Below are 58,530 nucleotides of genomic sequence, written 5' to 3' on the forward strand. Positions count from 1 at the left end.
CAAAATCCAGTGAAAATTAATATGTTATAGGTTCAGGACTTTGATTACGTTATGAGTCATTATTACGTTATGGGCTTCTAGAGACGTAAAGCTGCGGTTTCGTGTGGATGACAGGCGTAAACATATAACAATATATAGAAAGTCTCCTCTGGGTAACACATTAACAGATCATTAGACCTCCATGATTATCACGACCATCACCAATAGAGTCGATTCTGCCATGTTTACTACACCCTTCATCATCTGTTATCATCAGCATCATCATCTATTATCATTTTCATCACCATCAACATCATTATTAACCTCATCATCATCATCACCATCATCATTGTTGTCATCATAATAATCACAGCCACTTTCATCATGATATCTTTATGACTGTCATCAGCATCATAATCCACAAGTTTTCACCAATTATCATCATCTTCATCTTCATTATCATCCTATCATTTGTTTCTAGGGCTGGGATGAATCTGCTTTTCTCTCATTTTGATTTTTTTACATTTTTGTGATGCAGATTTAATTTAAATTGCAATTCTTTGATATGTCATTTTTTGTCATTTTTAGTTTGTCATGTTAAAAAAAAGTTGAATAATGATGATGATGTTGTCCACAGACTAAATCAGGAGCCATCTTTTCCCCCAAAAAAAGTACATCACATGTGAGTCATATTTTAGGATTTATTCAGGGAATCTGACATCAGGTTATCAGGTAGTCCAAGAAAAACATTTCTCCCCCTGCTGGAATAAAGCAGTAACTTCTTTCCAACCCAGCTTATACAAAAAGAGTACCTCTAGATGTTAGTATCACCAAAGCATTATCATCATCATCTTTATCATCATCATTATTTTTATCGCTACTGTCATCCATGTCTCCATCACTACTTTTCTCACCATCACAATAAGTGTTAATATCATGAACATTGTCATCACCACTGTTATTGAAACTTATTATAATCATCAGTGTGATCATGATAATACCAACATGACCTCTGTAACTCATCTTGATAACAGTAATGAGTTCCTCTCAACAGTCTTGTGTTGTTTATCAGGTGTGGGGGCGTTTGATGCAGAGAAGATTTATGAACACCAGATTGAGTCAAACAACAGTTTACTGGAGGACACTGACAGGTAAGAGACAACACAACATTCCTCCTCCAGCCTTTTTTGCCCTGTTTCCTTATTTGTCAGTGTTGTATCCAGGGCTTGACATTAACATTTTTGCTCACCAGCCACTGTGGCTAGTGGTTTTCCAAAGTTACTAGCCACACAGCATTTTCACTAGCCACAATTTTGTTGTTGGATAATTATGTTTAATATGATGAAAGCAGACAAAAACATGCTAAAGTTTACTTGAACTAAATGCGTCATGAAGACGAAAACAGCAGATAGGCTATAAGTCACACTGGACCATAAGTTTCATTTATTTAGAATGATTTGGTTTGTTTACAGTATTTCCAGAGTGAACTTTTTACATATAACTTTGATAAATGTTTATTAGGAGGTTTAAATATTGTTCCTACAGCTCCTTGTATCTGAGACCAGTTTCTCTTCTCTACGTGCGATCCTCTCCTCTCCTCCTCCCCTGCTCTAGATGAGTGTTGCTGGTGAGATCGGTGCAGTGTGCGTTTAAATGAGCTCCATCTGACAAATGTCCTCACTTTTAAAAAGTTACAGGAGTTTTGGCGCTACTTTGTGACTTAAACCCTGGAATCTGTTTACAGTAGAGAGCCAAAAAGACGTGAGTGAACTTTTAAATCACGTTATCAGGAGCTAAACACCAGGAGCTGTCAGGCTGTCCAAGACGGAGGCTCAAGACAAGCGCATCCAATGAGTAAACACTGTGTGCAGGCAGTGCTTATGGGAGTTGTAGTGCCGTAGTCTCATATTGCAATGGGTTTAGTATTTCAGATGCCGTTTCAGAAAACTACAATTAAGTGACTCATTCCGCCAAAGTGGCTGGTACGAGTGACCGTGTGACCCACCACAGCTGGAATCCACCTGCATTTGGCGGGTTGGCAGGTGTCAATGTAAAGCCCTAGTTGTATCAGTACACTGTGAGAATAATGAGATGATCATCAGTTAAACGTGTTGTCTTTTCTATGATAAATGTTGAATGATGTTCTTGTTGGCACTTTACTGATGTTCCTGTCCACTTAAATTATTTTTTTTAATTCACCCATTCACACCGTATTAGTACACTGATTACAGAGGATGCTCTTCAAGAGTACCATGAGTGTTGAATACTCCCAGTCACACACCTCAGAGTGTGTCACAGGAGCTAACTGGGGTTCAGGAATGACTAATGTGTTCCTCTTCTTCCTGTTTCTCTCTGCTCTGTGTTTTTCAGAGCTAACTCCACCTTGGACAATGTCCTGCAGTTGATCAGTGAGGGGACCGTACAGTCAGTCCACACTCCAGGAGGACACGTCAGAACACTGTGAGGATCAAACACACAGCAGACAGGAAACACTCACAGACCTTTTCTAAATGTGCAGCTCCCCTTCCCAGTGTGTAGAAGACACGTGTGTATCTAATGATGGGCGAAGCATCAGAGACCCACACTACGAGGACAGTGTTTCCTGTTACATCAACACTGTGTGTAAACAAACATCATCACTGCTCTTTGACAGCCATTTTTTTTTCTTTGACAGCCTCTGATCTTTTTATCCATCCTTGTCACCGTTTTGGTTCATCCTGTTAGACATGGATTGCCCACTTGTTGCAGAAAATTTTCCTCAGTAATACCATTAGGCTGTGTTCACACTGTAGTGTGACCTGAATCTGATTTTTTGGTTCATATGTATCTGTTTTGTCTCTGACCATTTGATCAGCACAACTCACATTAAACCTGACATTTTTTTATTAGAGCCACTTGGATTTTCTTTTAAAGGCAACTGCGGTCTGAACAGCCAGGTCTCATTTAATACAACTTTGATTCATACTGGAGCGACACAGGTCACAGCTCTGCACTGCAGGAAAAAAGGGAGGAGGGAGTGTGCTGTCTTCCACACAAACATGGAAGACAACAATGATGGAGTCAGCCAGTGGAGGATAGTAGAGTTTTAAACCTAATTAGTAGCCTGAATGACGTGACTGAGCAGCAACACTCACAGTTAAACAGGGGGAGGCACATGAGTGATGCTGGAGAGGGTGGACAGCAAGGAGGGAAAAGAAACTGAAACTTTAGTACACATTTGTGTTTCTTGTGGAGCAGAATTGGGAAACAGGGGGGGATAGTACAGGCAGCAAAGCAATCCCAAATAAGCAGCTACGCTTTAGAAAACAAGCCCTAAAAACCCAAAGCTATGATCGTTTCCATAAGCACTGCTCTGTGCGTGATCTCATCACTGTGGGTCACCTCAGTGTGAGCTGTTACCATCGCAGTCTGCAGACGGGCCACATTTGAAAGTATAATGTGAATAGCCAGACAATAAATGAGAATTGAGAATCAAAGACTGCAGTGTGCTCTGTGCTCTGACATCCCTTCTGTAACTCTGTGTGCAGGTGTTCTCTGTTCGAGGGACAGACAGGTGATTATGGTGGAAACCCAGCAGGACAGAGACACACTTGAGGGCACCTCTACCCACCTGGTGATGCTTCTTGTACCTGAGAGTTTAAAAACACACACACACAATGGCCACTCATAGTGAGTGAGTGCCAAATTTAGAATCAGACATCATGTATTGTTAATAGGAAAGTTTATACTTTATAAAATGGGTTGTTTGAGGTTGTTGCCGTTAGTGATGACTGATAAAATCTACAGAGGACCCCACTCATCTCGGCCTCTTTGTTGAGAAACTGGGCTTAAAGTGACACTCTGGGATGGAACAAGTTGGGTCCTTTCACAAGCTTTAGGGCAGAAATTACCCCTACAGCAGTGTTTTTGTGCAGCAGAAGCCCAGGGCGCTCGCACCAAACACCCCCTCCCTGCTCGTCTGCCGGTTTCCTCTGCACTCAGACGGGGCCATATTTTACTTGACCAAAAACACAAATAAAGTGTGAATGCCCACCGAAAAAATTTGATATCGGTCTGCATTCACGCTTTATTTAGAGAATTTTCAGCGCGTTACTTTCACACAAAACACCGCTAAATAAGGCTCTAGTTCTCATTGTGTCTCTTCGTCCTGGCAGACTACCTGCGTTTGTTTATATCTGGCACGCCGCACGCGCGGACTTATACACGAAGCGCCGAGTGCCTTGTAGCCAGTTATGGCTCTGCAGCGGAGGTAGCGCCGTTTTGCGACACGATGAGAACTAGAGCCTTATTTAGCTGTGTTTTTGTGTGAAAGTAACGCACAGAAAATTCTCTAAATAAAGCGTGAATGCAGACCGATATCAGAATTTTCAGTGGGAGTCCCTTTATTTGTGTTTTTGGTCAAGTAAAATATGTCCCCTTCTGAGTGCAGAGGAAACCGGCAGAGGAGCAGGGAGGGGGTGTTTGGTGCGAGCGCTCTGGGCTTCTGCTGCACAAAAACACTGCTGTAGGGGTAATTTCTGCCCTAAACCTTGTGATAGGACCCAACTTGTTCCATCCCGGAGTATCACTTTAAATGGAAGCAGGCAGAGACCACTCTATTTGGCGATCTGGACCCACTCGTTTTGTTTCAAAACAGTTCCCCCAAACAATCCAGGTGGGAATTCACACTTTAACAAAGTTAAACTCCATGAGAGTTGGTTGATTTAAGAACACCAGGCTTAACATGAGAACTCTCGGGTGATAATGTAAGATGTTTTCTCTGTGGATGAGTGTCTGAGCTGTTTCGCTGTCTGTTTTTGTGAACGCAGGGCTGAAAGGAGTAGGACGGACTCTACATGATCCAACACATCAGCCAAATGTTCTTGAAGTTTGTTTCAGTGAACTTAACCCACTGATGTTCTTTGAGTTATAATAGACAGTTTAAGACAGTTTTTTAATAATTTAAGTTATGAGACTGAAGCCGAATTAAAACATTGAGTCTCAATGTTTTGTGATCTGTTGAGGTTTTAATTCATTTAAAAAAAATTTTTTTTTGTGAAACTCGGATCCATTTGTGTTTTATGTGTTGGAAGTCTACTTAAAAAGGGAACAAACAGAGCTCTGAGAAAAAGTCTTTATCTCACAATGTACTGGGTGAAAATGTTCAAATAAAACAAATGGTTGAATAAACTGTTTCCGTCTCTTTGTAAGATCACAGGAGTTAAATACAATATAAAGCTTTTCTGGACACATCGCATGAATATTTAGAAAACGTTCTCAGCTGTTACAGAGGTAATAAGCATGAGTCTTTGTTATTAGCAGACAGAAAACATCCATCCCGATCCCTCATCACCATCAACATTTTATCTCTAACACAGTGATGAGTGATAATAGTGATGAAAGTGAGGGCAGATGAAGAAGAAAGTAGAAGACAGGAGGAGGAGAGGAAGAAGGAAAGTATGAAGAAGAAGAGAGGAGGAGTGTTCTGCAGGTTGTTCAAACAGACGCTGACAGTTTGTATCTGGACGTATGAAGCAGGTCTGTTGGACCACCTGCAGTCTGTCTGACTCCCCCTCAGACTCCAGGGGGTGAAGAAGAGTCTGATCCACCTGCAGCTCCACTTCAGAGGTTCAGGGCCGTCATTGTGTTCACCGTCTGCAGGCAGAGGGCGCTGCTGCTGCTGCACACAGAGAACACACAGTCACACAGGTGTATAGCAGCCTCTCTCCTTATTTCAGCTCCAGATTAGTTTAATGGTTCACTCTCCAGGTCTGTTTGTATTCTGCTCCATCAAACTTTAAACTATATAAAAGAGTAATGTTAACATTGTTCTGTGTTCTCAGGATGTTTAACATGTTTTTCAGTGAAGGTTTAAATCAGTCTGAAGTGACCTGAAAGAGCTCAGATCACTCTGAGAGGTTAACAGAGACCAGACTCACGCTGTGTTTGCTGTGTTTCTGACGATGAGGAAGGGATCTGGAAAAAAGTTTAAAAAAATTAATTCATCATGAAATACCAAATTTAACCTGTAGTCATCGTTTAACATGACTCAACATATCCACTGTCAGAAAACACAATACCCCATCAGCCCTGACTGTCTAATCAATTAATGTGCTCTCCTCCAACATAACCTGCTCCTACCTTCTCTCACCTCCTGTTACATAATGTTCTATCACCTTCTATTTGCTCTCACCTGTGGCGTATGTTCTCCCCTAACATTATGTGCTTTTTCCTGTTGGTAATGTGCTTTCCCTGTCAAATAACATGCTCTCACCTGTCATTGATGTGCTCTACCTGTTAAATTACATGTTTTCCCCTGTGACTGATGTGCTCACCCTGTTAAATATTGTGTTTCCGCTTGTGACTGATGTGCTCTCCCTGTTAAACGTTTTCCCCCGTGATTGATGTGCCGTCTGTTAAATGATGTGCTCTCCCCTTTGATTGATGTACTCTCCCTGTTAAGCTACATGTTTTCCCCCGTGATTGATGTGCCCTCTGTTAAATGATGTGCTCTCCCCTTTGATTGATGTGCTCTCCCTATTAAACTACATGTTTTCCCCCGTGATTGATGATCCCTCTGTCAAGTGATGTGCTCTCCCCTTTGATTGATGTGCTCTCCCTGTTAAGCTTCATGTTTTCCCCTTTGATTGATGTGCCCTTTGTTAAATGATGTGCTCTCCCCTTTAATTGGTGTGCTCTTCCTGTTAGGCTACATGTTTTTCCCCGTGAATGATGATCCCTCTGTCAAATGATGTGCTCTCCCCTTTGACTGATGTGCTCTCCTTATTAAACTACATGTTTTTCCCCATTATTGATATGCCTCCTTTGAAATGATGTTGTCCTATTTGATTGATGTGCCCTCTGTTAAATGATGTGCTCTCCCCTTTGATTGATGTGCTCTTGCGATGAAATAATGTGTTTTCATCTATGACTGATGTGCTCTCCCTGTTTCATAACTGTGCTCTTACCTGTGATGTGCTCTCTTTTAAAAAAGACTCCAGGAGTTTTGCCGCCTCCTTCTCCTCCTCTGTCAGCGGCTCTGCCTGCAACACGTGAAAAATCTCACATTGTGTCTCTGCTTCCTTGTTATAAAGTAAACATGTCCCACAATGCATCAGATGAATCATGTGTTGTTGAGTTTTTTTTCCTGTGGTATCTCAGTGTTTGTCTACCTGCAGGCCCTGGTTCTGCTGCAGGTTCTGGATGACGTGGCTCACCGAGCTCAGACTGGATCTGAGGTTCTTCATGGACTCACTGTGAGCAGCAGAGATCTCCTTCAGCTGGGAGCAGAGCTCAGAGTGTTTGGACCTGATGGACTTCAGGTTCTCCAGCATCACAGCAGGGTTCTCCTGTTGGAGCAGACACACAGACAGAGAGGAGCTAACACATCATCCACTTCAAAGTTTAAATGGTCAAAATCCAGATCTGAACCTGGATGATTTATAGGGCTGGACAATTAATCGGATTTTAATCGTGATTTCAACTTTGCCATCTGACAATCATAAAAACAGTATAATCGAAGAAAAACAATTAATATGCCACACAGTGTAGATGTATGCAAGTTCCTGTGCTTCATAGCTCTTCTGTGTTCCATGTGCAGCCACAGCGAGTGTGTGTGACTTGTGTATCAATATTACTGTATGTGCCACTTGCTGGTTCTTTAAAGTTGTGTTTAAATCAGTACTGAAGTTTTTGAATAAATGAATAATCGTGCATATTAATTGTGATTTCAATATCACTTAATATAATCGGGATTCTTATTGTTAACATAATCGCCCAGCCCTAATGATTTACATGCTGATCTCACATTATTCTAGCTAGTCCCCTTTTTTCAGTGGTGTGTGTGTGTGTGTGTGTTTGTGTGTGTGTGTGTGTGTGTGTGTGTGTGTGTGTGTGTGTGTGTGTGTGTGTGTGTGTGTGTGTGTGTGTGTGTGTGTGTGTGTTTGTGTGTGTGTGTGTGAGACAGAGAGAGAGAGAGTCTTGTGTCTGATTCGTACCTCTGCCGTGGAGACGCCCTCTGCTGGTCTGTTGATGAAGTCCAACTTTAGACGCTTCTCGATGTACTCCAGGTCTGCCTCTGACTTCACAAACTGAACACGCACACAAACACACACATTATATGCTGAGGGTGGGAAAACCTGCCAATCCCTCCAAGTCAGACATGGATCAGTTACCTGTTCCCATCTGACTGAGAGGACTTGGTGAAGTCAGAGTGAGTAGAAGTGATCATTCAGTGAAGAGCACAATAATCTGATATCTCTAGAAACCACGACAAACATTAAGTGTCCCTAAACACCCCTACTACTATTTTTTTTTTAAATCCACTCATGCACCTGCCCCTTAGAGGGCAGGGTCAGTACACCTGATGAGTACGTGGGAGGGCCTTTTAAACAGGTAAGAAGAGCAGTGTACGATTCACGTATTGTGAGATGTCACCTTTACTGTTAAAAAACAAACTTGAATTACTTGAATTAAAGGCTTCTAAAGGCTTCTGTAGTTAGCTAGTTACGCCTTGCTGTCAAGGTTGCTAAGGTTGCTATACGATCCACAGAGTCTATTATTACTTTTAAGAGATATCTGAAAACTCATCTGTTCAGGGAACACTTAAGCACTTAAGATGACCCTTCTCCTCTTTATCCTCAGATGTAGAATGAGTCAGAAGGTCTAAGACCCAGTTCTTAATGAATTTTCAGCACTTATTACTGAAGGTTCAAGTATATTGTTGCAGCAATTGAGTGTGGTTAGTTGGCTAGATTAATCTACATTATTAAAAATGAAATGTCCTGCACTTAATGGCAGCACCTGCAGCCGAATAACTTAGAGCACTTTGTCGCACCAACTAGGTTTTACTTCCGTCTAAATTCTTGCATATGTTGTATGTTTTTTTGGACAAAAGCATCTGCTAAGTAAAAAACAAAACTCTTGAAATCCTTAACCAGGCTGTCTCATTTTGGTCTGAGCAGACAGTAAAGACTGTTATTACATGTTCTGTATCAGGTCAGCTTCACTCTGTTAGCAGGCCGCAAACACACAGCACAACCTCTCCTAATCAGTGCTGGTTTGTTTCCTGAGTGTGTCACATGGTCATGTGACTGTGATGTAGCACTTGTATGAGTACAGAGGCAAGAGTGTAGTCGCAGATGGTCTGACAGCTGCAGTGTGTGAGTGTGTGTGTGCTGCTGTCAGATGCTTTGACAATACTATTGCACTGCTCGCTGTCTCATACAGTAGTGCAAAGATGTCAGAGCAGCTGCCAACAGCTGAGAGTGCGCTGAGACACATCAGTCAGAGTTTTACTACGGCAGCAGACGAAATGACAACATGACCAAAACACAAATAAACAATTCAGCTGAGAGAGCGCCGTGACTCATCCAACTGTCACTGTACACCAACAACAACAACACATCAGCAACAAAAACATCACCGATCTTTGTGTGACTCTCTGTAGGACACATGAAATATTAATCTGAGCCTGTCAGTGAAACCTAACATCAGTCACATTCCAGTCCAAAAACGTTTCTTCTGGTAGTCTGACATCTTATGATATATCTAACAAAGTGCGTACCACTACACCAGAGTGTAGTGGTGAGAACCAATGATTTGTTTTTTACCCAGACATTTTTTGACTGAACTTATCAAAGCACCTCACAGTCCACAAACTTTCTGTAGTGAGGACACTACACAACCAGGAAAACATAACGACAGCCAAGATGGACAGACAGGACGCGCTTACAGATTGTCTAAAAAAAAGGAAGGACAGAAGCACAAGAAAACAATACTAGGGCTGCAGCTATAGAATATTTTAGTATTTGAGTATTCTACTGAAAATCCCATTGATTAATCGAGTAATCTGGTAAAATACATTTTTGTTTAGTTAAAGAGCAGTTATTTTTTGGGTCTGAAAACTCTCTTAATATGGCCTCAGCTCTATTTAAAATACCACTCTTTGATCTTTTTGAAAATTATACGATTCCTCGAGGCAGCAAAAATTACTCGAGTATTTTTTGTAATCGAGTACCTCGAATCATTGGAAGAACTGTTTCAGCTCTAAACAATACCCAACCTAGGACCACATAAACACCCCTGTTACACATACATCAAGACAGTGACAGGATCACACAAAAGACTACATTGACCCTGAAAGGAAGAACATCATTTATGACATTCAGCACCTTGCCTACAATTAAACATACAACAGTAGGGATGGGTACCTTTCACATTTCAAACGATACCGTGCCAATGTCCGGTACCTGGCAATCGGTATCGGTACCCAACGGTACCAATTTTGGGTACTTTTTTTTTGCATTTATGTGGTCAAAAATACAAATTTGTTTAATTGTTCCAATTTAACATATTGATTCTGCAATATATAACCTTGCTGTGTGCTGTGTTCATGTCCAGCATGGAAAACCACCCACTCTTCCACTCCCTCACAGTCACAAGGATGTAATTAGATACCTAAACATGGTACCTTTTGATTTTACGCGAAGTGGTACCTGGTACTTTTGACTGAATTCAGTTGGTACCTATAAAAGTACCTAATTTGGTACCCATCCCTATACATCGGTGACACAGGGAAAATGTTTGGAAGACAAAAAAAAAAAACATCTGAAGCACAAATATGTCCAAGTAAGCCAAAAAAAGGGAAAACTTAAAATCAGCCATCCCAGACCACTCCAAGAGGGAAAATAGTCACATCACAGCTTCTGAGGTCACTCCCTAAGAGAATAACAGATACCAGTGCTGGATCAGGGAGGACCAGGAGATCAGGAGCTTCAGCGGACAGTAAACCAGGATGAGGGGACCTACATACTGTCATACACCTGGGACGCTGTCGTCCTGTAGCTTCAAGTAGGACGACCGGACAGCTATAAATCAGCTGACACACAAGTCACAACAACACCACGTGACTCCTCTGGGGAACGTTGAAGTCAAAACATGTCAAGGTAAAAAATACATCATACTGGTCGAGTTACAAGAACTTTTTTTTTTTAACTCTATCACTCACAACCTGTTTAACTGCTGCAAAAACAAACAGTAAAAAAAACCTTTTAAAAATAAATTAAAATACGAATAAAAAAGGTAACTTACATTTCTATCCAAACACATCTGCTGTGATAAATTGCGGGACAGTATTACCTCAATGCCAGCATTATTATGTAGTGTGAATTAATACTAATGAGTTAAAGTGATTTATTTTCATAAAACTGTATGTGACATGAACCGTGCGGTGATGCAGTGTCTGTGATGGTGTATGGTGTTATAACACTGTATATCAGATAACTGAGCTGTGTTTAATGTATGATGTAAATAAACTAAGTGTTTACTCCAGTTTATTGTTAGTGTGAAAACAGTCATCTGTAGCGTTAGCCTGGCCTTTAGTATACTGTCTGTTTATGAGCACAGAGCCGCTCCCTCTGGGTAGTCAGCTCGTTTTTAGAACAGATCAATAATCTGTGAGTGGATGGAAGTCTCTGTGATTGATGAAATATGTTCCAATCAGTTTCAGAGCGATGAAAACATAAATAAAAGAGTTAAAGTGTGAGCTCACCATTGCTTCCAGCCGTTCCACTGTGCTCTCCATGTTGAACTGTTGTCAGCCCGAAGCGCGCTCTCTGATTGGTCCGCTGTGAGGAGGGAAGAGCGTTGATTGGTCTTCTGGGAGGAGCGGAGAGAGGTGATTGGCTAGCTGTGTAAGAAGAAACGCTCCGTGTGGGCGCCATATTGGAGCCAATCACTTTTTATATGATGAAGAAAACTTTATCAAGGCAGAGCTATGAACAGCCGTTCAGATCAAGGACTGTCAAGGTTCAGAAAGAGTTTGACGAAGAGTGTTCAAAAAAATTAAACTAATGCCGCTCGGCTCCATAGTGTCCATTGAACGCATTCCTTATACTCCATGGATATATTATGTAACTGCTCTGTACTTCATGATGGAGTGGAGGCAGCACCAGGGACGAAGCCAGGGTTTTGATTTTGGGTGGGCCAAACCAATTTTAGGTGGGCCTTAAATTACAAAAGTTAGCAAATGACCATTAATATTTAGATATAGCTATTGTACTGTTAATATGTATATTTTAAAGCAGATTTGGTTGCTTTGATCCTTTAATATTTGATGAAATTTTAGTAGATCAGACGGCAATGGCTCTTAATGGTATTGGCCAAAGAGTAGTGCTCTAACGCAACTAAGGGCTGCGCCGCCTCAATTTTTCTGTAATGTAGACTGTAAGAGCAGCAACATGAACCACAGTTCAATGAAAGACAAAAATCTTCAGTTCTCTCCAAAATCCTTCTCTCGTCCCACTGCAGTAACATGGGGCTGAATGAGTCATAACTGTTTTTTTACTAACAGGCTAAAAGATTGCCAAACTTGGCTTGTTATACAGGGTATAATAAACTGAGCACGGGATGACAAGATTTTATACCATTCCTCTTAACAAACAATTACTCTTTTTTTTTTTTTTTTTTTTTTTTTTTTTTTTTAATTTCGAAGAAAATTTAAGGTGGGCCTGGGACCGTTGGTACCACCCCTGGGCAGCATCCAGCCTTCAACAAAATGTGTTAAAATATGTATAACTTAGAAATCTGTTTAATCTGGTAATCTCAATCAGCTCCTCCTATATCACCTTGGTAGTGAAACGTGACCCCTTTGACTGCAAAGGAAGGCTGTTTCTCAGCACCCTGTGCTTCCAGCTCAATGATCAGTGGAGGTCAGATTCTAGCAGGTCAGAAAAAAAAATATTATTTTTATTATTTAAGGTAACTTAATATAGAGGGAATTGCCCTCTATTAAATTGAATAATTTTTTTAAAAGTCTAAATTACAAGATAAAAAGTCAAAGTTTTGGGAAAAAGTTGAATTTATGAGATACTAAACTAAGATTAAATGATTCTCTCATCGTTCAGTTAACTGTCTTATATTTTTACCATTTTAATCTGATGATTTTGATTTTTATCGCATTATTATTTTAATTTAGTACCTTTGACGTTTAACATTTAATCTCATTATTTCAACTTTTTATCCAACTTTTGACTTCATATCTTTTAATCAATTATTGTATCTCATTGTTGTTGTTGTTTTGTTTGTTTGTTTTTTAGACTTGACAGTCCCTAATTTTGTTTCAGTATTTCATAATTTTTCCTTTTTAATTCATAATTTTGATTTTTATTAGATTATTCCAAATGAGTTTTATCCAATTTGTAGAAGCCATGAATGAATTTTTAATTTATTTTCATATTTCAGGGTTTGGATATTGTATTGATTGTGGTGCTAATTTGTTGTTTAGGATGTCGCTTAAGTTTGGGAATATGTTGATTGGTTAATGTTGATTATGCTTTTGTTTGGAGTGGATGAGAGGAGGGGGGATCCTGGGTCACCACACTTTTTTTGTCGATCTCTGTTTTCTTTTCTTTTAATTTGAACATTTTATCTCATTACTTCAATTTTTTAAATTTTGTTTCTCACAATTTCATAAGTTCGACTTGGTCCCCTGTAAGTTTGACTTTACTTTTTGTTGAGGGCATGCCTCCCATTTCTTTTCTTTTTTTTATTACTGTCATCAAAACAGTCCTTTTGTTCACCCAGTGGAAACAGGCTTCCATACTAAGCAGAGCTGGAGTTTATAATATTATGTTTTTTTTAACTGTTACAGTTTTTGATTTACAGAAGCTACAACTGGGGTGGTGTTAAAACTGATCAGAAGTTAAGAACATAAAATAACGGTTATGACAGATTTTTTTCAAATGGTCTGAACTTTGTGGCCTGACCATCATGTTTGATTTATTAGTTTTAACTGGAATCAGAGAGTTTAGTTTCTTTTGACGCAATGTCTCTGAGACACCGCTGTAATGAACATCTGAAATTAGAAGATGGAAACAAGCAAAATGAAAATGACAAATGAACCTAAACAACTTTTTTCACAGGTTCTCAGTCCACAGTAGGGATCTTTGATTTGTTTATGACTGCTGGTTTTTACTGTCAGAGGGAAATGATTGTTTACATCATGAACTTTGTTTTGACAGTGAATCTTTTGTTCACTGTGGATTATTTGGTCATGTCAGACTGAATAAAATAAAACTTGTGAAGCGTCAGAACTTTACACAAACTGGATTTATTTGGCTGTATTCATTATGCTTTCACAGACTCTGAAGCAGTTTGACTTACTGTAGAAAATACAGGAGATGTATTTACAAACACACCGATGACTGACTTCACATATTAACAGCAACATCTTTTTTTACAAACATGTTATCAATAAACTAATAATACAAACACGGGAGCTTTCCTACACAGCTCTATGTCAGAGAGGGAAATGTTTATTCAAAGTGTTGAAAGAGTTAAACTGGGCCAAAGTTCAATGATGTTACGAATTCACTACTAAAACACACTGCGCTGTACACACGTGTGTTTCTGTTTGAGTGTGTGTTTCTCTATCATGCAGTTCTTCGTCAGCTCACGGCAGCTCTTCATCATCAGCAGCAGAGGGAGGAAGAGGAAGCTCCAGACGCTCGCACTCTGTCAGCTTTAAGGTCAGATGCTGAGCGATCTCATTGGGATCGGTAAACAACGCAGGAGGAACGCTCTGTGGGAGGGAGGGGCAGCTGTATTACCATGACAACGAGACAAACAGGAAATCACAGGAGGCTTAAGAGTTAAACTGTTAGAGCCAATGACAAGGAATATCATCATGTTAGCCTGAATACTCTGCCCAGGCTTTTTAAAACCAGGAGGTAAACAAAGGGTTAATGAACCTCATGTCTCAGAGCCATGAGCACACCTGTACAGGTAGTCTGACATTAACAGTGTGTGTAATGTGAGCTCACCTTCAGCTCTGTGACCTTACTCTCTCTCGTGCTGAACTCTCTCAGCATGTAGTTCTTTCCAGCCTGAAAACACATACACACACTCTTCATCCATTATCACAGCCAGTCTGTGTTGTTATAAACATCACACTGTGTGTTGAAATGAACATTAGACTGGAATGGTGCTGCTCTAAGAGCCTGTGTGTCTGCAGACTGACCTCATGGTAAAGCCGAGTGTCGTTGATTCTGATCAGAACTCCGTCCACTCGTAAGAAGAAACGCTGCAGCAGGAAGAAGCTGGTGGGCATCACCCTCTGGATACACACACACACACACACACATATGTACATATCAGTAAGAGTACGGACACATGAAGGATCAAACTTTGTAGGTGTTCATTAACACAACAACAATTCCTTTACAGCACACTCTGCAGAGCTCATTGCTTGGTGACAGCCCTTTATCAGGCTACAGGTCAAAGTTAAATTTGCCCAAAGGATCAACAACAGTCTCTGGAAAAAAAATAAATAAAATAATAGTATATATATATATATATATATATATATATATATATATATATATATATATATATATATATATATATAGACTTGGGCTGACAATCACTTACGATCTTCACGCTGATCATGGACACTCCGTGGTCATGTAACTCGTCTTCAAACAGAAGAACCTCGTCGAAGAACATGATCTGTTCCCGAGCCTTCAACTTCTCCAGGTCGATCCGCTCCGACGTCTTTACCACCTGAAGAGGAAGAAGAGATGCGCAGGAACATTAACCCTGTGTGTACTGGAGTGTGTGAAGCTCCTGAGCAGTGAAGAGACCCACCTCTATCTGAGGACCGTCTCCCAGCAGAGTGCCTCTGTAGTCCGTGGTGTAGGTCCAGTCATAGGGGCGCACCACCTCTTTGGAGTGCTCTGAGTCCGCTCTGCAGACGCGAAACCACACATACATGAGTCATACAGTGTGTGAGTGTGTGTGTGTGTGTGTGTGTGTAGTTCTCAGTCTGATTGGTTGTTCAGATAGTTAGCTATAGACTGAATGCTAACTCTGAATTCCTGCTGCAAACAGGAACTAAAGTAAAGCTCCTCCTGCGATCACTCAGTGAGGGGGCGTGTCCTACCTGCTCTCCTGCCACTCCTGAGCACACGCCACTTTTACGGCGTCCTCCATGTTGTTGACTCTCTTTAGGGCGTCGATGGCGTTGAACTCGATGCCGTAACCGTCTACGTGCTGAATTCTAAGGACATTATCTCCAAACAGCATCTCAGGCAGCGAGGGCATATTCATCTCTTCTGCTAACCTGCAGCACAAACAGACATCAACATTAACCAATCACAGTCCATCATGTTCACTGCTTCAGCCATGATGTTTGACTCATCACTGGTGACTGCTGAGGCTCTTTAACATTCACTGATAACATCCCAATCTTCTTTCATTCCTTGCAGGCACAGGACCAGGATTTTGCAGCAGCAATGCCCAAGTTTGGGGTGGTGTTCTACTTGAAGTTGCTTTTCAAACAGAAATCAAAAGTAGACCTGAGAAGTTTGTTGAACAGTCAAATTAAAAAAGTTCTTGAGTTCTGCCACTGACATCCATAGACATCAATTTGATTATCATTTATTGTTTAAAAAGGATTCACTAAGCTGCCACCAAGGTGAGAAGCTAAACTTACACTGGTCCACACAGAAAAACTGTGGAAATTGGGCAGCCAAGAATCAAACCTGCAGGCTGGAAAAACCAGACACTGTGGCGTTCCACGTGCCCGGCCCTCTGGTGGCAGGTCGATGACAGCCGTTGACTGTGAATGATGTCTATAGACATCAAGTATGTTTTTTTCAACGAGCTAATGGAGACAATTGTAAAAGGTCGAAGTGCGTTCAAAACCACAAATTTACTGATAATGCAAGCACAAGACCAGCAACTCCTTTATTCCAAGAAGTGAAATTCCTGTTTTCATTTATTTATTTATTTATATATTTATTATTGATTGATTTATTTGACAGGGACCATGTACAACTACATTAATCTTTCAATAGAAAAGATGCTTTGTACCAGATTTAGCAAATGCTAATTTCCATCTGCAGTCCCTGGGCAGGTTCACAACATCACAATGCAATTACATAACTGTTTATGTTAAAAACTATTACAAAACACAATACATTAGCTCATTTAAAATTAATATACATTGGTGTCAAATCCTGTATACAAAATCAACCGGACTGATGCTGACACAGTTGGTTATCAAGAATATATTTCTTTAGATTTCTAGAAAAAATGTTTAAATCTGCAGAACATTTCAGACTGTCTGGGAGCTGATTCCATTGTTTAATGGTTTTGAATGAAAAAGCTGTGTGAGCAAAGGCAGAGGATCTTTTTAGGACTGCACAGTTTCTGTGAACTGTCGAGCGAGATTTTCCGGTTGGTTGCTCAGAGTAAAGTTGAACAATTTTTTTTATAATAGAGTTGGAGCAATGTTATTGACAATTTTAAAGATATTTCTTAAGTTTGTAAATAAAATTAAATTGTCAAAACTTAATATTTTATACCTACTGAGAATATATGTTAACCCCAAAATAGCGGTGCCGGTGACCAGCAACCCCCTGCGGTGAGAACACACCACTAGGCCAATCCAAAAACCAGTGACACAAACAAACAAACAAAAAACGCTTAAGATAAGTAATTTGGTTGACTGGTAGAATATCAGACATGTTGCTTTGTTTTCTAAATGAACCTAACGCCACTGGTTGTGTTGTTGTTCTGGTTAAGTCGCCTCATGATCTTAAACAACTGTTGAAAACAGATCACACATTTTGTTTTTCATGGTTTTGTATTGAATGTAATCTTTGTTTTTGTTAATTTTGGAACAATAATTAATGGAACGCAATGGGTGTATTGGGACCCTTAGGCACCCCTGGTCTACCATGTTGAAAGTGGTCCCCATGTAAAATCGATGTCTATTGCCAGAATGTCAGACCCTCTCACCGCTCAATGTCTTTGGACTTCATGATGTGGTTCCTGGCTGCCGTCACTTTCCAGGGCCCAAAGGTGAAGTCCTGCTTACTGCTCTTAAAGCCGTGAGACATCATGGCGGACAGAGAGTCCAACATCAGCTGCAGCACAGGGCAAAGAGAAGATAGATCATTAGAGCACACACACACACACACACACACACACACACACACAGAATGAAACCATGCAGCTGTTTGATGATGCTCTGATTATTATGTTCAGGTATTATTTACAGGTACCTGGATTATGTTTAGAGCTGCACGATTTGGGGAAAAGGTGCGATTTGCGATTAGGTGGAAAATATTGCGATTGCGATTGTGCTTGCGATTTAATAAAAAAGGTTGTGTCATGATGAGTCTACAGATTTGCTTGGTTATCATGGAGAAAAATCTGAATTGCATGTGTTGACATTGCGATTGCGATAATCGTGCAGCCCTAATTATGTTATAACTCTACTTCATCCAGATCTAACTGAAGTTACTGAAGATTATAATCTATAAACACAGTAGTTAATGTGGATTATAATCTATATCTAGTACATCTGGATTTATATCTTACTCACACCATTCTAAATTAAATTTAAATCGTAGCGCATGAGCAAACCTCGACAAACAAAAGTAATAATAATGATCAAAGTCTTATCATAATTAATCTGATTTTTAATCATAATTGTAAATCTGGGTTGCAAATTTAATGCATCTAATCTGTGTTACTAACAAACCCCAATAAATAAGTATTACAAGCCACCCATATTTAATCCAGAATACAGTCATTTTCAATTAATATACTGTAGATTCTTGCTGTAGTACATCTCGAAGTAATCTTATTGGACTTAATCTGGGTTCTAATCTTGTTGGAGCTAATCTGAAAATGCAGTCAAATTACTGTAAATCTAGATTATGATTTTACAAGTGTTAATATTGATTTTAATCCAGCTGTGGTTATCCTTTATCTTTGTGTAACCGTAATAAATCTGGGTTGTAGTCCAATTTGAGTTCATCTGTTGATAGACCACTATTGGTTAATCCAGGAAATAATTTAAAAAAAATGTATTTATCTAACTGTTGTTGATTCGGGCAATGATCAAAGTTAAGTTAATCTGGGTCAAATGTAACAGTAATCTCTGGATAATATACAGAGAATGTGGATCACAATTTGACTGAAGTTAACCTGGATTTTAATCAGACTTAACTGTGAATAATGTAGATTTAAATCTGTTTAACCAGAGTGTAGCATGGATACAAATGTCATGTTAAGATCTAACCTCGATTTAAGTCCATGACCATACACCAACCACAGTTTGTCTGAAATAAAATCCATCTGTAAATAATCTGGATTATCTAACTGTAGTTAATCCAGATTATAATTCACTAATGTCAGTCCTCTCTCTCCACCTCTACAGAATGGAACAGAGACGATCAGAGATGACAGGGGATGCAGCAAAGACACACCTCCTCCTGTGCTGTTTGCAGCAGTTCAAATATACAACAATAATGATGCTTCTAAATTTCAATTTGCATACAACTATAATTATAATAACAATCGTGTTCATGCGTTTACTGTGTTGATTAATTCCCCTCAGATGAAACAATGACAGATTAGAAATTAAAAACAAACAAAGTGAAGAGAAACTGAGAGCTGGAGATGATCTAAACTCTGCATGTAGGATATTACACTTGACCATAACAGGTGACAGATAGTAACGATGTTATCACACTCGGTGATGGTTCTCACACTGCCAGATCCTCACACATACACACACTACACACATACATTTATAGTGACGTGTTCACATTAAAAGTGTGTATTTGTTTCGCACAGTGGTAAGGACAGAGTGTGTTTTTTAATAATGAACTGAATAAGGCTCCTTGTTTCTGTCACATTATTCTCACGCTGTTGTCTGACTCTGTGTGTGTGTGTGTGTGTGTCTACGGGTGTGTGTCTCAGTATTAGGCATTAAACACACTCTTTAATCAGTCTCTGCTCATGTTCAGTAAAGTTTAATCACCTGTTTACCTTTGTGAAGATGATGTTTTGGTTGTTTAACTGCTGTCCGTCATGAAAGCTGCTCAGTCCGTCCTTTAAATCTGTTCGGGTGTGTGCACTCCACTCCAACAGCGGTTCCGCTTCCGCTTCTTCTTCGTCTATGTGTGTTTTGCCAGCTCGGTTTGTGGCCAGTTCGCCCCCTGCAGGTGCTCAGGGGCTGCGAAAACTAAAAAACCCTTTTTACTCACTTTTTTTTGTCCATCTGCTTTGATACATATTGTTTTTAGGTGCCCCTTATTTGTTGTTTCACAATACTAAGGGTTTGTTTTGTTCGTTTTTTTCCTTGTATGAATCCCCCTTTTTGTTCTTCGCACTGTAACTGATTGCATTTGGTTAGCTGAAGTTTTTATTTCTGTAAAATTTTCAATAGAGTTAAGTTAAAAAATGGGGAGGAAAAATTGTCAAAAATTTAGTTAGTTAGTTAGTTTATTTTTCCGGTCATTGCACAGTCAAATACACTTATTTATATATACATATATCTAAACATATCTAAATATATATATACATAAATATATACATGTAGATCCACCCACACATACACATATTCACACAAACAGGACTTGACATTAACTTTTTTGCTCACCAGCCACTGTGGCTAGTGGTATCCCAGAGTTACTAGCCACTCAGTATTTTCACAGGCCACAATTTGTTGTTGGATAATTATGTTCAATATGATTAAAGCCGATGATGACATGCTAAAGTTTACTTTAAAAAGATTTACAACCTCTTTAAATGTAAATGACCCCTATGCACACTCAAAACAAGACTACATCAATGTTAAAATCCACAGGTCCTTAATCAGGTATTCAGCTCTGATAAAGTTGTGTGTAACATTGTGCTCCTTTCATATGAAAATATGCAGTCTATTAAGACATAGTAATTAAAATAGTAGTTTGTTGTTACTTATAATAAAATGATAAAGGGGGTTAATTGAACTGATAAAAACTCAGCAAGAGACACTGTCTGCTTAAATATTTATCAATGATTGTAATCAGAAAATCTTTTTTTTTTCATGTGAATGGCAACGAAGAGAGGTAAATTAAATTTCCTCAGAGCTTTCATCATCAGTCATCTTTTTGCTTGTCTCTCTGCTCCATGTTTGAGATAAAATTCAACCCGCCAAAGTGGCTAGTGGGAGCGGCGGTGTTACCAGCCACTGCCGAAATCCACCAGCATTTGGCCGGTTGGCCGGTGTTAATGTCAAGCCCTGCACACACATATACAAACATACACATACACATAACCGTGTGCAGATCTTGTTGTTGTAAGTTGAAACTTATAATTGCCTAACCCACATAGTATTCCCACAGAAACAATTAAAGATGGCACATACAATAAACTGTCCTTAAATCATCAGTTTTAGACACTATCGAAACACAGCATTATAAAACAAATTATAACAGCAATGATAAGGTGATTAAAACAATAATAATGAAGTGACAACATATCAATATTATTTTATTTTATCTATTTATTTATTTATTTTTACTTGGTCTCCATTAGCAGGCTAATTAACTCAAATTGAGTGCTATAATTTTCAATAATTCTTGATTTGAAGCTTTTTTTTAAATGTATTAATAATTTTGGAGACTTTAAGTTGTTCATCTAAGTTGTTCCATAGATCAACCCCTCACACATAGATTCATCTACTTTTCAAATTTGTCCTAGCTTTGGGTTTATAGAAGTTACCAGAATCTCTGAAACTATATCTATTTTCTCTCGGTTTGAACAGATCTTGGAGACTGTGTGGGAGCTTTAAGTTGTGAGCTTTATACATCACAACAACTGTGTTAAAATCAACAAGATCATGAAATTTTTAAGTATTCTGCTTGATTAACAGTGGATTTGTAGGGGCATAGTAATTAGCAAAATTAATCATTCTAATGGCTGTCTTTTGCAGCAGGAAAATCGGTTAAATGTTTGATTTATAATTTTTCCCCCATATTTCCACACAATAATTAAGGTATGGAAGTATGAGCGAATTATACAAGATATGAAGTGCATTTTGATTTACAGAGGTTTTAGTTGTATATAATATAGCAATAATTTTTGATATTTTAGTTTTTAACTTATTTATATGCAATTTCCAATTAAGTTTATCATCAATATTACCTCCCAAAAACTTAGTGGTATAGACCCTCTCAATTTCTACTTCACCGATTTTTTTTTATTTATTTTTTTTTTTGGGACATTGTGTATTTACTTTCCTATTTCCAAAGATAATATATTTAGTTTTATTCAAATTTATTGAGAGTTTATTAACATCAAACCACTTTTTTAATATTTTGACTTCAGTTCCCACAGAGTCCAAAAGCTGCTCAAGATCTTGTCCAGAACAATACAAACTGGTGTCATCAGCAAAAAGGATACAGTGCTTTTTTTGAAAAAACTTCACATGTATCATTAAATTGATGTGTACATCACATGTTCTGTCACGTGAACAAACCAAACTGAAATCTATCTGTAAAGTCTTACTAAACTTCATCTGGACTGTGCATAAGCCACTTGTATGAAGCTGAAGCTCCAAACACTCTGCAGAAATTCAACATTCTTTGAAGATAGTATTTAAATGAGTGAATTTATCATGACGTGCACATCTGAGAAATTCAAAAAACAAATCAGAGGACACAATACAAGACTAAAGTTATGAAATGGTGCAGAAGAAATCATACAGATTTCAGGATCAGAAATATTTAGATCAAAATAGTCTTAATATGGAAAAAAGATCCTGATCAAATCCAGATCCTAAAAACAACCTGACATATTTTGCCTGTATCACCCCCATAATGGAGAACATGTTCCTTGGTCAGAAGCAGAGTTTGCTGATGTTGATGCAGCATGTAACACTACAAAAAACGGACCACTGATCATCTGGTATGAAGAGACACCTGAGAGACAGGTGAGCTTTGATTTCATCAGTCTGTGATGATGAAACAGGGAGGTCTGAGCACCCAGGGAGACTGATTTTTACAGAAAGCACAACAAGTCAGCCTAAGGTGTAACAAAGCAGAGTTGGTGATAAAGATGAATTAGTGTGACATCAGCAGAGTTAACATCGGTGGGGGGCAGGGACACACACCATCAGAGCTGGAAGTGTTTCAGCTTTATTAAGGAGAAAACACACTCACACACTGGGTTTAAATAAACTCAACACAGGAGGCACTGACATTCTGCTGATCCACAGTCACTTCTGTGTTATAGCGCCACCAACAGGCTTTCAGACCACAGCGCTAGAACAAGACTGAGTTTGTCCTCCTGTGAGGGGAGCTGGAGCTGGTCCACAGAGACCTGGTCCTCCTGCTGGAGCTGCTGCAGGGCCTGGAGGTGAGACAGAGGGAACTGGAGACCCTGCAGACACAGAATACAGGCCCACATCAGGAGAAGACAGAGAGAACACACACACACACACACACACATGGAAACACACTGAGTGACAGGCACAGCAACGCTTGGAGCTGGATCAAACTGATTCAGATTTGGAATCTCACTCTCTCACTCTGTCACACAGGTCGCTCAGCAGAGTGATGCTGGTGTCTCAGTGTGTGACTCCACATCCATGTGAATATCACGCTGACTTGAAAATCACACCCTCAGCTCACTGGTGTCATGAAAAAGGCTATAGGGTTAGAGTGTGTGTTTGTGCTTGAGTGTGTGTGTGTGTGTTGGGAATGCCTCACTGTTGAGATGTCCTGCTCCTCCTCTTCATCATCGTCTTCACCCATCATGTGCCTCTCTCTCTGATTCTTCAACGAGTGTAAGACGAACACAACCTGCTCTGTGACCTCTTCCTGAAACACACACACACATACACACACAAAGAAAGGTTAAATCCAGTGATTGCAGTATTTACATCGAGTATGAATTGTCTTTCTATATTAACAGAGTGGTCGCAGACTTAAAGAAAAATGAAGTAATGTATGGTAACAAAGTTTCTTGTTCCTGTTTTGAATTGTACTATGATAATAAATGAATTTCTACATATTGTGTTGCACTGACAGGCTCAAAGTACAGCACTGACCCCAATACAGGGAGTGTAGACTTATAAGGCAAGTTGTATTTTTGAGGATTAATTTTATTATAGAACAACCACCATGTTCTTAATGAACAAGACTCATTAATATCAAAGCTGAATATTTTTGGAAGTTGGAGTGGGTTTTTTTTAGTTTTAGCTGTTTTAGAAGGATATCTGTGTGTGCAGGTGACTATTACTGGGCATTATTATTAGGCAACTTAACAAAAACCAAATATATACCCATTTCAATTATTTATTTTCACAATGGGAAACCAATATAACAGCCACCCCCCCCCCTCGGCCCAGTATCAATGGTTAAACTCCGATTAAAAGACGGCCCCCCAACTTTTCACTTTATTTTTTACAAAAAACCCTTGTCTTATATTCTGGTCAATACGGTAACTGTCGTAAAGTCATTTGCTTCCTTCATGCCTGAAATCAACCACCTTAGCTTTATGAACACCACCAGCAAACATTCCCCTCAGTGTTTGAAAACAGGAACCAGGCAAAGTGAAGTATGATTTGATCTGTTTGGTCTCAAATGAGCCAAAGAGATCAAAACAACATTTTGTTTCTGACAGCTTCCTGTCTTATTTTAGTCATCATAGCAGAAACAGTGTGTGTTAGAAGAATCATCTGTATCATGTGTTCAGCTTTTATCACATGAAGGTTCAAACACAGCTCCAAAGAGACGACTGATGAAGGACTCACTGTTCTCTGCTGAGGAGGCTCCACTGTGATCACCAAGTGGTCCTTAAACCTCAAGCACACCACGTCAGCCAGAGCAGGGATCCTCCCCACTGTGACACACACACACAAAGAGTCAGTATGCAGTACACTCAGTGACAGTACTGGTGTGTAAGTGGTCTGAACGGTTCTCACAGGGCTCGATGAGCTGCTGGCTGTATGGAGGCAGTCTGTTCATGATGAAGTCTCTCTTCAGGTGAGTGCACCTCACTTCCTGTTTACCTGTCTCCAGCACATCAGCCAGAGCCCTGAGGTGGGACGCCAAACGCCTGCAGGTGTCCTCCCCTGCGCTGTTGCCCTGCACACACACACACACACACACACACACGCACACGCACACACACACACACACACACACACACACACACACACACACACACACACACACACAGATTCCCCTGAGATCAGTCCAGTCCAGAATCTTTGGGATCAACCAAGAACTTAAAGGATCCACAGCTCCTGGTTCCTCGTCTGTATGTTATTCATCTATGTTCTGTTTACCTCACAGCACCTGTTATTTAATGAACAGAGCAGACCACACTTTGTCTGACACAGACTGACATTGATACATGTTCTTACCAGCAGGAGTCTGGGGGACATGCCCTCTCTCAGGCGGACATCAGTCCTGCTGCGATCACAAAGCATGCTGGGAATCACGTCTGACAGCAGATCTCCCCATGACCTAAGAGAGGACAGGTGAGAGAATCTATCAGTCAGCTAGAAACAGACCAATCAGAGAGAGAGAGAGTGTCCAAGCAGCAACATCCAGTTTAGAAAAGTGGAGTCTATGCGTAAGCACTACAAGCTGCTGTTTATTGAAGATCTGCTGAGTCCGGCTACAGAAAGACCAGAAACCATGTAAACATCAAGCCATAAAAACAGATTTTTACTCCATTAAAAACATATTTACAGCCTGGTTCAAAAACAGCTTGGGTCTAAGTGCTGATTTCAGTATGGGCACACACTGTATGGTGAGTGATTTTTTTCTAACTCTGTGGTTTACAAGAAATTAGGTTCCTGTGACTGTCCAATCAGAGACACAGCTCAGCTCACATGATTGACTGACGCTCACAGCCCGTGCCATATTTCATATGGCTGCATCTGTCGTTTAGCTTCATTTCACTGTGTCAAGAAAAGGCAAGTGATGTCACAGAGACTATGTCCATATTCTATACAGTCTATGGTATTGTCCCCCTTGTCTAGGGGTTAGAGGGTCTAAGAGTTAGAGGGTCTCAGGGTTGGATTGTCTCAGGGTCAGGGTTAGGAAGGTCTCACGTACATCCTCTGGTAGGTGCTGAGGGTCAGGTGGGTGGAGTGGTGGACTCCTGGTGGTGTGTTGGCCTGATGGATGGTTCCTCTGGGGAAGTACAGAAGATCTCCTTCCTGATGACACACACACACACACACACACACACACACACACACACACACACACACACACACACACACACACACACACACACACACACACACACACACACCTTATAGTTTAAATCTTGCCTATATACAAAGAGCATCATAAAAAAATGTAGTATTGCTTTTGGTATAGTTCAGTCTTTTTCAACCTTGGGGTCGGGACCCCACGTGGGGTCACCTGGAATTCAAATGGGGTCGCCTGGAATTTCCAGCAATTAATAATAATAATAAAAAAAAATACTAATATACTTTTTAATGATTGAATAGGCCCAATACCACACATTTTCCTTTATAATAATAATAATAATAATGTTAATAATAATAATGTTAAAAATAATAATAAAAACACAAGTTTAACCCTCTCGACTGGATGTTACGTCGGAGATGAGATGTGCTCTCTCCACCACAGCACCTGACTTTGAAAACACAAATAAACAGACTCCCACCGAAAAAATCTGATATCAGTCTGCATTCACGCTTTATTTAGAGAATTTTCAGTGCGTTACTTTCACACAAAAACACGGCTAAACAAGGCTCTAGTTCTCATCGTGTTGTAAAACGGCGCTACTTCCGCTGCAGAGCCACAGCTGGCTACGAGGTGCTCGCCGCTTTGTGTATCAGTCCGCGTGCAAGGCGTGCAAGATGTGAAAAAACGCAGGTAGTCTGCCAGGACAAAGAGACACGATGAGAACTAGAGCCTTATTTTGCGGTGGTTTTGTGTGAAAGTAACACGCTGAAAATTCTCTAAATAAAGCGTGAATGCAGACCGATATCAGATTTTTTCGGTGGGAGTCCGTTTATTTGTGTTTTTGGTCAAGTAAAATATGGCCCCATCTAAGTGCAGAGAAAAACCGGCAGATGAGCAGGGAGGGGGTGTTTGGTGCGAGCGCTCTGGGCTTCTGCTGCACAAAAACACTGCTGTAGGGGTAATTTCTGCCCTAAACCTTGTGATAGGACCCAACTTGTTCCATCACGGAGTATCACTTTAAATATGATGAGTTGAGAGAGACAGTCACAATACATAAAAGATACAAAAAAGTCTGAAGCTGAAACTGAAGCACTGTGGTTTATCTTTAAAATGTTTATTGTTGCTGGTTTAAGATGCTGCAGCTCTTTCATAATTAATTGTTTGAGTTATTTGTTCAATATTAATTTGCAGCCTTGTAAATATAAGCTCCAATGAATGTACATACCTTACTAGAGACATTAATATATATATATATATATATATATATATATATATATATATATATATACATATATATATATATATATATATATATATATATATATATATATATATATATGTATGTATGTATGTATGTATGTATAGAAAACTATTACATGGGCAAAAACAATTTTTAGCAAAAACAAATCGTTTGTTTTAGGTGTCTGGGGTTGCCAGAAACTTGTGATGTAAAAATGGGGTCACAGCCCAAAAAGGGTTGGGAACCACTGGTATAGTTGGTCAACACAGGATCCCTGAGGCTGCTTTTTTGGAGGATCAAGTGAGGTGAGACTCTGATGTTATCTTGGGGAGGAGCTCTGATGGAGGTTAAGCTCAAGTATACTAATAGGTTGTGTCTGAAATCGCTCACTCATTCCCTCCTCCCTGCTCACTTTATAGTGAATTACATGTAGTGAGAATGGTGTATCCACTACAGACTGCACTACACAGTGAATATGGATTAATTTTGGACACAGCGTCTGGCGTCTCTTTACCTTCAGGATGATGTCGTGTGTGGGGCTGCCAATCCTGTCCTCTGGCTCCACGCTGTACTCGGATGCGAGGGGAACAGTTGGGCTGTAGAGACGCCAGTGTTTTTGTCCCTCCAGCTGCAGAATAAACACCTGGACAAAAGCACAGCATGCTGAACTCAACACCAACCTGAAGCTGTGAACTGAGGCAGCTTTATTATGACTCTAAACGTTCTGAAGTGAAAGAAACTTAAACTCTGATAAAGTCTGAGCATGGAACTGTTTTTTTCACATTTACTGTTAATATGTGATGAACAGGTGAGCCGCTGACTCTGTGCAGAGAAACGAAGAACAGCCAATTTAATACCATCATGATGTTAAGGAGGTGAAGGAAGCATGCACTAATTGTAGACACCAGGGGGCAGCAGAGTGCTGTGGTCCTGATCTCTCTGTGCTCCTGTCTCATGAGAAGTGTTTCAAAGGGAGTGTGTGAGCGGCTCAGCTGGTTCTAGTCTCAGTGTTTAGGGTGTGTGGGTCAGGTCAGGGTACCTCAACGTCGTCGTAGTGAGCTGGGAGACCCTGAGAGTCCTCTGGGGTGATGTAGACGTTAGAGCCCACCAAGGTCCCGAAAAAACACTCGAGCTTCTCCTGGATCCTCCACAGCTCGTCCTGACAGACAGACAGACAGACACAAACAGATGTGAGTCAGACATCAGTTATTCAAGTGTGCTCTCACACACACCTTGAGGATAAACTCACTGTCAGTGTTGGTCATGTGACACAGATAATGGTGAACAAACGCTTCCTGTCTTCCAGTCTACATCACTTTGACCTCGTGTTTTTTTAATTATTAATTTGAAGTGTTTTCTCCAGCTCCTGGTTGTAATGTAGTATAACCTAACATAACTTTAACCCTGCCTGGCAGGGGTTGTAAGCAGTATGAAAGCCTTTTCCTTTTTCCTGTTAAATAACAGAAAACCTTCTATCCATACAAACATCCCAAATAACTTGAGAAAGCATGAGTGTATCTGACTGGTACATCAGGTGCAGCACTTTGACATTAAGAACTGTAGAAAACAGATTTCTGCAGTACTGAAAGGGTCCTATGAGGAACTTTTACAAAAAATATAAACAAAAGATGAGGTTAGGTGCAAACTATGGCAGGTAAAACTAAAATGTGGATTATACAGTATCTATTTGTATAATAGATTGAAACAGCCAACAACATTTTGCACAGTCAGCCCTCTAACACTACACCCTGACACTTCATCAATTTTTCCACATTTTTTCACCACATGTTGGAAACCTCCACAATCCAGCTTGTTCTAAGCACCGGCTCTGACGTTTTTGGACATTGTTTATTTGGAGTCGTGAGAAACCCAGAGTCCATGGAGCCAAAGACTCTGCTATAAAGGCTTAATATTCACTTCTTACTATCCCTGGTTCTCAGGTGTAACATATGACTGGAGCCAGTAGTTCTGGATCAAGGGAATGGGTGGGTTTCATTTGGGGTTTTAATTTCATTGTATTTGTTTATCTATTTCTATAGTTTCTATTTCATTTAAGATGTGAATTCATATTTGTAAATAAACTTTTGTATAGTTGTGCCAATTTTATATTCTCCACCCTATATTTGTAACGTACACATGCACATCTGTACTTTCTTATTGAAAAAAAAAAAAAAAAGATCTCAGAACAAATAAATAAAATCAGTACAGTCATCAGACAGATCTTTATGTCCTTGTGGTTGCTAAATATTTAGCACTGTCTGTCAAATTTTTGTCTGAAATGCTCGTCCCTAGTTGAAACCACCTCACTGGACAAACTCTTTCATGATAGTCAAAGGTAGTTAAAATGGAAAAAAAATGATGTGACATTAAATGTTTTAAAACTATTAAAAGGAGAAGTTATTAAAGTGATAAACCAGAAGAAACACAAACATCACACAGTTTTAAAGAGAGGGTTAAAGTCTAATTTCTGAAATGACCCAAAGATAAAAGCACTGTGATGTTGAGGAGCTGCTGTATTCTGTTGAGGGCTGTGTCTGATAAAAACAGAGTAATCAGAGTGTGATCACTGAGGTGAGGTGGTAATACTCTAAGAAAGGTTTAAAAAAAGAGAGATGCTCATTTTGTAGATTTTTGCCTCACTAAAAGTCAAAGAGCAGAGGTCAGAGAGGATCCAGACCGAGGATTCACCTGGGACTGGAGACACACATGAGAGGACCATCATTAGCGTGAGCATTAGCCGTCTCACCTTGAACCTCTGGGGCTGGTGGAACTGGATGGTGGCCTTGCTCTGGACCAGGTTCTTATTGAGCACGTTGTGTTTGACCCGGCCCTGCTGGTTCAGGTCTTTCTTCTGCCCGCTGACACAGCGGACCACGTTGACGTCCTTGTAGTACTGCAGACCCTGAGAGCACAGAGCCTGCAGATCTGACAGCTGGAACAGAGACCTGTAGTACGACGCCATGGGGGAGTCAGACCTCTGCAGGTGGAGCGGTTTCTTCTCCCAGAAGTCCCTGAAGAAGGTCTCAGAGTCCAGAGGCTGCAGGAGGCTGCTGAACAGGTCTGCAGGGCTGTGGAAGCTCAGGAGGGAGGGGGGGTCACTGGGCTCTTCCCGGCTCTGTTTTGGCGGGGGGTGCCCCTCCTCACTGCCCCGTCTCTCTGTCTTGCTCTTTTTAGGCATTTTGAGCTGAGGAGACGGAAAGAGGAGGACAAAACAGGCTCAGAGAACATCCTGACTCCATGTTTGAAGACATTAAAGTCTCATTTTAAAGAGCAAGTGTTTCCTATGTCACACCCAGCAACCGGAGTCAGTCCCCCACAGAGGGTAGCAGTTCAGGGGTGCCCCAATTCCATCCAGTCTGATCCTGGTATCAGGTCTGACACAGACTGAAAAATTAGATCATAAAGTGCTGAACCATATGATAGATCTATTCAGCTCAGTTCTATACTCTTCTGTGTTCATCGACAATAATGTGCTTCCATTACTTCATCAACACTGTAGGTCTGTGCGTCTGAGCTCAGCAGAGCAAAAACGCTAACACATATATCTCTAATCCCATAAAACAACAAACTGTCAGTTTAAATACGTTTATAATTCATTTTGGTCTTCAAGGTAAAAAAAGCTGAAGTGAAAAAAACATAATCCTCAATCTCATCCTCAGATTAAGAAAAATTCATTATCAGGATCTGGAGAAGCTGAACCTGTGCATCCTTTTACAGTAACGTCCCCTAAAACAAGTTGTCAGGTGTCACTGACAGATTGCCTTCAGAGACACGGGTGTGTTAGGTTTTTAAACTACAAATTAGGGATGGGTACCTTTCACACTTGAAACAATATGGTACCAATGCCTGATACTTGGCAATCAGTACCGGTACTCAACAGTACAACTTTTCGGTACTTTTTTGTGTTTATGTGGTAAAAAATATCAATTTGTTTAATAATAAAATATTAATTTAACATATTTATCCTTCAATATATAACCTTGCAATGCTGTGTTCATGTCCAGCATAGAAAATTGCCTACTCTTCCACTCCCTCACAGTCACAAAGATGCATTTAGGTACCTAAACATGGTACCTTTTGGTTTAACGTGAATCATTACGTGGTACTTTTGACAGAATTCGGTCGGTACCCATAAAAGTACCTAATTCGGTACCCATCCCTACTACAAATAAATGGAAATGAAAGTGTAGAACTGTGGTTTGTCTTCATACATGAAATGGTGGTGGATCCTGACGCTGGACCAGGAGAGAATCTCAGATTAAAGCATCTGAACAGGGACTGTAAGCAGAATTTAAGACTGGTGCTGATATTTACTATCTGTGGAGTTAATTACTAATAATGCAGAATCAGAGGGCTACTTTGAGTTCATACATATGACTTAATTTAGCTATTTACAACTGTAAATTTAATTCTATCAGCTGCTGTCCTCCACACACACCCTGTGATTCACAGACTCGACAGAAGAACCTCCTGAAAACAAGATTAAAACAGATCATTTATAACACTGAAGTACTGTGATTTTTAAACCTGACAGAGGTAGCCTACTGACAAATTCATTTAGAATCATATATTTAATATTTAGGCGATTTATAATTCTTCACATGTATAGCGGCAGTTGATATTCCAACTGTTTATTTATAACCCGCAGGTCTTTTGACATCCAGAGGGGGGCGCTTTCTGGTCACTCTAAAACGTGGAGGGTTCAAACGTTTTATCACCGACAATAACGAAGTAAATATTACCAATATATAGTACAGCATTATATATAAAATGTGGTAAATAACGCCTCTTCACACACTGAGCTGTGTGTATCCTACAGTCTGTGGTGGACCCTCAGCTGAGCCTGACCTCAGTGAAGTTCTCTATAGTCCTAACTAAACTCCGGAATATGTGTCAGTGTTCAGTCTGTCCTCCTGGCTCAGGTGTGCTCTGTCTGCGCGTCAAACTCACTCACCTGTCTGTGATGAATCCAGAACCGCTACACGTGAACACAACTGTGTCTCACATAACATGTCCGACTGGAAACAACTACTGCTTCTGCTCCCCCTGCCTCTGCCACTTGAGAATGGTGGGCCCCCCTGGCCACCACATGGGGGTGCCATTGGTGTGCGGACCCAAGTCCATGTGCGGGCTGAATTCCAACAGCAGCACTTTGACCCCTTACATTAAATGTGTACACAACAAGCTTTTTACTGTCACACAACCCCCCTCTACAAACAAAATACAAACATATCAGCATCAGTCAAGGGTGTAAAGGGTACATTTTGCATATACAAAAAAAAAAAAAAGAAAAAAGAAAAGAAAAAGAAAAGTGAAAACAAAACAAAAAAGAAAACAAATCAAACAAAAAAAACCCAAACCTTTTGCTTGGTGTTTACATAATATATTCAAAAATGTATTAGATTTACTAATTAGCAAAGATGAAGCTCTACTGAAGTATTAAATGTTTGATCAAAATTAGCACCTGGTTTATTATTTTGTCAGCTGTGTTACAGACAAAAGTTTGGTCAGAGAAGACATGAAGTACTTCACATCTGATACAACATTTGTTCAAACTTTTCTATCTGAAATGTACAGTTTATCCAACATTTAAGAAAAAAATGTTCAAGTGAAAGTGGTAAAAGTGAGTCAGAAAAATCATCAGCAAACATCACAAAATTTCAAATGTTAGACTTTCCATTTTCTTGATTTAAAATAATGATAAATAAAAACAACAATCACTCTAAATTTAGAAAAAAAATTCTCTGATGAAATTCTGTTTCTAGATTAATAATAATTTTTTTAAAAAAACAGAGTAGTCTGCCTGATGTTTTGGTGGCTATGAAGAGTCGGGACACATGTGACACATTTACCTGAGCTCAGCATTTTAAATCACTGAATCAGAGATGAAGACAGGATCAGACAGGAACAAACCTTTCATCTGGTTTCAAAGAGCTAAAAACCACTGATTGGTTCTTCTCAGACCTTCTCTTTGTGAAGTAAACAGACTGCAAGTGCTATGAGTTTGTTCCTTCACAGACAGAGAGGGCAGAGCTCTTCAGACGGCTGTAAAGAGAGGAGTCTACCTGTTAGCATCAGGGTGTTCAGGATCAACCTGAGGCTGGAACCGAACAGCTTTCACAGCCTGGAGTACTCTGCATGGACTGATAAATGATTTTTTAAACACCAGAGAGTAATGTAATGGATTGACACTAGGATTGACTTCTGTAGCTTTCATATCACTCTTAGAAGAGTGTGATATGTGACTCTAAGCTGGAGTTCGCCTGTGGTCTCACAATCTACAGGATTTAGAGATTTAAAGATCCAGAGATTAATTTGCAGACTGCAGGAAAAGCTGTTGACCTTGATGCATGAAGGTGAATATTATCCAGAAGTAGACACTTGGTCAGAAAGCTTTCTTTCTCTCTGCATAATAAAGCACTGGTAATAACATGCCATGGTCAGTCTTTAACCTCGTCTGTGTGTCACATTGCTGACTCTTTAGAATATGTTAGAAAAAGGCATTTCTAGTGGTTTCCACTCATAATCACTCATAAATACCTGATCATAGGTGGGTAATCATCAGCCAACATCGTCACAGCGCTGGTTAGTGCGTCGGGTTGAACACTGAGCTTCAGGTGTGAAATGTTCCTCAGATTAAAGCTTCCACTCTGAGCGCGGTGCAGAGAAATATTCATCCATCAGCAGTGACAGCTGAGCAGAAAGTGATATCTGCCCTGCTTCAGCCAATCCAAACACACACACACACACACACACACACACACACACACACACACACACACACACACACACACACACACACACACACACACACACACACACACACACACACACACAGATCACCTTGTGTGAAGGCTGCACTCTGCACTGAATGTTTTACGTTGATATGAGTTTGTATTTATTTGACTGAAACATTTTCTAACTCAGCAGAATTTAACTCTTTATTATTTAGAGCAGTTATGTTTAATGCAGGGCTGTCCAAAGGTTTTTCAAGGAGAACTACATTTGATTAGTGAAAGCGTCTCTTAATGAGTTGTCTATTAACTGTGTTAGTAATACATGAATACTGTAATTGTGAACTGTTTCTTTAGTGATTTCTGTAAAAGTCAGTCCCTCAGTGCTCAAACCTCCTTATTCCATCATCACAGACTGATGAAATCAAAGCTCACCTGTCCCTCAGGTGTCTCTGATCCCAGGTGAGTTTTCTGCAGTGTTAAATGCTGCATAAACATCAGCAAACTCTGCTTCTGACCAAGGAGCATGTTCTCCATTAGGGGGCAGTGTGGGGAAAATATGTCAGGATGTTTTTATGGCAAGATCAGGATCTGGATTTGATCAGGACTTTTTTTTCATGTTCAGACTATTCTGACCTGAAAACAACATTTTAGACCCGAGTATTTCTGATCCTTCAATCTGGGCCATTTTTTATGTTCTATTTTATAGCTTTGATCTGGACTTGAGTTCTTTTGATGTGTGTTTTAAACTCTTACTTTTTCACACCCTGATAAATCCATTCATGTAAAGTCATCAGCTGTAGGAGTTGTTTCTGCAGAATGTACAGAGCTTTAGCTTTAGCTAGGCAGCCAATGCACAGTACAGATGAAGTTTAGTGAGGCCTTGTAAATAGATTTTGGTTTGGATTGTGCACATTAAGAAGAAATGTAAATGTTCACATCATTTAGAACAGGGGTGGCCAACCAGTCAGAGACCCAGAGCCACAAATACTACTGTGGTACTACAAAGAGCCACATCACACACCTGGTCTTACAAACAGACTTCCTCTCACACATAAACGAAACAACATAAAATGAAAATCAATACATTTCCATTTATCTATATATCTATCCATCTAGATAGCTATGAACACATGTAGAGAAGAGAAACCGAAACTTCAGTATCAATCTCATCATCCAAGTATTCATCAATACTGATCCCGATGTTGGCATCGATACATCAATATTTTAGACTGATCAGCACACTACTTCTCATAACAATATACTGGAATTGTTTTTACGAATGGATCCAAGAGCCGTACACCAGAAGGCAAAGGGCCACATTCGGCTGGCGAGCCACAGGTTGGCCACCCCTGATTTAGAACATGATTCATTTCAGTGACACATATAATTAACTGTAAGATGAAAACTGGGGGCTGTCTGAAAATGCACCTCTACCTGGTTTAAATCATGTTATTCTTCTGAAGGATCACACTCTATAACTTTATATTTCTCTGTTTTTGTTCAGTCATGTCTCCATTACAGCACAGTCTTTCATAGGTTTTGGGTTTCACTCTGTAAATCCATCACTGTCTGCAGCTACTGCAGACAAAATGAAACTTATCAGAGTCAAAGAATTTGAAAATGATAGTTACATTCCAACAGTAAATAAAGTTTTTCCTCCGTAACATTTCCCTGCTGTCTACAAACTACTGATAGTACACAGTAAAATCAGCAGTGTTAATTTAACACTGAAAGAGTCAATTTTAACATATTTGAACATATGGTTCTTATCTACAGAGTGTTAAATTTACTCTTCAGGTAGAGTTAAATTTTCAGAGTTAATTTTACTCTGTAAAGAGTTAATATTGTGGACTTTTTTTACACTGTTTAGTGTTGATGAAATTTTACTCTATGATGCAAATAACACTCCTAGTGTTACTTATATTTAACACTACAGGTTTTTAATTGTTAATCAAAAATGACTCTTGTAAATTAACTCATTTTGAGTGTTAAACTTGAGTCACACTCAGAGTAAAATAAGAATTACTCTGTACATTTACTATTGACTCCTGCCAGTTAAAAAAAATAACAACTGAACATAATACTTCTCCCTTTAAATGTTATTTTTACCCAAATACAATTTGAGTTACAAAAAATCAAATGTCATAGAAAAATGGTGTTCGATAGATGTATGTGTTTTTAAAAAAATACCTTTTCAATATTAAAATATTAAAAAGTGAAAGACAAAAAAAAATATTTTTGCATACACTTATTTTGCATTACTTTGCATATCAAGGTTCCAATGATTTAACATACATCTCCCAAAGCAGGCATACATGGTAGCAGGAACAAGGAAATGCTAGCCATATGCTATCCTTTAAGCTTTCCTGACTGAACTTCAGAGACACATGAGTCTTTATAAAACATTGTCAACCTCTCTTTGACATTGCACCTGCATTAAAACGCTGTTCAAACATGCAGTAAATGGCAATAAGGAACAACAAAAAGAGATGTGTCTGCTACTCCATATGTTGTTTGAACATCCACTGGCTTGCAATATTATAACAACAACAACAACAACAACAACAACAACAACAACAACAACAACAACAACAACAACACTAATAACTATAATGATATTAATTACTTTTTAAAAAGTTGTTGTGATGTGTTAATTGTCAGTAGATCCTCTGATTAACAAATAAAGGAGGTAAAATCAACACGAAAGGAAAATTAAACAGAAAATGACTCACGTGCAGCTCACACACTGAGGGGAGGCAACACACACACAGAGCTGTCATAAATTTCCTGAATTTCCCCTCTGGGATAAATAAAGTATTTTCTATTCTATTCTATTCTATTTAATCAGAGATAGAATTAAACAACAGGGGTGAAATAGTTAAATTCATTAATGTAACTTACTATACAAGTAAAATTCATCAAAATACACGTGGAAGACTTCCCCTATTCTGTAGATTTTTATTTTGTAATCAATATATTTCAGAATTTAATATTCAAAATGAATACTTAACCAAATAACCTGTTGATGTTATAGAATTGATTCATTTTTCTGCAACTTCTCAAAAAAGCAAAATCAAAACAGAAAAAGTCTGTGTACTGTGTGAGAGGGTTCAGTGTTTCAGAGTGTGTGGGTTAGATCAGACCCACGCATTGAGTTTAACTCCCCCTGAAAAACTCGTAGGGTTCACTCTGCAGCCAGAAAACAACAAAAAACCATTAAATCAAGATTAAATAAGTTTCCACCTGAACCATCATGACTGAATTTTACCGTATTTACCTCATTTCCTCTGAGAAATGCTTCATCTTTAAAGAGGAAATCTGAACACTTTGAAGGTATAAAAGAGTATTCAGTAAGGAGTGATTCCTCTTGATTTTAAAGCATTAATATCACAGTTTTCATTTACAGACAATCACCTCAGTAACCTCAGGCTAACATTTATTCAATGATTTACTCTCTGACTGCAAAAACACAGCGTTCTGTGAGTACAAAATAGAGTTTTATTTACTGAAGTTATAAAAACAGAGCAGGGGTTGTCTCAGTGTTTTTTACAGACACTGTAGGGGGCGCTGTGTCCTCATGTTGACTTCTGATATAATGTGATTTATCAGACCCTTTCACTTAGGATTAAACACAGAATCATTGAGTTTCAGCGAACAAATCATTTTTGTCTGTTATTAAATGTTTAAAAAAGCCTTATTAGATGAATTTTCAGAGAAGTTGAACCAAAATTTGATCTGTTTAATATTTTAATCCATCAGCTTTGAATTCCAACATAATTGTAATTTACCTATTTATTTATTTTTTGTGATTTTTTTTTTAAAGTAAAGCTCAAAGAAAATTTATAATGGATGAAAGTAGAAGTGAGTTGTTTTTTTTTACCAATGTATTTTTTTTAAACATTAGTTTGCTTCAAACCAAAATTGATAAACTGCATAAAGTAAAAAAAAAAAAAAGAATCAACAACAAATCAAATCAAACAATGTAAAAAGCTGATCAGGATGTTAGACTTTTACACTCTCTGAGGTTTTAAACCAAACCATGTTTTTTATCTGTTTCTCATTAGTTATTGAGTTTTAAGAACTTGTTAGGCCTGAGAGATTAAAGCAGCTGTGATGGTTTTACTGTGTTTGGTGTTGAACTGATGGTGGTAACAAGCGCTCTGTCTGTCTTGTAGGCTCCTCTGGATCGTTGCTGAGGACCTGCCTGATTCCAGCTGCTGTGGATATTGACATCTGACACACCATCATCAGACATTTTAAACCATTCACCCTTCTATCATCATCAGCAGCATCAGCATCAGCATATAAACACCAATAGATGTTTTTTTCTTATTAATGGCAGTGCACCCATGAATATAAGTACAGATGTTGTATTTGTTATTTCTCTGTAACCATGGTCTCAGCAGATGAGTCTGGCTCTGTTCAAGGTTTCTTTCTGTTAAAGGAAGTGTGTTCTCACTAAATACCTAAATACTGTAAAGGTCTTTAACTCATGGGGGGTCAAGATGAGACCAGACTCCTTCTCTTGTCTTGATGTTGGGTCCCTGTTATTTATAAAACATCAGCAGGTTCAGACCTGTTGTTTCTGTAACATGTGTTGTGATAACAGTTGTTGCTGTGGATTTGGTAACCTCAGGTAACCTCACATAAAAAAATGAGAACTCAAAATTTTGTCTTGGGAAAGTTCCTCCTGAGACATTACTTCAAGATTTTTTGAGTAGATAATAAAGATCAAAAAGACAGATTGACAGTGAAGTAGTTTTTAGTGAAAATAAGCATTGCTTTTGATTCCTAAAAAAATAATCCAAAGGTTACAAATTTCACAGAAATACTTTTTATGTTTTTTAATTAAAATAGGATCCAAGATGAACCTGGTAAGCCTGATAGACCTGATTTAAACCCAAAAATAAAAACAGGGTACTGTCCACATGCCAGGGGATAAAGCATTTTGAGATTAATTTGCTGTAAATTAAATAAAGACTGACTGGTTGATTTAACTTGATGGAGACTCAGGAACCACACTAACATCACAGAAAGCAATGAAACAGCAGACCTGGTTTCTCCTACTGTTATAACATTAATAACTATTATCATTATTATAAATAACTGTTTTACAAAGTGTTTAAAAATCGCAGAAGTCCTGGAAACGAAAATTAATTAAACGAACAGCTATTTGATTATTTTTTTTTATTATTATTCAATTAAAATATAGCCTAATCAAAGGGATAAAACCCAAAATGTAAAAAAATACACGATGGTACATTAAGACCCTGGAGAACTCCACTGAACACACACACACACACACACACACACACACACACACACACACACACACACACACACACACACACACACACAGGGAGAGAGAGAGAGAGAGAGAGAGAGAGAGAGAGAGAGAGAGAGAGAGAGATGTGGATCTCTGCCCCCCTTTTCTCTCCACACTGATCCGTCTTCAGTCCTCAGTCCTCTCCCTCATGAGGACCATGCAACCGGATCTATGACCTGACTATGGAGAAACTTGCGTGAACTTGAGTGGGATCACCTGAGCACACCTGGAGAACTCCACCGCTGGTTCCCTGAGCCCTTTCCCGCCCCTGAGCAGCAGGTGAACCGGTGAGGACCGACAGGTGACCCGGGCCGGTGGAGGCCTGTCTGTGGGACCCGAGGATGCTGGGAGCCGTGTCTGCTCGGTGTCGGTGACTCCAGGATTCATTTCCCCGCTGGTCGTTTGGAAACATTTGAAGGATTTTATCAGCGTTGTGATGAGCTCCGGGAGTGTGTGAAGCAGCTGCTCGCAGACACGTGGCTCGTCTCTGCGGAGAAACTTCCAGAAATGAAGGAGAAATGTAAAAACGCCGCGAAGACTCGGAGGGAGAAGGAGAACGGAGAGTTTTACGAGCTGGCCAAGCTGCTGCCTCTGCCCGCGGCCATCACCTCCCAGCTGGACAAGGCCTCCATCATCCGCCTGACCAGCTCCTACCTCCGGATGAGAGCCGTGTTCCCCGACGGTCAGTGACATTAACCCGCCATCATTACTGCAATTCAAAGAGAAATTAATGTAGGCCTACGGATGTTTTTATGGACACTGAGGGATGAAAGCCGCCACAGTCATCGACAATAACATTTCATGAAAGATATTTATTCAATGAACTTAAGATCAATCCGTGCTGCCACCAATTCTTATTTCATTAAAATGATCTCAGACTTATTGTCATGTAAAACTGACAAAGAGTGAAACAGAGACATGAATATGAAGCCAAACTAAATAATCAACTTTATGGTCAGGATGCGAACATTATCCGACTTTCACTCGCATTTGTTTACCCATTGAAAAACCCGGAGAATATCCAGTCTTGAAGAAAAAAGGAAGCCGAGATCGTCCCCGTGTTTCCCGGTGGAAGGTGTAATTCATTGATTTATTCGGCTTTCAAAATTAGAGGAAAATATCGGAACTCAAAGAGAAAGTGGCATTGTTTCTCAAAGGCTATGAAATATTTTAATACATGCTATCGATTTAGACTAAATTATAGGCTATGAAAAACACCTGGAGCCTGTTATAAACAACAGTGTTAAGAATCAGGGGTACCATGTTAAGATATTATTATGGAATATAAAAATTGACATCTGATTATTTTTGTGTTTTAGATGTACAAAGAATCAAAAATGATCATTATCAAACATTAAGGTTTGTTAACTTAAGGAGAAATAAATCAGAAATGTAAACATAGGCCTACTCCGTGTTTGACAGGCTGAAGCGTGTCAACATAGTTTATCTGTAAGGAAGCGAGAGGAGCTCACGACCAAGAACTAGTGAATCTGCATTAAAAAAACATGTTTTTAAGATTGTATGTAAAACAGATTGTATCGGACACAAAACATATAATGAGGGTACAGCCAGACTGAAGAGGAAGACGGAGAAAAACAAAACAGAACATAAAACCCTGACAGATTCACTAAACACAAGAATCAAAAAAATAAAATAGAGTAAAATAAAATAAAAGATAATATATAATTATCATAGATATTATTAGTAAGTAAAGAAATAAATGAAATAAAAAAACGACAACATGAATAGGCCAATAATAAGATTAATTGACAAAAAATACATTTTTTTCCTTTATTTTAATCTCGGCACTTTAAAAGTTTGGCACCTTTTTAATGAAAGATTAAAGTGAATCAAACAAACCCCACTGAATCCCAGAGGTCTGAAAACCTGTCACATATACCAATCTCTCTGAGTGTGTGTGTGTGTGTGTGTGTGTGTGTGTGTGTGTGTGTGTGTGTGTGTGTGTGTGTGTGTGTGTGTGTGTGTGTGTGTGTGTGTGTGTGTGTGTTAACAATAATTATCTTTGCCAATGTGTAAAATATTCTTTCGGTAAAGACGGACGGATGATGACAGACGGAACCCCGCAAATAACAGCAGGCCTAACTGAAAGAAATAATGACAAGTTCACGAGTACAAAAAAATAAATAAATAAATAAATAAATAAATAAATAAATAAATAAATAAATAAAATAAAAAAAGGGGGAAAACATTGAAAACACAAAAGGTTCACAATCTTTACAAAGACGCGCCTGAATCAAAGGGTTTAAACTTTGTTTGAAAACTTTTTTTTCTACGGACAAGTCAGCAACAACAAAACCAGTAAAAGATAATGATAATAATAGATAAATAATATTTAGTTTGAGGTTTTCTGTGTGTGTATGTGTGTGTTTGTGACTCGGCTATTTGCCGTGTCAGTCAGAGTCAGTGCTGTAGCTGCTGTCTGCTTCACACTCCTCACTCATTCATCACCAGCAATTATTTCATTAGTGTGAGCACACACACACTCACACACTCTCAGAGAACAGCAAAACACGCTCCTTCCTCCCGTCAGCACTCATCAGCGCGCGGGCTCACTCAGCACGGCCACCCGGGGCGACCAACCGGAGTCCTCACCGGGGAGGCTGTGTCCGGGAGGGGGAGCTTTAACGGGGGAGTTTACAGGGAGGGACGGGTCGGTAAAACAGCGGCGGTCTGCGGCCTGTTGAACCTCAATGAGCCTCTGGTGTGTTAAAAGTATCCGGACTGTCATGGATCATTTAAGTCCAAATATGCTGAGTCTGCTCCCGTTGGGTCATCATCACCCCGGTGATCACACCGTAAATATCCGGTGTGTCATCCCGGAGACAGGTGAGGAAGAGCGGGCCACCCTGTCCTCATCAGTGCGGCTCAAATGATTTCAACATCCAAACAGAAAACCACCGACACAGGTGAGGAACGTCAGGGTGATGTGAGCCTGTTGAAGAAGAACAGCTGATGTAGACTGACAGGTTCCGAGGTAAACTTTAGTTGTCGCTTTGATCAAGTTTTTTAACGACAGTTTGGAGCAGTTTGCAGCAAGAGGAGCGATCCGCACGGAGGAAACATTGCGGTGTGTCCCGGTTTAAGGGGATTTGTGGGCGTTAATCCCGAAATGTCTCATCATTATTTTAGGCATTTGTATTCGCAGCAGAGACGGAACAGCTGAAAAATGAGTAAATAATAATGACATGTGGTGGAAATATGTCACTGATGTTCCCAAAGTGAGGAATATTTAGAGCTCATTTGTTGACATTTGTTGTCAATTATTCATCAATTTTTGTTGGTGTATTTCTTTTTTCCTCCTTCCCTCATAACTCAACAGTAACTAAAGCTTCATTTTTACCTTTTAACATGTCAAACAAATGTAGGCTGTGAGCATGCTTAATGAAGCTCCATCTAAATAAAGCCATCACTGTATTCTACTAACAGATGAAGACTTTCTGAAATCAGCTCATCACTTTGCATAAACCCTCACAGCAGGTCTTCAGTTGGGCCTCTCATGGCCCCCCATAGCCCCTTCATGGCCCCCTTAGAGCCCTTCAGGGGTCCTCAGGGCTCTTCAGAATCCTAAACCTCAGACCTGCACCCTGGACTGAGGAGAACACAGACCCTCTTTCTCTCAGCCTGCACAGAAGCTCTGTATTCCTGGAACATATCACAACTACCCAGGCTCTAACTCCTGATTTGATTCTTTGTTCAAACATGTTTCTGCTTTTTTTTCTCCTATAATTCAAATAAATAGCCTAAAAAAAGTAAAAAGTACAGCAAAGTATAGCAAAAAAGAGCAATAAAGTACAAATCAAACTTAAACATGGACTGACATTTCAATACAAGCTTGTTTGAAGGGCAGTAGGTTGAGCTTATTCCATCTGACTCCTCTGTTTGTATCAAACACACAAAATCTATGTCACAGTGTTAATACAAATGTATTTTTTCCCATTATGTTATGCTATTTTATTTTCTAAGTCAGATCTAAACTGACTTTACTCTCCTGTAAGCATTGTTTTACTTATCTGCATGTAGACTTGTGTATGTGTGTGTGTGTGTGTTTATATTTCTGTCTCAGAGCAGCCCAACTTCATCACTGTACGAGAAAAATATGAAGCATGTGTGTTAGAGCTGGGTACCTTTCACATTTGAATTGATACGGTACCAATACCTGGTACCTGGCAATCAATACCAGTATTCAACGGTACCTACTTTTGGTTCATTTCTGTGTTACTGTGGTAATAATTTTATATGTATATATATATATATATATATATATGTATATATATATATATATATATATATATATATATATATATATATATATATATATATATATATATATATATATATATATATATATTACTATTTTTTAATAATGAAATCTCAGTTTTTCATTTTAACATATCTATTTCTCAGTATAAAAACTTGCAGTGTTGTGTTCAGTATGGAAAATCACCTTCTTTTCCACCCCCTCACACTAACAAGGATGCATTTAGGTACCGAAACATGGTACCTTTTGATTTTTACTGAATGAATTCCCGGTACTATAGATGGAATTTGGTCGGTACTTAAAAAAGTATCTAATTTGGTGCCCAATGTACCTATTCTTCTTGACACCATGACGTAAAAATATAAATCTGAATGAATTATAAACATAAAAACACACATTTAATGCAGAGTGAGTGTGTGAGAGCACTAGAGTCTTAAAGAACATTTCCAAACACAGCACCAGGACACGTGTCAGGCTGAAATTAAATATAGTGCTGCAGATACACACACACACACACACACACACACACACACACACACACACACACACACACACACACACACACACACACACACACACACAAACACACACACACACAAACACACACACACACACACACACACACGGCAGAGATTTAATATGGCACGGATAATCTATTCGATGTGAGAATCCCAGATTGGTTTTAGAAATCCTGAATTTAGTTGCATGGAACGACCACATCAGGTTAACCATGTTTTATCATTAAAACTAACAGTAATGTAACAAATAATAATAATAATAATAATAATAATAATAATAATAATAATAATAATAATGACAATACTACTACTACTACTACTACTACTAATAATAATAATAATAATAATAATACTAATAATAATAATAATAATAATAATAATAATTTATTTTATGTATGATAAACATATTACTAATTCAGTGAGTTATGATCAAACTAACTGTCCACAATATGGAAATATAAACTGTGTCACTCCAGCACAATGAGCCTGAGTTAATCTGTTAAAGGACCTGATGTGTGACTGCTCGAAGGAGGATAATCTGAGATTGTTGAAAGTTTGATTGTACTAATCTCACTTTTCCATAAAAGAGGAGAAAAGTCACTCTCTGATACACTTTAATCAGTCCAATAATTATAAAAATATTATAAATAAAAAGATAATGTGGTGGGAACGTGTGTGTGACACAGAGAACAGATTAGAGCTCTGTTATAGGTGGAGAAGGAAGGTGAGGAGAGTTTAACCTCAGATTCAGTCACAGCTGAAAACACACACACACACACACACATACACACATGCCCTCACAAAGAGCAAACACATCAACAAGTTTCTAAAATAAATCATGCTGACTTAGAATAAGACAACCTAAAAACAGGAGTGTATCAACACACACACACACACACACACACACACACACACACACACACACACACACACACACACACACACACACACACACACACACACACACACACACACACACACACACACACACTTCTTCACCACTTGTGTGTGTTTCCGTGAAGTTAGACTGTGTGTGTTCCTGTGTGTGTTAAACTCTAATCACTCAGTCCAACAGGTTCAGATTCTTATAGTTTTAAACATGAATTTACTTAATACCAGGGATAAAACCTCAGACACGTCAAAAACATTTCTGAGATATTTAAGGCCAGGAAGAGAAACAATCAGATATTAACTGCATTCAAAGTTTTTCTAGTAAATTATATTTTATACACAATGACTTTCTCCTCCTTTTAGTTTTTGTGTGTACTGTTTGTGTGTGTGAATACACGCACAGAAACCATACATTGACACTGGTGATTTAGTTTCTCAAATCCTGCAGATATTACCATGATGGATACATTAAACTGTTGGTCTGGCGGGTCAGGTTTTGTGAGGGATGGCAGCTTTGAAAACAGTTTTTAGATATGAAATATTGAACATGTGATGTTTGACTTTAAACAAACTTTAAGAGCTGGATTTGCTCTCTAAACATTAACAGATAACTTACTCTAACTTAAGACAGAAACAGAAGTCTGAAGTGTTGAAGACACCTGTGCGTGTTAAGTGTGTGTTAAATGTGTGTTAAGCGTGTATACCGTCCGTGTGTAGGTCTGGGAGATGGTTGGGGTCAGTCGTCTCTCTTCAGTCCTCTGGACAGTGTGGCTAAAGATCTGGGCTCTCACCTGCTGCAGGTAAGAACACACACACACACACAAACACACGCACACACCCACCCATGCAGACACACACACACTTTGCCTGTGTCCCTCTTTGCCCTGAGCTGTTCGTTGTGTGTTGTCACATAAGACATATGACACGACACCAAGGTTTAAAGCTTTCTTTGTCCTTTCCTCCTTTTGTTTCCTTGTTCATCAATAGAAGGTGTGTTTTTTTGACAGTGTTAGAAGATGTTTACATTCTCCTATAGAGGAGCATCTGACAGTCTGTTTGACAGTCTGTAGTTAGTGACACATGAAGTGTATTGTGGGAGAGAATCAGAGAACTGTTCTAACTGAATATAGTCCTTGTACTACCCAGGTCAGCTCTATCTAAACAAAAGATAGACCGATATAGATTTTTCCGGGCAGATACCTATTATTTGTTGTCAAGGAGACCTATTAACAGATATTAAAAGCTGATATTAATTTGCAGTCAAAGTGAAAATATTGGTGTCAAAATTTTGAACAATACAAACTCTAACACTTAACTTCATTCAAATACCTTTAAGCATGAGTTTATTAAACAGCCCCCAGGCTCAGCAGCATGTTTTATAAAGTTAAATGAAACTTAAAAAAATAAATAGCTCAAGTTTTCTACAGTAAATAAAGTTTTCCAAAATTTAATGTAACTGTAATAACTGTAATAACTGCACTGCTGATTGGCTCTTTCCCAAGCCATGGCCGCTTGTAACCAATCAGATGGTGCTGTGGGTGGGACAGTGCTGGTGACTGAGTAGTGACTGCAGACAGCGGAGCGGCTGCATCGGAGTGGCAATAACACAGTTTAAAATGTGTTTTTCAGCTGTTGGATTAGAAAAAAGGCCGATCCTGATGTGCCTCAAAATGCCAAATATCAGCCCCGATAATCAGCCTGGCTGATGATCAGTCTGTCCCTAGTCTAAACAGTTTGTTACATGACTTTGAACAACAGGATATATGGGCAGTTGCAACTTGTCTTTGTTGCTTCTTATGTTTATTCATTCATTTTCTGAACCACGTATCCTATTCAGGGTCGCGGGTGGCTGGAGCCTGTCTCAGCTGTCAAGAGGCGGGGTACACCCTGGACTGGTCGCCAGTCAATCACAGGGCTGACACATAGACAGACAACCATTCATGCACACACTCATACTTAGGGATGGGTACCTTTCACATTTGAATCAATACGGTACCGATTCCCGGTACCTGGCAAGCGGTGCCGGTACTCAATGGTACCAGTTATCGGTACTTTTTTGTGTTTATGGGGAAAAAAGATATCAATTTGTTCAATAATAAAGTATACATTTTTTTCCATTGAAATTATTTCTTCTCCATTATTTAACCTTGCAATGCTGTGTTTATGTCCAGCATGGAAAATTGCCTACTCTTCCACTCTCTCACAGTCACAAGGATGCATTTAGGTACTTCAACATGGTACCTTTGGATTTTACGTGAATCGATACCCGGTACTTTTGACAGAATTTGGTCGGTACCTATAAAAGTACCTGATTCTGTACCCATCCCTACTCACACATATGGGCAATTTAGAGTGTTCAATTAACCTGATGAGCATGTTTTTGGACTGTGGGAGGAAGCCGGAGAGAACCCATGCATGCACAGGGAGAACATGTAAACTCCACACAGAAAGGCCCACCGGCCAAGTTGGGAATTGAAACTATAACCTTCTTGCTGTGAGCCTGCAGCGCTAACCGTTGTGCCACTGTTTGTCATATATAAATAAATAAATACATAAATAAATAAATAAAGTAATTAATTAATTAAAATAAAAAAATACAGAACCAGCATTTAACTCAGTTGTTAGCTCTGTTAACTTGATTGCTGTTAGCTCAGCTTTACACAAGCTGCTGTCTGAAGTAACAGATGTTTCATGATCACAGCCTTGACTGTAAGATCTCTGGTTATGTCACTGTGTGCTTGTTACTAACTGAACTCTGCTCTCTGAGCTGAATCTGCTTGATATGACATTATTATTTTGCTTTATTGTACATTTAAATGACCTTTTCACATTGTTCAAACTTTATGAAGCTCTTCTGTGTCATCTTAAAGAATCTAAAGGTAGGAGGAAGTGTTAGCTGTCTGTTGGTTGGGCAGAGTTTATTAAAAGAAAGTCGTTCTGGTCAAAGAGTTTATTCTGCTCAGACTGCTCTCAGTCCTCTTTCACTTTCCCTTATGTTCTATTGGATTTTATTGTGCCAATAATGACAGATGTAGCTTTTTTCATATTTATTTACATCTATAATGAGATCAGCAGACTAAGATGCTGCAGATCCTCCACAGAGGATAAATTTGTGATTTTAATATCTCTATATTGTAAGTGAGAACAGTGTAAGTGTTTGTGTATAACACGAGGAGCAAAAAGGGGCTGAAAACATTTCTTTTTGGTAAAGTAACACTCTGAGATCTTTTGATGAACAGAAGAAAATAAAATGGATAATCATTAAAACACCAGACTTGATGAGCAGGTTTGTTAATATCAGAGTATAATGGCTTTTCAGTAAGTATTTATGTTTTAAATAGTTGTTGATTTTGAGCAAAAAAGAGGAGAGGATAACCTTTTTATACTTTGATGTCAAACTCTCGCTAACTGATGATATAATTATTAATAAATCAACAAGCAGCGTCCGTTGCAGCTTTTTAGAAGAATGGTTATTTTTCCAACAGATATCAAACACACAAATGTATAAGCAGGGGCGTAGCTACAATTAGGCAAACACAGGCAGTTGCCTGGGGCCCCAAGATCCCCAGGGGCCCCCAAAGCATCTCTTAAAAACTGATTTATGAAGTTCTCTTCAATTGAAAGCATTTCTTTTTTCTAAATCTTACTTCACCTGCTTCAAAATACATCAAAGGCTTAATCTGTAATGACGGTTTTGGGTACTCCCCCTCCCTTCTTATTCAATGGGCTATTCCATGTTACAACACATCTAAAAATTGGATTAAGGAAGAAAGTGGTAAAAAACACTTTTTTTCCATTTTTTTCTTATTTTCAACCAAGAAATAAAAACAATGTTGCTCTGAGATCTGAGATAAACATATAAGACTTTTAGGATTTTAAGGACTTTATCTAGCCCAGGAAACAGGATCATTTCAACAAAATCAAACTTTTTGAGTTGGTGATAAACATTATTGTACAAAATCTCTTTTTTGGATACATAACTCACTGGACAGGGGGTCAAATAAAAATACATTAACTTTAAAATAATAGTACCAAAAAGTATGCTAACTGTAAATATCACCTCTTTCAGTAGATTTTTTTCCCCAGTTTTATGTTGTGCTTGATATTTACATATTTTTTCTTTACTAAATATTCTTTTTTAATATTTACCTATTGTAATGTTTTTCACTTCATACTTTCTTGTTTGTTCCTGTTACTCTGTAAATTCCCCACTGTGGGACAAATAAGCTGTCAATTGACTCTAAAAGATTTCAAATCCAGGACAAAGTGGACTAAATCATGTATTCACTTTTTTCAAAATCAAACTTAAGTACAGAACTTGAGGAAATGCATTTAGTTGCATTAAGTTACCATGTAGAAGATTAGCACTGTCTCATGCCTTGATTCTGGGAAAGAGACAGTGGACCCAGGGAAGGCCAGTCTAGCTCTGAGGAAGACGAGTTACAAGGACATGGAGGGCCCCATTGGCTGGGTTCGCCCCTGTGTATGAGTCACGTCTGATAATGTGTTTTTCACACTGTGGCTTCCTGAGGGTAAAGCATGGAGGACGCTCTCGTCTCTCCTGTAGACTGACGTTATTGTTTGGATCAGACTTCTGTGGTAGACCTGACTCCAGCTGCAGCAGTTGGCACTTCAGCATCAGCTCAGACTGCTTTTGGATGTCAGGGTAGTTTTTAGACCTGGCTAAGCTCTGCATGCTGGATTACAAAACACACCGTCAGCTTTTTATTCAGATACAGAGCTTTGTATTTAGACTATGCATTACTTTTCTGTCTCTGCTTAAAGGCTTTCATAAAATGCAAACTGAAAAAGACACAGTCTAGCCAAAAAGATCTGAAATATTATAGTAAAGATCTCTCAAAGAAATGCTGATCTGTACTCCTCCTTCTTTCCTGCTGTGTCTGAATCAAATCTGGTCTCTGGATCAGTCCCTCCATGAAGAAGACTAGGGTCAGCATGTGGCCTGTATCCACACAGAGTCTGCACTGGCTCGTGTTCCCCACTGTAGAGATAAACTGTGTTTACTCTGTCTTCATGTGTTTTTATTATAATAAATGAATAATTGTTCAGATGCAGATTATTGCTGTCAGAATGAAGAACTAAGACTTTAGTTTCCACATCACTGAGAGCATATAACAGCAGGTCCTCTGATCTCCTCAGACTCTGGACGGCTTCGTGTTTGTCGTCGCCTCTGATGGAAAAATCATGTACATCTCTGAGACCGCATCAGTCCACCTGGGCCTGTCACAGGTACGAGACCCTGCCCCCTTTGATGCCATCCACAGGACGGTTTGTTCTACCTGCAGAGGTCAACTGAGTGTGTGTGTGTGTGTGTGTGTGTGTGTGTGTGTGTGTGTGTGTGTGTGTGTGTGCTGCAGGTTGAGTTGACAGGAAATAGTATATTTGAGTACATCCACCCCTCAGACCATGATGAGATGACGGCGGTGCTGGGAGTGTGTCAGCCCCAACACCAGCACCTCTCTGCAGGTACGCAGCCCCCTCAGTCTGCGGGCTCTGCTACATGATCATACACACACACACACACACACACACACACACACACACACACACACACACACACACACACACACACACACACACACACACACACACACACACACACACACACACACACACACACACATTACAAATAGTAAGAAACAACAAGACACTCACAAAAACATACAGGAGAGGTTTTCTACAATTTCTGGTGGACACTCTAGGAATTGCAGTTTTTGGGGACTTCAGCATTAGCTTTATTTTACTTGTGTGTGTGTGTGTGTGTGTGTGTGTGTGTGTGTGTGTGTGTGTGTGTGTGTGTGTGTGTGTGTGTGTGTGTGTGTGTGTTACAGAGTATGAGGTGGAGCGCTCTTTCTTCCTGAGGATGAAGTGTGTTCTGGCCAAGAGAAATGCAGGACTCACCTGTGGGGGGTATAAGGTAGGTGACTGTTACCTTAAACCAGGGGTAGGCAACCTAGGGCGTGGGTGCCATGAGGCTATTTATGTTGGCACTCAGTGGATAATTACAATGAGACAGAGGATAACATAAATAAATAATAAAGCAATAGTGATGTTTTCTTTTTTAACACTTCACAAGAAATTAAACACACTTTAAATGTCCGTATGTAAAAGATTGACAAATAACATTAAATAAATTCAAATCATGATGTTACAGGTGCGCGAATGTGCCCTGCAAGTGCGTCAACACAAATCTCTTGGGAGGTCAATCTGCTAGCTTGCAATCACATCTATCTAGCAGTGTTATCAAGGCAAACAAACCAAGTTCCAGTCGTTCTTTCCAACATAGTTGGACAAGGGAGTATGGATTTGTTGCCAGAGATGGATGTAGACCGAGTGGTATGCAACCCCTTGCTGTGAAAGTGTAGTATTTAGGACATCAAGTGTGCAGCGTCTTTTTGAGACCAAACACAAAAACAGCGTTAGCAAAGTATGCAAAACAGAGGAACACACTTAAAACTTTTTGTACTGTTAAAAACCAGGGGACGGAAGGAAGTTATACAATTTTTCACTGAGCAGCTAAGCTTGTAAAACCATTCAAGGAGACCTTCCAATGTCTTTAGTCATGGCAAAGGTTGCCTACCTTAAGGTTAATATGTGATAGGATCATTGGAGATGTGTAAAATGATGTAGTAACATTTAAATGTGAAACAGTATCTGTTGACAGGATATGATTCAGACGTCATAAATAAATTAATGAGTGTTTGATCAATGTGTCCGTCTGTCTCCCTGTGCAATAAACTAGTCGAGCGTTTCTGATGTTTCCAGGTGATCCACTGCAGCGGTTACCTGAAAGTGCGTCAGTACATGATGGATGTGGCCCTGTACGAGTCCTGCTACCAGACTGTGGGTCTGGTGGCCGTGGGTAACTCTCTGCCCCCGAGTGGGATCACTGAGATCAAACTGCACAGTAACATGTTCATGTTCAGAGCCAGCCTGGACTTCAAGCTCATCTTCTTAGACACCAGGTACACAGACACACACGCTGAGGGTAGACTCACAGTTTCATTTTCATTTTCATTTTCATTTACAGTTCTAAAGTTTCTTAAGCTGCGTTTCCACCAAGCAGTCCGGGTTGGTTCAGTACGGTTTGGGACGGTGTGGTACAGTTAAGCCTGACCCCGTTTGCGTTTCCACAGCAAACTGTTCCCTCTCGTGGTGGGCGGCGTGTAAGCTGGATGCCGGAAGCCGCAGCTGTTAAACAATAGTGCGACACTGTAGCAGCTTACCCCGCTATTAAATCCAACAAAGAAGAAAACGCGACACGGTAAACAAAGAGCACAGATGGAAGACATGCAGCATTTCGTCCTCTCTGTGATTGTCATGTAGCTTATTGTTACAAAGTGCAATCAAGCTTTGTTTCAGAGAAGTCTGTGTGCCGCCAGGAGAAATGCAGCCGCTGTCGGGGTAAGTGACGATTATTTTGACCAATCAATGTTCTGCAGTGTGTTGCTCCACCTTCTGAGAGTGGATCGATTCAGTCAGGCACCCAAACGAAAGGGTCCCAAAAAAGTAGGCCAGCTCGTCTCGGTTTTTAGGGATCAGTCCCGGGATAAGTCAGTGGAAATGCTGCAAAATGCGCGCCATACCCAGACGAACCGAACTGGTCTGCTTGGTGGAAACGCGGCTATAGAGAAGACGCTTCTGTCCAGAGCAACATAAGCGACTTATGATCCTCAAATGGATCCAGGGTCATGAAAAAGACATCATACTATCGGCTGAGTTAAAAACGGAGATAAGTGGAATTTCTGAATAAAGTTCTCTCTCTTTCCTCAGAGTTACGGAGCTGACAGGATTCGAGCCTCAGGACCTGATCGAGAAGACGCTCTACCACCACGTCCACGGCTGTGACGTCTTCCATCTACGATACGCTCACCACCTCTGTGAGTCCTCAAACCAGCAGTCCAGCTTCAGGACCCAACACCAGCCCATTACTCACGATCAAGACCCAGATTTAGAAATTTAATGGCAAGCCAGGGTTCAGGTGCAGCACTGCCCCCTGCTGTGTTGGAGTGTGAATGACCCACTGCGTACAATGAAACAGTTTCTTTGAAAAAGCAAGGACTCTGTTTTTCAGGCACACAAACGAAAACCTCATGAAACATCTCTCCTTTGGGTCCTGACCCACACGTTGAGAGCCAAAGCTGTAAACCCTCAGAGTCCTCCTCTGTCAGAGAGCTCAGGGACCAGTGGGGGCAGCTGATGGGTGGAGTCTATGAGCAAATTCATGAGACTGGTTTAGTGTTTCAATGACACTACACACACTTTGAAATCAGGATGTAGAACCAGGGTGCCAGGACTGAGAGGACAGTGATCAAATTCTCACTTCAAACCAAGAAAATTCAGTTTCTCATTAACATCCACTGTCCTTACTTTACAACACCACCTGGGACATGGATCTGAGTTCTCAGCCTCAGGAAGAGTTAAACCCTAAGGTAGCAGAGGGTAAAAACTGGACCCAGAAACATGCCTCTGTCATAACCTCCTATGTCAGTGTGAGGGTCTGCTGTCAGACCATGTTCTGTCTCTGATCCTGCTCTGTGTTTCCCTCTCAGTGCTGGTGAAGGGTCAGGTCACCACTAAGTACTACCGCATGTTATCCAAGCACGGAGGCTGGGTGTGGGTGCAGAGCTACGCCACCATCGTCCACAACAGCCGCTCCTCCAGACCTCACTGCATCGTCAGTGTCAACTACGTCCTCACGTGAGCCCCTCCCTATGGACCCCCAGATCTCACACACACACACAGAAACACACACAGAAACACACACAGACACCTGATGTTGGCTTGTCTTTGTTCCACACAGCGACATCGAGTGTAAGGAGCTGCAGCTGTCTGCAGACCAAAGTCGAGCCACCAGGCCCAATCTGAGTCTGTCCCCCTCTCACGACCCCCATAAACAGCACAGAACCAAAGCAGTCAGGACAAAGAGCAGACTCAGAGCGGCTCCGTATCAACAGGTTTGAGTCTCATTCACGTTTGCAGTGGTAATCATAGCAGTATTTCAGTGACCGTCTCTTTGTGTTTCCATCAGATGAGCCTCTTCCAGTCCGACCGCTCAGGCTGCTCTCTGCAGAAAGGACTGTGGAAGGAGAGGACCCAGTTCCAGGCGACCCCCTCTAGAGAGAAGCGCTGTAGTTTGAGTCCAGGAGTAGGCCAGCTGTCCTGCAGCCGCTCTCACAGCCTGAACCCTCACTGCCCATACCAACCCCAGCATCCTGAGGAGCAGAGCCAGACGCCCCCCTTAGGTCCGTCCTCTCAGGTGTCCCAGCAGATCATTGGGTCCCTGCACAGAGCACCAGCTGGATGGAGCAACATCAGCCCTACAGGACACAACAAGTACACAGGTACACTCTGAACCATGTCAACATCAAATTTGATTCTTTTCTTTATTTCCTGTATATTATCTCACTTCTACCAACCCTGGATCACTTTTTGGCAGGGAAGAGAATGGGAATGACTCATGGCAAAGGGCCACTATTGCTCTGAGAGTATCTGCTTAAGGGTTGCACACTTGTTACTCAGTCTGTAGGGAAAAAACAGTACCATACAACAGCTGTGTTTGACTGATTTTTTGTTTTGGTTTCTCTATATCCTCAGTTTCAATTCACTTTATTAGTGGTCACAGTGCAGCTCTTTACAACCTACGTCATTATAGAGATGGAAGCATCATTTAGCTCCATTCATTCAGACAAGGTGTTTAATTCAAACTGTAAGCAGCATAAAAATGTCAGATTGTTTCTTAGGTCAGTTTTCAGGAGCAGTACGCCGCAACGGACTTCAGTTCTACTGAAATCTGACAGAATAAAAAATGTTTCAGAGCAACCGGTGTTTTGGAGTTAAGAGTGACCGTGCTAACTGGAGATCTTCAGCTGAAGGTGTCAGCTGTCCATCACCAGTTAACAGTAGCCATGCTTACCTGAGGAGTTTTTCGTCTTTCCGAATGGAATCTTTCCGAATGACTTTTCCGAAAACAAAAGTATACATGGAAAGGAATAGTCCAATCTCTGGTCTACATGCGCCGCTGTAATCAAACAGAATAGTCAGTGGGGCATTTGCAGAAAAACGTAAACATCACGTGATTTATCAAAGACGGAGGACAACAGTTTTTTTTTATCACGGTATTGTAATACTCCGTATTGAGAGTGTCTGTCCAGTCTTGAAATTTATGTTCAGTTCTTCAAAGTTTGGATCAAAAGCAAACTTTCCTCCAGTGCTGACGGCTGGCCGCCATTTTTAAAGTTGAGGAACGTCTCTAGTTGCGTCTTACGTCATATCTGAGCATGTGCTGAAAGAATGCACCCTGACAACTTTTGTTTTGAGTGGATACATGATACCTCAATCGGTTTGGGGAAAGGAATATTCCACCACTGTGAAACCGATTAAATATCCATTTGAATTCTTTCCGTTTGAGCAAATAAACCGAATTCAAGCGGAATATTTGGGTCCATGTAAAAGTGGCTAGTGTCACACTTTGCACTGAAACACCAGCGATGTCTGTGGCTGTGAGTTAATGTGTTTCTGTATCAACTTCAGTTCAGCAGGTGTGACTGTAAATAAGTTATCATTGACCGATGGTGGTGATGGTAGTCTAAACACAGTTTTTACTTTGTGTAGTTCATGAAAAAGTTGGTTAAAAGCCAAGTTTATGACCAAATACAGCACCTAAGACTCAATGAAGAGAGTCAATGATAAGTGAACATTTAAACTATGGTTGACAGAGAGAGATTTCATGTAAACTACAGTTTATTTTCAGACAATGAATCTGTTCTAGTAATCAATCCTACAATCCCAAAACATTATTCTGATAGGTTTGGAGCATTTTACTGATTGGGTTCATCTTATCTTCTTAGAACATAAGTGTTTTAGTGTTCTCTTTTAAAGACAAAAATATACAGTCACCTTGACATGTTTCTGCCGGCAGAGTACGTCGAAACATGTCAAGGTAACCATACCTTTTTGTCTTTCAAAAACAACACTAAAACACAAGTTTGGGGCAGTTCTCTGTCTGGACATAGTTTTCTGGCTCCTCTATTGTGACCCAGGTCTCAACGGTCTGTGTGCTTGTCTTTAGCTTTTAAGGGTTTCTGCTTGGTTGACACAAGTTTTTGTCCACGGACAATTTAACCAGAAAATCCAGTGACTTCTCTCTGGGGTACATGCTCCTCTAAAAACGTCTGTCCACTGAACGTCTGTCCCCTTCATGATCTCTTCTATCCACTGACCAATTTCACATGAACCTGCTCTGTCAAAGTGAGTTTTTGACGTAAAAGTTACAGTTTTTGATGTTGGCATCCTTGTATAGCTTGTCAAACTGTTGTTCTCCACGGTACTCCCGTAAACTTTAGGGAATCTTATCCATGATCTTAACCCTCCATCAGAACGTTATTTTAACCAGTTGTTGTTAATGTGTCCTCCCTCAGGCCTGCAGCTGGCAGCTGATCGGAGACACTCTGATGAGATCTACTACGACCGTCTGAGCAGCTCAAACCTGCATCCAGCCCGGAGGATGAAGGAGGAACCCTTTGAGCATTACGCTGTGGTACGCACGGAGCTCTCTGAGGTTTGTCTCCGTCCTCACCTCCTCAAGGATGGTAAACCATCAAACAAGGAGGTCCAACAGAATCCCAAAGGGGACCGAGTCATCGCCTGTCCTATGCTCAGTGGCCTAGTTCGAGGTAAAGGTGAGCACAGCATCGGTCCGTCTCTTCCTATGCACTTAGCCATGGAGCAAAGCAGGAGGCTGTGTATGATGGAGGCTCCTTACAGCCACCCAACCAGAGACTACTTCCTGTCTGCTGAGGGAACCCAGCGATACGGACTCACTAAGGACCTGCAGACCAGGTCTGCTGAGGAAGACCGGAGGATGCAGCCGGGACTACAGGCCCACAGTCCTTTGAACTTTCATAAAGTCTTCAGCAAAGATGTCTCAGTTTTAGACCCAGTGTACTCCACACTGAGTTATCACAGCAAGGAAGCCGTCTCCTACAGCCCCAGCTCCAGCTCATCCCCGGAGAGCCACAGAGAGGTCCCACATTATATTGGAACATCTGTCATCATCACAAATGAGAGGTGACCCAGGACGAGGGCTCTGGGGACACTCAGGTGACCCAGGACGAGGGCTCAGGAGATGGGATTGGTTATCAAACCTCTCCCCTCCACATGGGACAACCCTTTGGTCCTTTACCTTCTTCAGTTTGCACTCTCATGGGACAGTTGGACATCAAGCTGTGAGCTCTTGTCTTCATGCCCAACATGTGAAGAATCAGCTGAGATGTTCTTTAAAGAATATATGCAACGCACTTTTTCTTTTTACTGTAACTCAAACAGAGCAGAAATGTTTGTCATGATTTCCGCCTCTGGACGTCACAGCATCACACTCACTCAGCTGTTTGCATGGAGGTTAGGAAACACACGACTGTCAGTCTCAGGGCTGTTAGGTCAACTTCATGTTCCAGTCAATCAGTCTAGCAGTGATGATGATGATGGTGAGACTGTAATAACTGTAGCAGCTGAAGTCTGGCAGGTGTACAGCAGCAGGCGCTCCACAGCGACTATCTAGAGGAGCCCACATGACAAGAGAGTTCAGTTCCAAAGAGAGCCCCGTTCAGGGGCTGTCATTACACAAACAGGACCATTAGTCAGAATGTACTGTTATGGAACAGCCCATTTGGTTGTAGCATTAGCCACATGCACGGCTGCCAAAGCGAGGCAGGTGCAGAACACTATATGTCTGGGGACCTTCCTGGAAAACCCCTATCCAACAAATTCAAATTGTGCATGTGTTCTCCATGTAAACGCAATAAACATGGAAAATCAGGCCATGCCCTGCTTCCTGGCTGAAATAAAGGTGGAGCTGGCCAGGATGTCATACTAAACAGATGCCTGGACTGGATGGATGCCCAGGAACACCTACTACACCACCATCACCAAGGCCTTTGCTGGAGACATCACCAACCAGGGGGCCACTGATGTTGTTCAAGTGTTTGGGGGTTATGATTTCAACAGTGGTTACACTGTAAAGAAACATAACAGAGACGTCAAGATCTACATCATCTATGAGAGCACAGCTCAGATCCAGAGGCACATCTTTCCCCGGGAGCACCTGGAAAGTGCCAGGATATGACTTCTGCACAGCTGCCTTATCTCATCTTCAAATGTACTTCAATGTAACTGTTCCACACGTGTCTACCTTGGCATAGATCTAGTATTAAAAAGAAATTGACTAACGGTAATCATGAGCCAGGTTAACGCCCCAACAGAGCACCAAAATTTAATGGATGCACCAGCTGTTTGGGCTACAGTTAAACTACTGCCCTAGTAGTGGTGATTCAAAGCTAACTGAAAAAACCAACACTCTTTTTTTAATTTTACATTTGAAATTGGCAAACATAGCATAGCCATGTGTGCCATGTGAAGCACAGGCAGCCAGTCTATGCTATGTAGAGCACAGACAGGCTTTCTCTCCTGCAGTGTAACAAATCAATGTATAGCAGGGTCTCATAACCATTGTATTCCCTCCTCTCTCACAGTTACAAAACGCCG

The 58,530-nt window shown here is 40.1% G+C and overlaps 4 protein-coding genes across 7 annotated transcripts; 1 reads left to right on the top strand and 3 right to left on the bottom strand.

Annotated features, from left to right (window-relative positions):
• Positions 1-4,552: 4,552 nt before the first annotated feature.
• On the bottom strand, positions 4,553-11,578 carry ska2 (spindle and kinetochore associated complex subunit 2). 3 transcript variants are annotated; one of them, XM_074673041.1, is made up of 6 exons: positions 11,510-11,578; positions 7,956-8,048; positions 7,131-7,307; positions 6,927-7,001; positions 5,898-5,934; positions 4,553-5,632 (listed from the first exon to the last, which is right to left on the bottom strand). In XM_074673041.1, exons 1-6 carry the CDS (start codon positions 11,540-11,542, stop codon positions 5,607-5,609), a joined length of 441 nt encoding a protein of 146 aa, XP_074529142.1. In that variant the 5' UTR covers positions 11,543-11,578; the 3' UTR covers positions 4,553-5,606. The 3 variants fall into 3 exon arrangements, with proteins under 3 accessions (XP_074529142.1, XP_074529140.1, XP_074529141.1); XM_074673039.1 differs by having other exon boundaries at positions 4,553-5,638; XM_074673040.1 differs by having other exon boundaries at positions 4,556-5,635.
• A 2,490-nt stretch (positions 11,579-14,068) lies between these two features.
• Positions 14,069-19,910, bottom strand: tiprl (TIP41, TOR signaling pathway regulator-like (S. cerevisiae)). 2 transcript variants are annotated; one of them, XM_074673037.1, is made up of 8 exons: positions 19,796-19,910; positions 17,761-17,888; positions 15,899-16,078; positions 15,604-15,703; positions 15,388-15,519; positions 14,978-15,073; positions 14,781-14,843; positions 14,069-14,539 (listed from the first exon to the last, which is right to left on the bottom strand). In XM_074673037.1, the coding sequence occupies exons 2-8, from the start codon at positions 17,883-17,885 to the stop codon at positions 14,411-14,413; spliced, it is 825 nt and encodes a 274-aa protein (XP_074529138.1). In that variant the 5' UTR covers positions 17,886-17,888; positions 19,796-19,910; the 3' UTR covers positions 14,069-14,410. The 2 variants fall into 2 exon arrangements, with proteins under 2 accessions (XP_074529138.1, XP_074529139.1); XM_074673038.1 differs by having other exon boundaries at positions 19,804-19,843.
• A 2,622-nt stretch (positions 19,911-22,532) lies between these two features.
• On the bottom strand, positions 22,533-32,270 carry riox2 (ribosomal oxygenase 2). Its single transcript, XM_074672346.1, has 10 exons — positions 32,171-32,270; positions 29,963-30,400; positions 28,256-28,375; positions 27,731-27,859; positions 25,872-25,975; positions 25,172-25,274; positions 24,728-24,890; positions 24,557-24,645; positions 23,511-23,621; positions 22,533-23,181 (listed from the first exon to the last, which is right to left on the bottom strand). The coding sequence occupies exons 2-10, from the start codon at positions 30,392-30,394 to the stop codon at positions 23,029-23,031; spliced, it is 1,404 nt and encodes a 467-aa protein (XP_074528447.1). The 5' UTR covers positions 30,395-30,400; positions 32,171-32,270; the 3' UTR covers positions 22,533-23,028.
• Positions 32,271-39,786: 7,516 nt separating this feature from the next.
• Positions 39,787-58,306, top strand: sim2 (SIM bHLH transcription factor 2). The gene is given in 11 exon segments (XM_074672737.1): positions 39,787-39,961; positions 45,685-45,767; positions 50,128-50,217; positions 50,346-50,454; positions 50,820-50,905; positions 51,754-51,953; positions 52,762-52,868; positions 53,541-53,688; positions 53,792-53,951; positions 54,020-54,332; positions 56,409-58,306. Coding segments are annotated over 11 exon segments (2,124 nt in total). The 3' UTR covers positions 57,062-58,306.
• Positions 58,307-58,530: the final 224 nt, after the last annotated feature.

This window comes from Halichoeres trimaculatus, unplaced genomic scaffold, assembly GCF_033239565.1.
Source record: "Halichoeres trimaculatus isolate MK-OKI-2021-1 unplaced genomic scaffold, fHalTri1.1 fHalTri1_scaffold_6, whole genome shotgun sequence".
Lineage (NCBI taxonomy): Eukaryota > Metazoa > Chordata > Actinopteri > Labriformes > Labridae > Halichoeres > Halichoeres trimaculatus.

Excerpts from the sequence above, each read along its gene's own strand:
- ska2 (XM_074673039.1), bottom strand. The coding sequence starts at position 11,542 with ATGGAGAGCACAGTGGAACGGCTGGAAGCAATG. Across the intron at positions 5,935-6,926 it reads TAAAAGAGAGCACATCACAG|ATCCCTTCCTCATCGTCAGA; the intron begins GTAAGAGCACAG and ends ACTTTTTTCCAG. Across the intron at positions 5,639-5,897 it reads AGAAACACAGCAAACACAGC|CAGCAGCAGCGCCCTCTGCC; the intron begins GTGAGTCTGGTC and ends CTCTGTGTGCAG.
- tiprl (XM_074673037.1), bottom strand. The coding sequence starts at position 17,885 with ATGTTGGACTCTCTGTCCGCCATGATGTCTCACGGCTTTAAGAGCAGT. Across the intron at positions 15,704-15,898 it reads CAGGAGTGGCAGGAGAGCAG|AGCGGACTCAGAGCACTCCA; the intron begins GTAGGACACGCC and ends TCGCGTCTGCAG. Across the intron at positions 15,520-15,603 it reads GAGACGGTCCTCAGATAGAG|GTGGTAAAGACGTCGGAGCG; the intron begins GTGGGTCTCTTC and ends CTTCCTCTTCAG.
- riox2 (XM_074672346.1), bottom strand. The coding sequence starts at position 30,394 with ATGCCTAAAAAGAGCAAGACAGAGAGACGGGGCAGTGAGGAGGGGCAC. Across the intron at positions 27,860-28,255 it reads CTCACTACGACGACGTTGAG|GTGTTTATTCTGCAGCTGGA; the intron begins GTACCCTGACCT and ends GCTTTTGTCCAG. Across the intron at positions 24,891-25,171 it reads TGTCCCCCAGACTCCTGCTG|GGCAACAGCGCAGGGGAGGA; the intron begins GTAAGAACATGT and ends GTGTGTGTGCAG.